The 72,089-nt window shown below is 40.8% G+C and overlaps 2 protein-coding genes across 2 annotated transcripts; one reads left to right on the top strand and one right to left on the bottom strand.

Annotated features, from left to right (window-relative positions):
• Positions 1 to 28,131: 28,131 nt before the first annotated feature.
• Positions 28,132 to 34,897, top strand: LOC131421311 (galectin-3-like). Its single transcript, XM_058567973.1, has 4 exons — positions 28,132 to 28,287; positions 30,119 to 30,207; positions 33,120 to 33,285; positions 34,596 to 34,897. The coding sequence occupies exons 1-4, from the start codon at positions 28,132 to 28,134 to the stop codon at positions 34,749 to 34,751; spliced, it is 567 nt and encodes a 188-aa protein (XP_058423956.1). The 3' UTR covers positions 34,752 to 34,897.
• A 3,182-nt stretch (positions 34,898 to 38,079) lies between these two features.
• LOC131421310 (disks large-associated protein 5-like) lies at positions 38,080 to 50,694 on the bottom strand. The gene is made up of 5 exons (XM_058567971.1): positions 50,688 to 50,694; positions 50,229 to 50,389; positions 44,605 to 44,697; positions 41,594 to 41,813; positions 38,080 to 38,131 (listed from the first exon to the last, which is right to left on the bottom strand). The coding sequence occupies exons 1-5, from the start codon at positions 50,692 to 50,694 to the stop codon at positions 38,112 to 38,114; spliced, it is 501 nt and encodes a 166-aa protein (XP_058423954.1). The 3' UTR covers positions 38,080 to 38,111.
• Positions 50,695 to 72,089: the final 21,395 nt, after the last annotated feature.

Here is a 72,089-nt window from a genome sequence, read left to right as displayed (position 1 = left end):
ATCTCTCTTTGCCTACCAAATAAGGTCCATCCCTTCACTTGACATTTAAGACCCTCCACGACCAAGATCAACCTTCCTTAAAAATGGGGTTTCCCAATATTGGCACTATTGACATTTTGGGTTAGACAAGTTCTGTCCTGTGCATTACAGGACATTTAGCAGCATTTCTGGCTTCTACCCACTAGATGCCAGTAGCAACCCCCATCCAGTTGTGACAACCAAAAATATCTCCATACATTGCTGTCTTGACATGAGTGCAGCCATGTTTGGCCGCTCCATTGACCTACAGCCACCAGCACAAAAAGAAATATAAAAGCTGCTTTCTGCGTGGTGGGAACTGGCCCTTCTCTCACGGAGGGAGTTGCAGGTTGTAACATTTCAAGGCTCTTGGAGCGTCGTAGCACGGGATGGACTGGCCATCTATGCCGGGCTGGGACGATAACCAAAGAGAACAATGCACGTACACAACTACTGGGCTGGGACGTTAGCCAGGGGGCTCAGTGCATGTACGCCACTGATAACCATTTTTTGTGCATGGGAACACTAAATGCTTGCTCTGCAAACTCTGTAATTGCTTACTGTGAAAATTACTGATGGTATAAAAACTGCTGGAAACTGAGGCCCAGAGAGAGTTCCACCTGTGGAAGGGACACCTCGCCCAGGACGTGTGATCCTTGCCCAGCCGCGTCGATTGACAGGGCTCTCCTGGCAGTGGGACGTGGATGTTGTGAGTAACTGATTTAATGTGAAGTAATTGATTTGATGTGTAGTAAGTGATTTGATGTGTTCTTTTTTTGGTCAACCTGGTGTTTCTCTTTCTGGTTGATTTGTGTCATTTCTCTTCAGCCGATGTGGGTGCTTTCCCTTTCCAGTCGGGCTGATGTTTTTTCCCTCTTAATATTTGACCTATTTGGATCTGTGTGCAGACTGTCGCCTTTACTATCCTCTATATAATAAAATATACCTTCAGTCCATTTGTTTGGAGTGGAAAGTGTCTTTTACGTCTCCGATCGAATCCCCGAACCTCTCATAACAATTGCCAGGTGTCCCGAGTGGCAAAATCTCCCTGGCTGAGAAACACTGCTCTAAAGCCTTATCACCTACTACTTCCAAAACTTTGCCTGCACTCTCTCTATATCCAGCACACTCTGAATTATCTGCCCTTCCTACCTTTGCTTACTCTGTCCCTTTGGTTTGAGGTGCCCTCTCTTTCATCATCCAACTCTGTCAACCTAAATCCTACTCACTCTTTAAGACCAAAAGGATAGATAGAGGTATCTAGATTCTTGAAGCTCAAAGGGCCTCAACAAGTTCAACCTGATAAATATTACCCCAAAACACATTTAATTAAATTGGAATAAGTCAAAAACAAAAAGAAAATTTTGAAATCAGCCAGAGAGAGGTTACTCATAACATTTAAGAGGGTTGTAGTTTTCTCAGCAGAAACCTGGCAAGCCAAGAAGGAGTGGGATGACCTATTCGAAGTGCTGAAAGAAAAACTGCAAATCAAGAATATTGTATCAGCAGAGGTGTCCTTCAGAAATGGAGACAAGATAAAGACATTCCCACACAAAATCTCAGGGACTTTATCAACACTAGACCTCCCTTACAAGAAATTCTCAAGGGATTTCTTCAAGTTAAGTAAAAATACTCTAAGTAACAACATGAAATCATATGAAAGTATAAATCTAACTGGTAAAGGTAATATACAATCAAATTGAGACTATTCCAATACTGTAATGATGGTGCAAAGCACTTTTAACTATAATATGAATGTTAAAAGCAAAAATATTAAAATAACTATAGCTACAGTAATTTGTTAATGAATACACAATATAATAATATTTAAAATGTGACATCAATAGCATAAAATGTGTGTGAGGGGAGAAATAAAAGTGTACAGATTTATATGCAATTGAAGTCAAGTAATTATCACTTTAAATTAGTCTTTTATAGGTATGAGATAGTTTATGTAAGCCTTATGAAAACCACAAAGAAAAATTCTCTAGCAGATACACAATATATTATGAGAAAGAAATAAAATCGTACAACTACAAAAAAATCAACAAACTACAAAGGAAGGCAGCAAGAGAGGAAAAAAGGAGGAAAGGATCTACAAAACAATCACAAAACAATGAAAAAATTGGCAATAGTCCTAACCTCTCAATAACTACTTTAATGGTAAATTGATTAAATTCTCTAATCAAAGACATAGAATGGCTGAATAGACAAAACAAACAAGATCCAACAATATGCTATGTGTCAGAGACTCGCTTTAGCTTTAATGACATACATAGGGTAATAGCGAAGGGATTGAAAAATATATTAAATGCAAATAGTAACCAAAAGAGAGCAGGAGTGTCTATACTTATGTCAGACAAAATAATTTTTTAGTCAAAATATGTTCACAAGAGACAAGAAGGTCACTATATATGATAAAAGGGCAATTTGTCAAGAAGATATAAAAACTGTAAATATGCTGCACTCAACATTGGAGTACCTAAATATACAAAGTAAATATTAAGAGAAATGAAGAGAGAAATAGACAGTAATACAAAAATAGTAGGGGACTTTATTACCCCAATATCAATAATGGATGGATCATTGAGACAGAAAATCAATAAGGATACAACAGAGTGAAAAATCACTATAGACAAAAAGTACCTAAAACTCCTGTATAGAACATTCCACCCAACAACAGCAGACGACACATTTTTCTGAACCACGTATGGATCATTCTTCAGAATAGATAAAATGTTGGGCCACAAAACAAGGCTTAACAACTTGAAGAAAACTGAAATCTTCCCAAGTATATTTTTAAACCACAAAGGTATTGTGGGGAGAGAGAGAGAATCCCCCTCTGCACTTTCCCTTAAAGTTCTTATGGCTGGCCAAATAATTAACAAGACAGGTTAGCAGGAGAAAATAATGCCAAATTTAATAATGTGTATACATGGGAGAAACTCAGAAATGAGCAACTCGTCCCTCTGTCTAAACTGCTTGCTTAAGTATTGTAGCTAAAGGCGAGGAAGGTGTTGGGGGTGGGTAGTGGTCTGGGACTTCAGAGGCAAGAAGACAATTCTTTTCAGGGTCATCTATGGATAATGTGGTCAGGGAGAGAGAGAGTTTTTTGATAAAAGGGGCTTGGTGCCCCTCCCATTGTAACAAATATTTTACATTATCATTACAGCCATCATGATAGAAGATCTGTTCCAGGAAGGAGCCACCATGTCAAATTCTTTAGGCAGTTAGTGGGGGAGGTCAAAGGTCCCTCAGAGAAAACAATCAAGGTAAAGAGATATATTTCAGAGTGGCCAAATCTTGATCTCCCACAGTATGAAACTGGAAAACAATAACAAGAAGAAAATTGGAAAATTCACAAACATGCAAAAATTAGACAACACACTTCTGAACAATCCATGGGTCAAATAAGAAATCAAAAGGAAAATCAAAAAATATTTTGAGTCAAAAAAACAGAAACACAACATACAAAAATGCATGGGATGCAGCACAAACAGTTCTAAGAGGGAAGTTTAAAGTGATAAATGGTGGGCCAGCCCCGTGGCTTAGCGGTTAAGTGTGCCCGCTCCACTACTAGCGGCCTGGGTTCAGATCCCGGGTGCACACAGACGCATCACTTCTCCGGCCATGCTGAGGCCGCGTCCCACATACAGCAACTGGAAGGATGTGCAACTATGACATACAACTATCTACTGGGGCTTTGGGGAGAAAAGGAAAAAAAGAAAAAGGACGAGGATTGGCAATAGATGTTAGCTCAGGGCCGGTTCTTCCTCAGCAAAAAGAGGAGGATTAGCATGGATGTTAGCTCAGGGCTGATCTTCCTCACAAATAAATAAATAAAATACAGTGGGATAACATTTAAAAAAAGTGGCAAATGGCTACACTAAGCAAAAAGAAAGATCTCAAACAACCTAATTTTACACCTCCAGAAGCTAGAAAAACTAGAAAAAGAACAAATTAAGCCACAGGTTGGCAGAAGGAAAGAATAAAGATTGGAGCATAAAATTCTCTATTATTACAATAGCAACAATATTGTACACATAATCATGGTTTCTGGATGAGTATTAGCTATTCTAATTCTATCTCCAAAAGAAAACAAAGTTTAAGGATGCAAGCGGTGACCTGAGCATAAGGATACAAGGGGGTGTGAGACACGCCTGAAGGAAATGTGAAATGAATGGGCCTGCAGCTGCACCTAGTCACCGCCAGAGGGCGCCCCCACACACTCCGAGCACCATGGACCCATCGCTTAGCAACCAAGAAGGTCATTGGGAGGCCAGAGGCCCGTGGTTGGCACGCATGCGCAGTTTGAGGGAGAGGGGTTTCCCTCAAGGGAGCTGGTCTCCCAGAGCTGAGAGAAGCAGTAGAACACATGGGAGATGTCTGGGAGGTGGCGAGGGTGCAGGTGCACCCACCAACCTCTCCTCAGGTCCCTAAGATCCCAGATCTCTGGGTTGCAGCTGCCCCCACCACCATTTCTCCTGCCACCACCCATAAAATTGCAGTGTAGGCCCGACATGGTGCTGAAAGGCAGGTTTCCCGGTCACAACCGTGGGCTACCATCCGGACCTGGGTGTGTGAGGAATGGATCAGATGGTTGTGGTGGGGCAGGATGAAATCCACTGAGGCAGAGGCAATGAAGATCCCTGAGTCCCGCTCCAAGTGACAGTCAGGCAACCGTCAATCTCTTGACCCTGAAACGGGTCTCTCCCCAAGACATGGCCAGAGGCAACCAGTTCCCTGGCACCACAGCGCGGGGATCCCTGCCTCTCCAAGGACAACCCAGGAAACTGTGGAATGCCCCACTCGCTGCTGGTGTCCCTGACCCTGCCAACGCCAAGGCCATCATCCTCCCTCGGGAGGTTGGGCGTGGATGGCGAGCAACCAGATATGGCGGGCGCTACTTCTCGTGTCCGGACACCACATGATCGGCGGTTCCTTCCCCCAACAGGGCCATTGACACCTCCTAGAAAACTGTCAGGACTCAGGGCTCTTTCCTCTGTTGTCCCACTGACAGAGTTTTGGCCCAAGTGGCTGGGACGGCTGGTCTCATTTACATAAAGTAGGCAAGCGATCGTGTGCTCCTCTCCCTCTGCCCCACATCTGTGCACTCAGGGAGAGGGCCAGAAGAGGGCCTATCTCCAGCCTTCTTGTCAGATTTCTCCCAAGTGTAGTGCCCTAGGCAGCAGGAAAGTGGGCTTTCCTGACTCCAGAGTTGAGGGTGGGTCGGGCTGATGGAGGAGCATGCCCAGTGGCTTCCCCATTCGCTCCCTAGGTGGCCTGCCTGCTGTGCCACCCTCCTTTGCAAGCCTTTCTTGGCCTTCCATCTTGACAAAGTCTTTCCTCTTCCTGGAGTGGAAAGGTTCATTCGTGATATGAGGCCATGCTTTCTTGAGCAATGAATGAGGCCTGGAACGAGCCAGCTGGCAGTAGGATAGCCTTGGTGCGCCCCCCCCCCCCCGCCCCCGCCAGTCCGTTGTTGGTAAACAGGGCCCAAAAACCACTTCCAAGGATGCAAGCAGCAACCCTGGCAGAAGGTTTGAAGGGGTTGTGAGACACAGCTGAAGGAAATGTGAACACCAGTCAACATGCAGCTGCACTCGACCACTGCAGAGGGCCCCCCCACACCCTCAAACCCCCGCTGACCCATCACTTAGCAACTGCGAGGGTCATTGGGAGGCCAGAGGCCCAGGTTGCCATGCAGGTCAAGTTGGAGTGAGAAGTTAAACTCAAGGGAGCAGGGCCCCCAGAGGGGTGAAGTTCAGTAGGACTGATGGGAGAGGTCCGGAAGGTGGGGAGGGTGCAGGTGCACCCATCATCTTCTTCTTAGGTGCCGGAGACCACAGATCTCTCGGTCACAGCTACCCCTAGTGCCAAAGTTGCTGCTGCCCCTACCGCTGTTTCTCCCGCCACTGCCAAGAAATTGCAATGTAGCCAGGATATGGTGGTGAAATGTGGGTTCCCTGGTCACATCCGTGGCCTCTGATCCAGACCCGGATGCGTGGGGAATGGATCAGATGAGTGTGGCGGGGTAGGAGGAAATCGGCTGAGGCAGGGGCCATGAAGATCCCCGAGTCCCACTCCAAGTGATGTTTGGGGCAACTGTTAATCTCTTGACCCTGAGATGGGTCCCTCCCCCAGACATGGCCAGAGGCAGCCTGCTCCCTGGCACCACAGCACAGGGTTCTCTGCCTCTCCAAGGGCAACCAAGGAAACAATGGAATGCCCCCCTCACTGCTGGCATCTATCCAACTGCCACCACCAAGACCATCATCCTCCCTCGGGACGCTGGGCATGGCTGGCAAGGACCTGGATGTGGTGGGTGCTACCTCCCATGTTGGGCACACCACATGACTGGTGGCTTCCTCCCCTGATAGGGCTGATGACACCTCCCAGGCATCTTTCAGGACTCAGGGCTTTTTCCTCCCTAGTTGTCCCACTGACAAAGTCTTGGGCCAAGTCTTAGGCCCAAGTGGCTGGGATGGCTGGCCTCCTGTGGATAAGGTAGGGTAGGCAAGCCACATGGTGCTCCTCTCCCTCTGCCCTGCATCTGTGCACTCAGGGAGATGGCCCAAAGAGGGCCTATCTCTACCCTTATGGTCGGATTTCTCCCAAGGATAGTGCCCTAGGCAGCAGGAATGTGGATTTTCCTGACTCCAGAGTTGAGAGTGGGACCTGCTGATGGAAAAGCATGCCTGGTGGGTTCCCCGTTCATTCCCTAGGTGGCCTGCCTACTGTGCCACACCTCTTTGGCAAGCCTTTCTCTGCCTTTTGACTTGGCCAAGTCTTTCCTCCATCTGGAGTTGAAAGGTTCATTCGTGATGTGAGGCTATGATTTTTCCAGCAGTGAATAAGGACCAGATCAAGCCAGCTGGCAGAGGGATAGCCTTGGTGTTCTCCCCAGTCCGTAGTTGGCAAACGGCCAGTAAACCACTTCCAGGAACACAAGTAGCCATCTGAGCAGAAGGGTTAAAGGGGATGTGAGAAACAGCTGAATGAAATGTGAACCCAGGGGCACCTGCACCTGCACCTGGCTATGGCCACAGGGTGCACCTGCACCCTCAGAGCCCTGCTGACTCATCGCCTAGCAACGGCAAGGGTCACTGTGAGGCCAGAGGCCCCAGTGGCCACACATGTGCATGCGGACTGACAGGTTTAACTCAAGGGAGCAGAGCTCCCAAAGGGATGAGAGTCAGTAAAACAAATGGGAGAGGTCGGGGTGGTAGGGAGGGTGTGAATGCACCCACCATCCTCTCCTCAGGTCCCCAAGAACCCAGATCTCTGAGTGGCAGCTGTCCCCACAGCCAATGTTGCTGCCGCCCGCACTGCCGTTTCAACCACCACTGCCAATAAAATGTCACTGTAGAATGGGTATGTTGGTGAAAGGCAGGTTCCCTGGTCACATCTCAGGCCTCAAATCTGCACCTGCATGTGTGAGGAATGGATCAGATGGGAGTGATGGGACAGGATGAAATCCACTTTGGCAGGAGGGAGGACGATCCCCCAGTCCCACTCCAAGTGATGGTCTGGCAACCGTCAATCTTGGGACCCTGAGATGAGTCCCTCCACCAGATGTGGCCAGAGGCGGCTTGTTCCATGGGACCAAAACATACGGGACACCGCCTCTTTCAGGGCAACCCAGGAAATTATGGAATGACTCGCCTCGCCAACGGTGTCCCTCTGCACAACACTGCGAAGACTCTTCTTCCTTCAGGAGGCAAGGCATGGTAAGGACGCGGTCAGGACACGGAAGTGACAGATGCTACCACCCATGTCGCACACCACAGACGACCAGTGGCTGCCTAATACGATGAGGCGAATGACACCTCCCAGAAATATGTCAGGACTCGGGAGTCTTTCTAACATACTTGTCCTACTGATGGGCTTGGCCCACGTGTGTGAGGTGCCTGCCCTTCTTCAGACAATGCAGGCAAGCCAAGGGCGCTCCTTTCCCCATGCCACACACCTCTACACTAAGAGAATGAGACCAGAGAGGGCGTATCTTGGCCATTATAGTTAGATATCTCCAAACGGTAATGCCCTAGAGAGCAGGGAAGTGTGGATTTCCAACTCCAGGGAAGGCAGTTGGACCTGCTGAAGAGTGAGTGCACCTGGTGGCTTCCCCTTTCCCTAGGTTGCCTGCCTGGTGTGGCCAAAGTCCTTTGGCAGGTCTCTCTGGGCCTTCTGACCTGACAAAGTCCTTCTTCCTCCTGGGGTTGAAAAGGTTCCAATCGTGGTGTGAGGCCGTGTTTTTTCGAGGAGGAAACAACGAGGCCGCAGAGGAATCAGCTGGCAGAAGGATAGCCTTGATCTGCTCGCCAGTGCGGTGTTGGCAAACAGGGCCAGACCGCGACTTCCAAAGCATGGGAGCAGCAACCTGAGCAGCAGGGCTGAAGAGGGGCCGAGACTCACAGCTGAAGGAAAAGGGAACCCAGTGCCACACAACAAGCTCACCCTCGAGTGAGGGGAGAGAATCATGGAAAAGGGCGAGGAGCCAACGCAAGCTTAGAGAGCGGAAACCTCCAGGGGGAGTTTGGGATCCAGCGAGGAAAGACGCAGGGAGAGACTGAGTGTTTCTGAGGCAGTATTTGGAGATTTCAAGACCGACAGGGACCCCAGAGGGGCTTTGGACCGCAAAAAGAAATGCCAGGGGGGTCACGATCAAGAAAATTTGATCTGGGACTCCAAGAGGAAATGTGCTGAGCGCCACCTCAGGATCTGAGAAGGTTTCGGACTGGGTGTAAAGAAAGAAAGGTAAAGCAGAGAGAGAGAGAGAGAGAGGGCACATGGCAAGAAGCAGCTCTGGCCCGGAAGACCTGCCACCGTGCGGAACCTTAGCCCCCGGTGACCTAACTGCAAGTCAAAAGAGTGGAAGCCAGAAGTTGAAGCGCTGGGAGGCCAAAACAGACAGCTAAACTGCAAGTGGACCAGTGATGAACTCGCCCTCCGGTTTGCCGCTGAGTCGGTCCTGTCGTCCCAAAGTGACTTTCCTCTTCTTGATCATGGCACCACGGTAAGGTCAGATTTTAGCACTGAGGGAAGGGGGCTGGGGGGCATTAGAGTCATGAGCATCTTTTTGAACCTTGTTTGGCTCCTTTCCGCTGACTCTCAAAGGTGCTCCTGATAATGTCCTCTGTGTTTTGTAATGGAGGAATGGAACCACCTGTCTCGTACTCTAATTACTTGTCAGAGACTAATCATTATGTCTCATTAAGATCTCACACCCTGCACCTCCAGGATGCTCGCTCTAAGCATTGTTGTTCAGATTAACCAATATCCTCTGATGCAAATGTGGCGATCTTATGGCCATCTGCGTTATCCCTGTCTTTCACTAAATAGGAAGCTGGTAGCTTCACAGGAACAGCTCTTCCTAATGCTCATTATTCTCTATCCTCCCAAACGCTCTGGTAATCAACCCACTGATAAGTTAATATTCTCGATAATAAGCATCCTCGAGATGAATTTTCCTGGGAAATTTTACTTTAGCGGCAGACTAGTATCCAATGCCACCACCACAAAGCTGTTAATGAAAGACGTCTGAAGAGCAGTCACATTTATTTGTTTTGCACGTCAGAGCTCTATGGAAAGTTTAAGGAGAAGAGGCCCAAGGCCTAATACAGTGCCTGACTCACGGGGTGTGTGCAATGAATGTTGTTGAGTGAGAGACTTGTTGGAGAGCATGGAAAACATGGCCCAGTTGGTTAACCCAACGATTTGTCTTCTCTAAAATGACGATCAGCTAAAAAACAGGTTATATGTTCACAGGACCTGGCAGAGAACAGATAGACTCGTAAAGGGCAAATCTATTCCAAAGGAAAGTGGAAGGAAAAACAATGTCTTGATTTTCTGCTTTGTTGGAGTGTGTCCAGAGCTGGATAGTTCTGTGAACTACAACTAGAAGATTAAGATGCTGGTTGGGAAGAGAATAGATCTCTGGGCAGAGAAAAAAGATCATAAGACTGAGTGCCAAAGAGTCTGGATTAGCAAATCTCAGTGATTTTCTCTATAAAATTGGGCGAAGGGCACAGGGTTTGAAGAGTGAAAAGAGACTAACAGGCCCACCATTCTCCATACAGCCCTGCCACCTTTTAAAATGCAAATTAGTCCCGTTCTGTAAGTTCCTTTCAGGGCTTCCATCATGCTTAGGATGACGTCCCAGATCCTTCTAGGAGCCCACAGTCTCGTTTCTTTCAGGCCTGTCTGATGCTGCTCTCTGCCACCTCTCGGGGATCTCTGCCTTCTCAGATGGGCCCTTCCCACCTCCTGCCAGCCTGTGCCTCTGCAGGGAAGATGTGTCCCACTCGACCAGAACAACTGCTCCAGGAGGCTTTCCCCAGACAGACCTCTCCAGCCCCCAACAGGCACAGACCAGGGACTCACACTCTCACAGCACTCTCCATTTCCCAGATGTACAAGGGGTTTTTTCAGCCTCGTCTGTGGTAGCAAAAGACTGAAACAACCTAAATGAGAGGGTTAGCCAAATAAATGGATTTCTCTGCTACCATGAGGAAGAATTGGGGTGTTTCTGCTCCAATAGGAAATGATCTCCGAGATATGCTATTAAGGAAAAAAAGAATGATGCTGAGCAATAGATAGTGTATATCCCTTTTACAGACAAGGAAACGGAGGCCCAATGTGGGCAGACCACTTGCTTAGGTCACACAGTAACTCTGTGTTAGGACTAGAACCACACATTAGTCCCCAACTGACCAGGCCGGTGCCTTCCACACCATATCACCCAGTCTCAGGTCCTCCAGAGTGATCCACAAAGAACGGTCACTGAGGACCCAGAACAGGGGGCAAGTCTGAGGTCTGAGGTCTAATATCAGGGCCTTCAGTCCTGCCACTCTCCAGGTGGCTGGGATGAGCAGAAGGTGAGGTGGTCCCTGCACACCTGAAGGATAGGATACCTGCAGAGGGAGACACTTTTATCACAACACTGGTGACATAACTTTCCAAATAGCAACCATGCAAGGTCTTTTCTGAGACATTCAGCTCAAAGCACACCCAGAGGGGCATCCAGATGGGCAGATTCATAAACTGACAAAGATCCACTTAATCTGAAGAGCCAGTGTCTGTCAGCACCGCCTGCTGCTTCTGTGCAGATGCAGTGTCTGCACACTGCACTGAGAGACCACCCCAAGACCCTGTAACTGCAGGTTCCTGAGCCGACCCAGACCCACTAGTCCAATCCCAGAAGAGGACTCCAGGAATCTGCTCCCCCTGGGGCCTCAGGAGCAGAGTCTGGGCTGAGAATTTCAGGGCAGGCGAGCCCTGTCCTAGGGAGGGAAGGAGGGAAGGAGGACTGAGAGAGCTCAGATTCTGCCAGGCCAGGCCCCCCAGGCTCTGAGACACCAAAGTGCCTCTGGGGCCAAAGAGCAGAAGGAGGGACTACAGGAGGTCACACCTGGGTTCAGACTCCCTCTGCACAAGCCTGGGAAAGTTACATCAACTCTTGGAGCCTCAGTTTCCCCATCTGTAAAATGAGGAGTCAACACCATGCCACTGTACATGCACAACCTGCTCCTGCTGGGTGCTTGACACATGCAGGCAGGGCTGAATCTCTCTCTCCTTCTGCCCCAAAGCAACCCAGTGCATGTTTCCTTAGTTTGAAATGTTCCTTGTGCTATTGGTTCATCTCACTCCCAGACTCTTACATATCATCTTCCTCCTTTCTTCAGATTTGCAAATAAAGAAAATGGCCCTATAGCTGCTAATGCTACTTTCTCAGCAGAAAGACTAAAATGCCTGTTTGGGGGGGAAAAATCCCCAAACTCACAAAGACAGCTGACTAGTTCCTCTAGTTATAAGTTCATTCTAAGGCAGAAGGGACAACCAGAGGACTACAGTTAATGAGGCTGGAGAAGCAGGATGGAGAAGCAGAAAAGGGTGGGGGTGGGGGAGGGGGTGCTGTGGGTGGGGATGGATGGGGAAGACAGGGGTTCTGGTGTTGGGGATGGGGGAGGAGGCACTAGAGTGGGGATGTGGGGAAGATGGGAGGTCTAGGGGTGGGGAGAGGGTGGAGGGTGCACTGGAGCTGTGGACAAGGGGGAGGGGGACGGGGGAGTGGGGATGGGGGAGATTGGGGCTCTGGGTGTTACCTCACCAGCTCCGTTTTTGCCCACCGCCCAGAAAGCCAAACACTGAGATGACAAGATTGCAGAGAGAGAGGGGGCTTTTTAATCACAAGGGAGCCAAGTGAGGAGATGGGAGAATGAATCTCAAATCCACTCCCCCAAAAATAGGGACTCAGGGATATTTATGTGGTAGGGGGCGAGGTGGTCTGAAATGATTGGAGGTGAGGAGAGATGAGGTAATTGATGATCTGCGCAAGCGTGGTCAGGCTTCATGCTTCATCATAGGACGCATGTTCACAGGATGGCGGCGTCAGCATGCCCTGAGGGTGGAGTTTTAACCTCTTGACTTCAAAATGTCGCTTATCGGACATATGTCTGTGTGGGCCCAGTTGATGGGTTGGTGGTCTCAACCAGCCTGAAGTGGACAAGGGTTCCAATTCCTGAAAAAAATAGCTCAAACATCCATTACCACGGTGACCCAGGCTCCAGGGAGATGTTATCTGTAGGAACCTAGTGGGAGCCAGATAGCATATTGCCTAAACAGCACAGTTAATAATAGGTAAGTTTATCATGCAGATTTAAGTCTTCACTTTCTGTTCTGATAAATTTCTAGGTAAGGCCATCCACCACCCCCCTCCCCATTTTTCCTGGTACAGGGAAGAAGATACCTTTACAAATGGAGATTTCCTTTACAAATGTAAATGTCTCTTACAAAGGGTAACCAGAACTAAAAATGGGCTTAGCAAGGACCCTCCCAGATACCCAGAGATGTCTATGGTGATGGCCTGTTCTGGGGGCAGGCCTCCCATCCCAAACTCTTTTGGTCAGTTAGTAGGGGTGGGGGTCAAAGTGTCTTTCAGGCAGAGACATATTTTGAGGTGGCCAATTCCGATTCCCCATAGTTACTGGCTGCTTAATCATCAATGGCTCACTGTTTGCTGGTTTCATGGGAGTGAGGAAAGGGGGGAGGGGGGCTTTATGGGGGACATGCAGGGGGAGGGAGAGGCCAGGCTGTGACCTCCCCCAGCACCACTCCTACCCATGGTGCTGACAAGAGATTTTCACATATTGAGGTATATAGGGTAACTATTCAGGTCCAAAACTGATTTGCCTTGAGCTAAAGAAGCCTGACTTATGGCCTATCAAACATATGTTGTACCTGTGCATTAACCATTAAGTAAAGCATGCACTCTCTTAAGATAAGAATGCATACTTTCCCTCCCAAGCCTTAATGGTAACACCCTATTGGTAATGCCTGTATTAGTACCTCTCCTGACATCAGGGTCATGTTGACCTGATAATTTGCAACTGAATAGCTCTTTGAAACTTTGATGAATATGTATCCTGGGCATGTTTAAGGTATGTTCTTTATTCAAAAAAGGTATAAGAATGTACTGAAAACCATGCTTCTCTGGAACGCTTTCTTCCTTTCTGGAAAAGGCCTTCCCAGGTTGTAATCTTCACTCTGGCTCAAGTAAAACTCACCTTATCTCTCTTATCTATAGAACAGTTATTGGTTAATTTGCATCGTCATTTCTTGGCATAGTGTGGCAGGATTTTAGAGAAACCCACTGGAGACCACCTGGAATCTTCTTTGAACTGGTGCTTGGTACCACATGGGCCCACTGAGCCCCCCTCAGCTTCATGGCACTCTTCACTTTCCCTCCGTGAGTTTCTCCTGAAACCTGGACCTCCTTATTTAAGTCATAGGTCCTGACTTTTACTTGAGCTGTTTCAAGTCTTTTTTGTTGTTATTTTGTGTGTGTGTGAGGAAGATCAGCCCTGAGCTAACATCCATGCTAATCCTCCTCTTTTTGCTGAGGAAGACTGGCCCTGAGCTAACATCTATTGCCAATCCTCCTCCTTTTTTTTTTTCCCCCAAAGCCCCACTAGATAGTTGTATGTCACAGTTGCACATCCTTCTAGTTGCTGCATGTGGGACATGGCCTCAGCATGGCTGGACAAGCGGTGCGCCGGTGTGGGCCCGGGATCCGAACCCAGGCGGCCAGTAGCAGAGCGCACACACTTAACCGCTAAGCCACGGAGCCGGCCCTGTTTCAAGTCTTAAGACTAGGTGTCTTAAGAGGGTACTGGTACATTTCCTGGGTAAGAGAAACTTAGTGGGAATGTCTTTGGCCAGGGGAGCCTAAGGGGACTTTGGAATGAATGCAGCAGGCTGACTTTTTTAATTTGGCTTTAAATTGGAAATAACATTGTGTGTAAATTCTTGTTTTTATAATTTTATTTATTTATTTATTTTTTCCCCAAAGCCCCAGTAGATAGTTGTATGTCATAGCTGCACATCCTTCTAGTTGCTGTATGTGGGATGTGGCCTCAGCACGGCTGGAGAAGCGGTGCGTCGGTGCGCGCCTGGGATCCGAACCCCGGCCGCCAGTAGCAAAGCACGCGCACTTAACCGTTAAGCCACAGGGCCGGCCCATGTGTGTAAATTCTGAACAAATTGTTTGATAGCAAATTGAGAGACTGAAAACTCATTCAGCTCCAAAGAGAAGGGACACCAGCTCCTCCCAGCTGTAAGGCATTCTCAGGTGGCTGAGAACCTAGTGGGAGTGTCTGAGGTTGAGTCTCATGATGCGCAGCAGTCCCATAGGGAATTCCATGGTGATTGTTAACCTGAAGTAACTGATGGCTTGTCCAGGGATGCACACATGAGAATTGGTCATCTACACACTCCAAGCCCCCATAGTAGTTTTAGACTGCCAGTGAGAGAAATGAAGACATGTAAGAAAGTGTTCATAACCGTTTTTAGGGAGTGACACTCACAAGCAGCACACTTCTGACCCGCTACACTGTCTCTATAAATTGTTCAGACTTTGTAGCAAAAGGAAACTAAAAGAAAAATGGGAAATCAGGTTCCTGAATAGGCTGCCTCCCCCTGGAGCTCTGGCTTCATGTACAATACATGTGGACCAGATACTTGCAAGTGCTTAAAAAAAATGGGATAATTGTAAATGGTTGGATCTTTCAATTGAGATAACCTAGGATAATTTAAAATTACAGTGGCCACTTTGGGGCTCCTTTGAGTCTCCAAAACTTGTACATTGGCCATTAGAAAGAATGTTCCATTTAGATAAGGTTGTTTAAGACGTGCACTTATTAAGTCATGGCTTTACAGACACCCCCATCATCTACCTTTGAAGGTGGACTCAATATGAGCTCCTCCCAGAGTTAACAAGACTCTGAAAGATTTTTTGGGAAACTGCTATCCTTAAACAATCAAGAGGAAACTAAAATTACAAAAACTAATGGAGTTGTTTAATGCTGCCAGGAATAGATACTGTTTATCCTGACAGAAACCTGACAAGATATTTTAAAGGGTTTAGTAACTTGTGATCAGAAATTTGGCCAGATTGAAGCTGATATTCAAAGCCTGATGGGAATTTTTTTAGGCCTTCCTCCCTAAATTAAGATAAAACCAGAGGAAATGAAGCAAATTAAGGATAATGTAGTTAGATGGGCATGTCAGTCCTTTGATAAGTAACTACCCTCTGCTGTTTATCTCAAAAACTTGTGACCTCTCCAGGAGCTATTATCTACACCATCCCAGATTCCTAAGACTGAAAAAAAAGTGGGGGTGGAGAAGCTTTTGCAGATGCAGGCTGCTATGAAAGCACCCTTGCCCAAAAATCTATGGAGAAATTTTAAAACAGAGGCAGCAAAATCTTTGTTGCACTTGTCTGTGTTTATGTGTGTGTATATATATGTTATATATGTGATATTTTTCTACCTTTGGATGGTATAATTTCTAACAGAGCTCTATTTAATTGGCTTAAAGTAAGTGCTGAGGTAAATGTAATAGAAACTGACCCAAATGTCTTTCAAGTTAATGTGATAAAAAATAATCTTTGGTAAATGAAAGCTTATTTAAATTTGGTTTGAAATAAGCATGTCCTCAGAGTTATGAGCATTGGATCTGATGTGGACATGCAACCTTCATTCTACCTGGGGTTATTAATCAGATAAGCTAATACTATCTCTGTTACAAAACTTGTTAGCAAAAATAATAACTTAGAATGACAGCTGATTTTGCATAATGTCTCATAAAGTTTTTGTGGGTAATCTAAACATAATTTTTGGGAGGAAATGATTTAGGTAGATGTAAATGAGATAAGAGTTTACAGATCAACTTTTTAGTAATAATTATATTTTATGGCATGTGTACTTAAAATAGCTTCTAAAATCTCTTTGGTAACTTAAAACTTCAGAGTTTTGCTAGGTTAAATTAAATGGTGGAAAATTCATTGAATATCTAGATTATTTTCAATTAAGATAAAATACAGAACTATTAATTGCTAATCAAGTCTACATCTACCACTTTTGTCTTATTACAAACAAAGTAAAGATATTTGGATCTATTAGAAAACATGCCTTATGCTTTATTAAAACATGCTATGGAATAGCATATGTTTCTAGAAATTATGAAAAGTATTTATAAATTTTTCAAGCCACAGAATGCTAATGTAAAAGACAGTCCATAATTGTTTCCTTCTTTATTTTTCACTAGAAACTAAGGTTTCTAAGGGATAAAAATTCTAATTAGGGGCTGGCCTGGTGGTGCAGCAGTTGAGTGCTCATGCGCTGCTTTGGCAGCCCAAGGGTTTGCAGGTTCGAATCCCAGGCATGCACTGGCGCACTGCTTGTCAAGCCATGCTGTGGTGGCGTCCCATATAAAGTAGAGGAAGATGGGCACAGATGTTAGCCCAGGGCCAATCTTCCTCAGCAAAAAGAGGAGGATTGGCAACAGATGTTAGCTCAGGGCCGATCTTCACCAAAATATAATAAAATAAAATAAAAATTCTAATTAATACAAGTAATTAAAACTACTAAAATAATGAGAGAAATATCCTAATATGCAAGGAAAATAAAATGCGTTTTCAGTAACAGATATATATATATATATATATGTTTGTATGGAATTTATATATATATATATGAAATGGAAATGCATTCTGTTAAGGAAAGAAAAGAGGAAAAGCATAGGACAAAATCTGAATGTAAAAAGAAAGTTATAGAAGGTTTGTGAAAAAGGAACCTTGAGAAAAGAGTTTTATGCATGGTCAAGCTGGCTAAGATTGGAATAAATTTACTTAAATAAGTTTTAATATCAAAAGTAAGCTGGTACAAAATTAGAATTTGGTTTTCTTTCTCTTAAAAGAACAGTTTCCTAGGGCTTCTCAAAGAATTTTTTTCTCTCTTTCTATGTAGAGGGAGATACTAAACTAATTAGGTTTGTTTGACATATTAAATTGCATGGGAAGCTTTGTCAAGTAAATGATGATAAACTTTCTTAGCTTATATGGCGTAGATAAATATTCATTATCTTAACCCTACTACCTTGCTTCCAGCATCATAGGAGGAAAATGACCATGACTATATTTTATTGTATAATTTGGTTTACAGATGAATCTTACTTAAAAGATAAGCAGGAACATTATCAGGCTGGATATCCTGTCCAGCCTCAAGAATGTCCACTGCTCTCTGTTAACCCTGCTAACCAGTGAAAGACTTCCTTCTATAAGCTCAAGAAATCACCACAGAAGAAGAAAAACAAATATGGCAACAAAAAGGGAGAATTTTTGACACCACCATGCAGATGTGGTTCTGGCCCAGTAACAAACCATAGTGTCTATTGGAGTACAATTGCCACTGCTCCAGCAAATACATCAGTTACTCACTGGGCACACGAAAAGATGATTTTATGGGGAAAACAATATTTTTGGAAATTTCTCCCACAGTGGCTCATAAAGCATATGATCATTATACTATATGTCCTAAATATAATTCCGGGAAAACACATCATGGGTCACAGGTTCACTTTACTTTTCCTAAGGGACCCCTTGAGGTATGGCAATTGAACCTTGCTCAAATGCCACCATCTCAAGGATATAAATATCTTAGTAAGGATGTGTGTGTTCTCACATTAGGTTGAGGGCTTTCTTTGAAAAAGAGTGATGGCTCTAGCAGTAGGTAAATTATTGGAAAGGATAATTCCTGTTTGGAGAATTCCTACCAAGTTATTCAGTGACCAGGGAACTCATTCCACCAGACAAATAATTAAATCTATTTGTGACATTTGGCCAATAATGCAACATTTTAAGTAACTGGTGCAATCAAAACTCAATTGGCAAAGCTTTCAAAAGCATTTGGTCTCTTATGGCCAAAAGCTCTTCCTCTAGTACTTTTCAATCTTAGATCTTTACCTTTTGGTAAACATCAGCTGTCTCCTTTTGAAATAATAACAGAATGGCCTATGCAATTAGATGAGGAAATGTATGAACCAACTTTGCTTAAGGAAGATATATTACATTGTTGTCAGGGTCTCATTGAGGTGCTTAAAAGAAATGAAATGTTGGTACCTGATTCGTTTCACAGAAAGCTCCCAGGAGATGAAGACCTTAAGGATCATGGACTACAACCTGGAGATTTTATTTGCTGAAAGAGGCACCCAATAAAAGACTGTCTGCAGCCCCGTTGGAAAGAACCATAAGAGGTACTTTTAACCAATCCATGTGCTGTAAAATTAAAGGGCATAGACTCATGGTTTCACATTTCCCATTAAAAAATGTTTCCTCTGCCTGAGTGGATTTCAACTTCTGTTTCTGACACCTGACTTCAACTGACCAAGACAAATACGTCCAAACCAGGATGAGAAGACAGCATCTGTTGTAGACAGCTGTCCTAAGACTTCAACCTTATATTTCCCACTTAAACCCTTGTAATGCTTAAACCATATACCCATTTTATAATCATTCCACTTAAGGTTTTCAAAATACTATCATACTTAAAGAAAGTGATTGGTTTGGAACAGACTGGTTTTGAAGGCCAGGCATTTATTGGGTAGCTCCTAATGGAATTCAATGGTTATGTGGAACAAACCTCTGGTTTTGACTACTGCCCAGATGGTTAGGATGGTGCACCCTGGGTATCCCTTGGATGCAGGGAAGGAGTCACTGTGAATTAAAAACTGTTGCCAATTTTCCTCTCCTTAAGGCCAGAATGGTTTGTTCAGCATTCCACTGGTATGGCCACCTCGGGGCTATATTTGTTCCTTCTTTGGGGCTAGAAGATGTCATATCATATATAGAAGCCCTGACTAAATTTACTCAACAAGCTCTTAATGATAGTCAAGCAGGAATAGCCTTATTAAATATTGGAATGTGTTTCATGAGTAAGGCTGTCCTTCAGAAGAGAATGGCCTTAGATATTTTAACTGCATCCCAAGGTGGTACGTGTGCAAACATTCAAACTGAATGCTGTGTTTTTATACCTGGTAAATCTTCCAATGTGTTCTTTCTGCTAAAGTACATGAAAAAGTAGGTGAATGCCCTAAGTGACCCTATACTTAGTCTTGATTTGTTTAGTTGGCTCCCTTCTAGTATTGGCTCCCTTTTGCAATCCATATTGCAATTCCTATTTCTATTACTCCTTGGAATTCTTGTATTGTCACAATATTCAAACTAACTACTGTTTTCTTTACTCAGTGTTGTAAGACTGGCATGCAGGCTAGAGTAATGATTGCTCAGTGACTTCAGCTGGTCGGTTGATCTTACAACTATGGATGAATTTCCTTTCCTTAGGCATAAAGACTATGCCTAAGAACTCATTTTAAACTATTCAAGTATCCAATTATATTTTCTATAATTGTTATAAATAATGTAGCTATAGGAAGTCATGTAAAAGCACATGTACGATGTTTGTGCAATAATCTAAAAATAATTGACGTTACATAACCTATGAAATGCTTCCCCTGTTAATATATACCTCTATGCTTGTCCGGTATATCTATTTCACCCCAACGTGGATAACTGGGCAAATCAATGAAATAAATTCTAGCACTGACGGACATGATGGACCCAGGGCAGGCAGCAACCACCTTGGCATCGAGGGACAATATCTTTTGTGTGTGTGTGTGTGTGTGTGTGTGTGTGTGTGAGGAAGATCAGCCCTGAGCTAACATCCATGCTAATCCTCCTCTTTTTGCTGAGAAAGACCAGCTCTGAGCTAACATCTATTGCCAATCCTCCTCCTTTTTTTTCCCCAAAGCCCAACTAGATAGTTGTATGTCATAGTTGCACATCCTTCTAGTTGCTGTATGTGGGACGCGGCCTCAGCATGGCGGGAGAAGCGGTGCGTCGGTGCGCACCCGGGATCCGAATCTGGGCCGCCAGTAGCGGAGCACGCGCACGCTAAGCCACGGGACCGGCCTGAGGGACAATATCTTGATCATCAATGCTTTCTATCAAAAAATTATTGATCAAAAGCAGAAAATAACAAGAGATTTTCATACATTGAGACATATGGGGTAGCTATTCAGGTTCAAGACTGATTTGGCTTGAACTAAAGAATCCTGACTTATGGCCTATTAAACATTTATTGTACGTCTGCTTTAACCATTAAACAATGCACTCTCTTAAGATAAGAAAGCTTACTTACCCTCCTACTCCTTATTGGTAACAACCACCCATATTAGCCCCTTTCTCAACATCAGGGTCATGTTGGCCTGCTCATTTGCAACTGAATACCTCTTTGAAACTTTGATGAATATGTATCCTGGCTGTGTTTAATGCATGTTCTTTGTTCTAAAAAGGTATAAGACTGTCCTGAAGACCATGCTTCTCTGAAATGCTTTCTTCCTTTCTGGAAAATGCCTTCCTGGGTTATAATCCTCACTCTGGCTTGGGTAAAACTCATCTTATCTCTTCCATCTATAGACTGATTGTTGGTTATTTTGTGTCAGCTGTGCCAACATTTGATGGAAACCTTGCCAGACCTACTTTCATGCTGCTTTCAGGATATAAGGCAGAGCTGAGTAGTTGTGACAGAAACCACGTGACCTGTGCAGCCTGAAATAGTTACTATTGGGCCCTTAACAGAAAATAGTTTGCAACCACTACTTTACATTAAATCCTCTGTTGGCTAAATGTTTGGTGCATATCTTTGCCCTCTCCATGGCTTGCCTTTTGACTTTATTATTGGTTTTTTCTAATAAACAGGATTTCTTAATTTTAATTTACTCATCATTATTGCTTTATGTATCTCCATTAAAGTAAATCATGTATCTTAATGTCATGAGGCTATTCTCTGATATTATTTTCTTTTTTTGTGTGAGGAAGATCAGCCCTGAGCTAACATCCATGCCAATCCTCCTCTTTTTTGCTGAGGAAGACTGGCCCTGGGCTAACATCTGTGCCTATCTTCCTCCACTTTATATGGGACGCTGCCACAGCCTGGCCTGACAAGTGGTGCATCGGTGCACGCCTGGGATCCGAACCCTGGCCGCCAGCAGTGGAGTGCGTGCACTTAACTGTTAGGCCATGGGGCCAGCCCCTCTGATATTATTTTCTAAAAAACAATGTTGATTTGCCTTTGACCTATAATTCCATGATACAATTGGGATGAATTTTTGTGATCAGTGTGAGATAGTCATTAACACCGTTGTTTTTCCTGTGTGCATGACACCAAACCTCTTAATCTCAAATTCATGTGCCTGATGAGCAATAAGACAATCACTGAGGCATTGGTACTTGGAGATGGAGAAAGGTTTATTCGAATTGGCCAAAACAAGAAGGCAGGAGGTTAGGTTCTCCTAGCAGGGGGTTTTGTAGAGCCAAGGGGCTTGGGAGGAGGTGTTTCAGAGAAAAAGAGGGGAAATTCATATTTCTTTCACTCCAGATAAGCCCTTGGGCAATCAGGCTTCTGGGCATCAACAGCAGCTGGGGGCTGGTTATCTGGTGATTATAACTTCCTTGAAGGCATTCTTTTTCTTCTGCAAAACAAGCTCATAAGTCCTTCTGACCCTTAAGTCACCCTTCAGCTTAAACAAGAAAATAGAAAATTAACAAGATTAACATCTTTTCATCTGTGTCTGTCTTGGGAACAAGACTGGAGTGTAATCATGTTCTTATTGAATATTTACAGTAACCCTCAGGTACCCAGCTTCATGTATACCCAAATGTTCCAGCCCCATTTATTGAAAGAACTACCATTCTCCCATGCCTGTGCTTCATCACAAGGAATACATTCAGTGCACATGATGTATTTTGATTCTCTGTTCTCTTCCATCAGCATATTTGCCCATCCTTCTATGAAGATTTATCAAAGACCTGATAACCTAGATGAAGTCTGCTACCTTGCTTTTTTCCAAGGGTGTCTTGAATATTCTTGACCCTTTGAACATCCATATAAATGATAGAATCTACCTGACAAATTCCATTAAATAATTGGAATTGTGGTTAAGATTCCTTGAATCTGCAGATCAGTTAGAGGAGAATTGGTATATTACAATATTTATTTTTTTAATGTGTAAACTGGATATTTATCCATTTGTTCAAGGATTCTTTAATTTCTCTGAGCCACATTTCATAGTTTTCTATATAAAGTCCTGCATTGGTTAGGCTTAACTCTTTATATTTGGTATTTTTGATGCTTTTGAAATTATATTTTTAAAAATTCACTCTATGTTTGTTGCTCATTCATAGAAATGGAATTCATTTGAATATATTGACCTTTAAATCAAGTAACTTTGATAAACTAATTTGTTAATTAAAATAATTTATCTGCAGATTGTTTTGCATTTCCTAGATAATAATCATATCATCCATAAATAACAGCAGTGTTATTTCTCTTCTTTAAATCTTTATAGTTTTTGTTTTACATATTAGATATAGATATGGAACAATTTTTTTGCTGTGTTACTTAAGATCCCCAGTTTACTGTTAAGTAGGCGTGGTGACAGTGGGCAATATTTTCTTATTGCCAATAGCAGAGGAAAAGTTTTCACCATGTCATCTTTAAATGAAATGTTTTTTTGACATAGGTAGAGGGTTAAACTTACTAACATATTTTGTGATTTCTGTGCCCACCATTGTTTATTGCATTCCTTATTATTATAGCTTTGTCTATTTTCCTGTGGTTCTGTCCATTATTAGGTGAATATAATTTGAAATTGTTATGTTTTCCTTTTGTATTGAAATTTCTATCTTTATTACATCTTCTTTTTATCTCTAGTAAGAGTTTTTGTTATAGTATCTGCTTTGCTAGTCATCTAGTTCCATCTGTGCATTTGGGGGAGAGTTGACATGCTCTGTCTTCTCCCAGGTTTTTACCTTTAACCCTCATATGTAGATACATTTCTTATAAAGACTTGCCTGCATTTGAATTTAATGGAAACACTTAGTCTATTCTCAGTTGATGTAATTACAGATCTGTTGGAGGTTAAATCTTTGTGATAATAAAATCACAAAAAAGGCTGTGCCTTTTTTATGTGTTGATTTCTTTCCTCCTTTTGAATTGATTTAATTTTTCAAAAATTTTTCTCTGTTAGTTTTAGAGTTATAAATATTTTTTCCATTATTTTAGTGGCTACCCTACTTTATCCAAGTCTAAAGTTAAATTGTACTTATACCTTCTTCCCAGAGAGTGCAAGGACCCCATTTACCCCTTGCTGACTTTTGGGTTATTATTGTTGTGTACTTAAATTATAATATAACTCTAAAACTATAAATGTAAAACTATATTGTAACATATAAATATATATTTGAAGCCTAACACATATTATCATTGTTTATTCATTATTTATTTGGAACTACTCATATATTTATTAATTTTGTTGTTCTTAATTTGTTTCTATTTCTCCATCTTGTTATCTGGGATTCTCTGCCTTCTTCTTTTAAAATATCCTCCACTACATTCTTTAGTTTACTATGTTAATGACAAATCTCAGTTTTTGTTTTTCTTTTTTTTTTTTTAAAAAAAGCCATCTTTTTTTTTTTTTTTAAGATTTTATTTATTTATTTTCCCCCCAAAGCCCCAGTAGATTGTATGTCGTAGTTGCACATCCTTCTAGTTGCTGTATGTGGGACGCGGCCTCAGCATGGCCGAAGAAGGAGTGTGTCGGTGCACGCCCGGGATCCAAACCCGGGCCGCCAGCAGCGGAGCACGTGCACTTAACCACTAAGCCACGGGGCCGGCCCCTCAGTTTTTGTTTTTCTATAAGTGTTTTATTTCGTCTTTTTCCAAAAGATATTTCTGCTTTGAATACAATTCTTAGTTTTGTCATTATGTCCTTTCAGCACAGTAAAGCTATCTTTCCATTGTCATTCAGCTTCCATATTTCTTGTTGAGAAATTAGATATCAGTTTAATTTTTTTCTTTTTGATGCTTTCTTTCTTTCTTTCCTCCCTCCCTTCCTTCTTTCCTACCTTCCTTTCTTCCTTCTTTCCTTTCTCCCTTCTTTTCCTTCTCTCCTTTCTTCCCTCTCTCATTCTTTCCTTTCCTTCCTTTCTTCCTTCTCCCCTTCCCTGCTTCCTTCTCTCCTTCCTCCCTTCCTTTCCTCTTCTCCTTCCATCTCTCCTTCCTCTTTTTACCCCCTCCTGACTGCTTTCAAGTTTTCTTTTTGTCCTTTTATTCCTTTCTTTTTTTGTGATTTTAGTATCATCAGCGTAGATGTGGAATTCTTTTTTGTCATGCTTGCAATCCACTGAGTTTATTGACTCTATGGAGTAGTCATTCATCAGTTTTAAATTTCTTAGTCATTTTCAATTCTGTATTGCTTCTGCCCATGTCTCTCTTTAACTTCTGTGATACTAGCTAACCGCCTTTTAAAATTATTTTTATTGTATTCTCATGGTCTCTCTCTCTCTCTTTTCTTCAAAATTTTGCCTCTTTGGGATTTCTTTCCTGGCATTTATTCTGCTTACTAATTTTTTTTCTTTAGCTGTTCCTAAGATGTGTATTTTCAAACACATCCATTGAGTTCTTAATATTATTTACTTTTCAGTTTTAGAATTTTTCTTTTGATCTTTTCCAAATGTGCTTTGCCCTTTTTAAAGATATGTTCCACTTCTCTGCCAAAATATCTCAACTTGTCTCTTGTCTCCCTGAATCTAGTAAGTATGATTACATAAAGCTAGTGTCAGGAGATCAACTGGGCTGAGAAAGAGAGAGAGTTGAACTGCTAGGTGTCAGAGTAACCAATTAAAATAACTGCCAAAAGTGAAAGAGTTAAGCCTTCCATCACTTACTGTGATGGTATAAGTAAGAGACTAAACTGGAGAAAGTATCAACTCCTCCTATTGCATTTCCCCCATAGGATGGTGCACTGGTTGAAAGTCACATGGATCAGTGCGAGGTGGGGGGCATCTCACTGTTCAGGGAGCCCCAAACAAAAAGCCCTGGTGTTTTTATGGACCCTGTGGTCTGGGAGAGGCTTAGGGGGAATGGATAAGGAGTAGAAAAGTACTGAGTACCAATCACAGTGGGGACAAGCATCTCCAAGCTTTCCTCCTCCTCCTCCCATTAGGAAGCCTTGGCAGAGGTGCCTGAGGAGACCTCCTTTTGAGGCCTCAGAGAAAGAGACCTAGGAATGGAGGTGTCAAGAATGGAAATATGGGAAGAGCATGCCTGGCCAGAGAGGCCTGAGTCCTTGACTGAGTCCTATGGTCAGACCTGAAACATCACTCAGAGTGTCTTAGTCCATTTGGGCTGCTATAATCAAATACCATAGACTGGTTGATTTAAACAACACACATCTATTTCTCACAGTTCTGGAGGCTGGAAGTCTGAGAACAAGATTCCGGCAGATTCAGTGTCTAGTGAGGGCCTGCTTCCTGGTTCATATCTTCTCACTGTGTCCTCACAGGGCAGAGAGAGAGTGGGCTCTGTCTCTTCCTCTTCTTATAAGGGCACTAATTCCATCATGGGAGCTTCATCCTCATGACCTCATTTAAACCTAATTTCCTCCCAATGGCCCCATCTCCAAATACCATCACATTGGGGATTAGGGTTTCAACATATAAATTTGGGGGCGCACAAACATTCAGTCCATATCACACAAGTTTTTAATCGGAAGCTGAACTCCTCAGCTTATGCCTAGTAATTCCATTATCTGGAACCATTGCTTGTCTGCTTCTATTATTGGCTGTTCCTTCTGGTCTCTTCTTTATGTTGTCAAATCTCCTCATTAGGCTAGTTATCTTTGATTTTTGAGCTATATATTTTATTTGAAAACTTATTTGAGAAAATAATTTGAGGCCTAAAATATCTTCTTCCAGTGCTTGAGGGAGCACCATCAATCTAATGTCCTTAATCCAATTTTAGGGATTGAGATTTTTGTGGACTAACAAGGTAGCTCAAAGTTCGGTTGCTGTCCTTATGAGGGCTTAATTATTTCTGGTTCACCTTCATTCCTAAAATGTGGCTGTTCAGGGTCCAAGTCCAAATTCCTGGGAAGGGGATTACCAAAATGCCAGCCTCAGTGGACTCTGGACTCAAACATTTGTCCCCCGAGGCTCATCCATCTGCAAAAAGTGGAGGTTGGCCTCTCATCATCTTCCTCTAGATTTGTGAATGGCCATAAGGCAAAGGCAGTTGCAAAATGTCAGGTGCAACTCTCTGGATTTCTCTTCTGTCTGAGATATTGGCCTGGCAATTCTTCACTACAGTGTTAGCTCAAAAACACCTTCCACCAGATGTTGTTATATAAAGAGAGAGAGAGAGAGAGAGAGAGAGAGAGAGAGAATCCTCACTTTGCATGGCTCCAGTATGCACAAGTTTTAATAACCGTGGTTTAGTTACATAACACCAGTACCCCAACAATGTGGTTCAAATTTCAGCTACTGAAGTTTTATTAACTGTGATTGTGTGCAGGACCAAGTTCACCACAGCCTGTTCAGTCTGCAATTACTACATGAACAGCAAATGTGCATCATTTTTCTTTCAGAGCCTGTTGGTGATTTCTTGGTGTGTATCTGTTGTCCAGATCACACACACAAACAGCAAAGTGTTTAGTTGTGTTGCCTCCTTCTCTCCCCCTAAAAATGGATATCAAAAAGAGGGAGGGGCCAGCCCTATAGCATGGTGGTTAAGTTCGGTGCCCTCCATTTTGGTGGCTTGGGTTCACAGGTTCAGATCCCGGGCATGGACCTACACCACTTGTCAGCCATGCTGTGCCGGCGACCCACATACAAAATAAAGGAATATTGCTACAGATGTTAGCTCAGGGCTAATCTTCTTCAAGCAAAAAAAGGAGGAAGATTGGCAACAGATGTTAGCTCAGGGCAAATTTTCCTCAGCAAAGAAAAAGAGAGAGAGACAGAATCACCCAAGAAGGATGAAAGTGCAGCAAAGATATGAAAAGTGATGATGCTGGAAGTGACCTTGGGTGTGACTAGGAGACAGCTGAGCGTGGACATGAGGACACCGCCACCGTGTGAGAGACTGTAGATGTGCGGCCAGAGGAACCGAGTGCAGGGGCTTATCAACATGAAGGAGGACAGGCTGAGGACGTCCTAGGGAAGGGCCACCGGTGAAAGCTTTCACACTACAGGAACTCAGACATTTCACCATATTGAAAGTGCAAAGAGGAGAATGCAGGAAGGTGATCTAAACGTAGAAGGAATATGAGAACCCAGCAAGTCAGACAAAAGATCTGATGCAAAGAAGGCAAGTGCTGTTCAAGTCTACTCTTCATAACAAAAAGAAATTAGACACTTAGTGTTTTTATTTACAGTATACTAAATAAATATTAGTTTTACTATTTTTAAATTTCTGTATACATCTTAAATTGAGAGTAAGAGAGCTTTTAACATTTTGACAAAAATTTTTGAATGTTGTGGATCAATTGTATTTTTCCCATTGATTAATAAGATTGCTTTTTTCAGTTTCAGCTTTCATAGTCATTTTATGGTCCTGCACTACCCTGCAAAAGGAGGGCTGTGTGTGTGTATGCACGAGTGTGTGTGTGATTGCGTCAATAAATACTACACCATAACAGCAGTGTATTTGAAATGTGTGAATGTTGATGAAGAAATTATCTCATCTAAAATTACACGGTGTCTGTATCTACGAAGGCTGTCAAAGGTATCCTTGATATTCTACTCCCCTAAGTAAACATGGTTGTATTAATTATCTATGGCTGCATAACCACCACGATAAAATTTAGTGGCTCAGAACTACAACACTTATTATGCTCACAGATTCTGTGGGTCAAGAATGTGGGCAGGGTACAGAGGGGATGGCTTGCCTCTGCTCCATGATGTCTGGACCACATGCATCGGGAGCCTACCCTGGGCAAGCAGGTGGGCCTGGGGCCTACCCGCCTCCTGGACCACCACATGCTCCTGGAGCCTACCCTGCTGCCGGCCCCTGTGGCGTTCCTGCCGGACCAGTGGTAGGATGGAGTTAGTCATTCCATATACTTGATTGTGATCAGGACAAAGCTAATGAAGAATGCAGCAATTGCCTGGACTGGTGGTGCCAGCACTTTGCAGTGCTCTGGCCGGGGGCTGGCTCTGGCACTGACCTGCAGAGGGCTTCAGGGAGACGGAAGCTTTAAACTCATGGCTTAAAGCCACTTTTTCAAGGACCAGCCATGGTGTATGTTGGTCCAATAGAAAACTGTTGTTTGTATTGAGTTTAGTATGTGTACTGTTAATATAAAGAGAAGTGAATTCATCTTTTGAAGGCATCTGTAAAGCAGCTTTAGTATAAATCAAGTTAAAATCATAGTAATGGGGGAAGTTTTGGCCATTATTATTAATAAATACTGAGTACACAACACGTTCCAGCAATGTGCTTCTACACGGATGATCTCAGGTATCCTATAACCACCCCCTAAGATGGTATTATTATCCCCATCTTCCACGGTGGGGATGGAGCAATCCAGAGTTCTATAACTTGCCCAGGGTCATGGAGGGAACATGTGGGGGAACCAAGGCGATCTAGTTTTAAAAAACGTTCTAAAGATTATTTTGCGATCTAAGGATTGAATTTTCATTTATATTAAAACACACTTTAGTAAATGAATTCTAAGTGTAAAACCTAACTCTGGGAGGCTCCAGACACGTCTCAGACAGATCCTTCCCTTTCAGATGTCTAGCCTAGTTGGGAGGTAGATACAGACACGAGGAAAGGGTTCCATCACAGTGTGGGTCAGACCCTTTCAGGACTACGGAGAAGATGGCACGGGTAGCATCAGCGCAAAGAAAGCGTTGAGGGTGTGGGTGGCGTTGAGCAGGGCCTAGAGCACAGGTTAGTCAGGTGTAGACAGAGGGGCACACGGAGGCTGTGGAAAGGAAGATGCAGATGTGGGAGAGCTTGCAGAGGAAGAACCCCAGGATCTAGTGGGGAAGTCATAGGAGTCAGAGACGACTCTGGCTTTTCAATGCTGGACAACTAGAGCACCAGCCAAGGGTCAGTCCAAACTGGGAACTCAGGAAGGAGACCTGAAGGGGGCGAGACGGGGGAGACAATTCCAGCTCCCGCCTGTTGGATTTGCGGCACCGGGAGCAAATCCAGGCAGGAGGAAGTACAGGACTAGCACAGATCAGGGCTAGAGAGAAAAGACTTGGGTGATAGTTGAACCCAGGCGGAAATTATAAAGGGAAAAGAGAAGAGGCCAAAGAGAGCTCTGGGAGTATTCACAGCACCTGGAACACAGAGGGTCAATAAATATTTGCAGAATGAACTAGGGAAGGTACTAACTGGAAAGTGTCCATTCCGCGAATATCAAATATCTGCCACATTCAAAGCACTCTGCTGGTGTCACGTGAGTAGACAGTATGAGAACTCAGAAGCCCTAGAACATGACACAATGCCTGCCGTCTGGGAGCAGAACAACTACCATGAAGTATGTTATGTGACAAGGAGTCTTAAGAGTGGCACAAAAATGTTAATGCTGACTGTGAGGTCTGGCTTAAGCCTTTCTAAAAAACAGTCTAAGTGAATGAGTTATAGATTGGGATGGCCCTAGCAAGGAGAGATACAGTGCTCCAAAAGGGGCTATGTTCTGCCTTTGGCACCAATTATAAGTTGTGCACGTAGGCAGCCTTATCTCTTCAGGCCCTGGGCAAGGGGGACTGAGAGTCTGGAAAGATGGCTTGCATTAGGGTTATGAATTAGTCACCCATATTAACAGTGATTGAACTTTAGCAACATCCTTTTCTTTCTTTCCCCAAGAAAACATGATTCTTTATTGATACATGTATATTTTTTATTCCCAGACTGTGCCTTATGACCTGCCTTTGCCTGTAGGAGTCATGCCTCGCATGCTGAAAACAATTCTGGGCACAGTAAAGCCCAATGCAAACAGGTAAACAGCAAGATTAGCAAGTCTGACATATTTGTTGATTGGTTTTTCAATAAAGGATGATCTATTTTGAATTTTAATAGAATTTTTAAAACTGCATATTTAGAATCTTGGCTATACCATAGTATGGTATTATTCCATAAATCAATACATGTTCCCAATAAGGGGACAACATTTCCCTCACTAAATTTTGTTTTCCAGAACCAGGATAAAATAGAGTTGTAATTTTTGAGGACAAGGAGGAAGAGTAGAAAAACCCATTCTGTTGGTTCTTCCTGGCAGTGAAAACCTTAGAATTCAAGGAAAAGTAGAGCTTTTGTAATGTAATGTGTGGCCATCCCTCCATCTCTGAGCCATATATTGTCTAAAAACCCAAGCATGCACTTTATGTCTACACACCCATCAAAACTCAGGCTCAAAATCAAAAAGATCCCACTGGACATGGTTCTGAGTTGACCTGAGAGCTTGGCTATTATACCACTCTGTGCTCATAGTCGTAGAAATCTCGCTGCAGTTGTGCAGGTCACAGTGCAGTCGCAGACCTTGCGAGCTTGGCTGTCATTTCCATCTTCATAGTGGGTGCAACAGCAGAGTCACAGATTCCTGTGGTGTCGGCCTGGTCTACAGATGACAAGGGCAGGATGGGGAACCCCAGCCTTCTGAGTAGACACTATTTACTTAAAAGATTTTAACAGATTCTACAGGTTAAAAGACTTTCTCAACATAAATCAACCTTTGCCGTTGGAACTGGTTTGATTGAGGTGAGCTAGGATGGGGTAAGACTTCAAGCTAACTTAGGAAAATCCATGCTGATTCATGGCTGCCCTGGGACGCCTGGCCCTGGTTATCACCACTGGTTCTACTTACGTGTAGAACAAGAAGGCTGAGGGTATCCTGACGCTGTCCAGTATGCCCATCCCCGAGGTTAGTGGTACCACTAAAGCTCCTGCAGCCATTAATTCATCTGTCTTTCTGGGTCTTGTAGACAGTACACAAAAGGTACAAATTCAAGGTATGTACACAGGTTTCTTCAGTAATCCACACACAGACTCTATGAGTGTCTGTTCCTGGTGAATCAAAGAGAGCCACCTCCTCTGTTACCAGGAGATAGACTCAGCTTCTGATCTGATCATTTTACCCTCAAATAGCCCATTCACTCCAACCTCCAGCCAGCCTCCTCTGGTTATCCATGATGGTCACTACCCTAAGCCAACTCTTCCTTCCACACGGCCTATGCAGCTTCTGTAAGCCCAGTTCTTCCCTGCACAATGAAGCTTGTCTCACAGCAAATTACAAAACATATATATCCTCTGCCTATGTCCTTATCCATCTTTCCTCCCAACATAACATAGAACCCAGCACACCTTATCCTGCCCACACAGTGTTCACGATGTGTTAATATCTGCTCTCCTCCTCCCACAACCCCCATCGCACAGAACCACACTGGCATATATATATATATCTTTGCCTTATATAGGGTTATTGCACTGGAAACTAGCTCCAGTAACACTAGCGATGTAGACTGACACTGTGGCAGATCAAAACCAATTTTGGTTGAAATGGTTAAGGTGCTAGTAAACTGAAAAGATTATTGCTTGGTCCTGCAAATTCTGTGTGAGGAATTACATGAGAAAAAGAATGCTGAGGGCGGGAGGGATGACAATATCTTGCTTTTCACTGCAGAGAAAATATAGCCTTTGGATATTTAGTCAAATACAAATTCTATGGCCATTTGACTATCTTGGTCCTTTCCCCGTGAATTTAATCATTGGAAGATTCACCCGATATAATCATATAATGGGTTGTATGTGCCCGTTACTGGGTGAACCAAAATACCCAGGGAATCATTGCTAATAGGTCTAGAGTGCAGACTTTGCTTTAAAACAAGAGCACCTGCTGATTCTCGTGCTAGTGCTAGATCTATGGAGTTCACTGAGAAACTGAGGGCAAGGGCTAGTACTCCAACAGTCAGGACTTGTATTTGCCTTAACATCCAAGTAGCAGGAATGGGGTCAAAAAGGTAAGCCAGGGGCCGGCCCGGTGGCGCAGCAGTTAAGTGCGCGCGCTCCGCTGTGGTGGCCCGGGGTTCGCAGGTTCGGATCCCGGGCGTGCACCGCTGCACCGCTTGTTGAGCCATGCTGTGATGGCGTCCCGTATAAAGTAGCAGAAGATGGGCATGGATGTTAGCCCAGGCCAATCTTCCTCAGCAAAAAAAAAAGAGGAGGATTGGCATCAGATGTTAGCTCAGGGCTAATTTTCCTCACAAAAAATAAAAATAAACAAATAAACAAATAAAATAAAATTTTCTTAAAAAAAAAGTTAAGCCAGCACTTTCATTAATTCCACTTCACATCATGGAATGTTTAACACATTTTTGTCACGACTTTACAACTTAGCAACAGGATACGGAACATTAGCTACGTTATCTTGTTCTTGCTGTTTCAGGACTAGGCTTTTGGTTAACTACGAGGAAGCCAGGTACTTGATAGCTCTTATTTGTGTGACTGGTTTGCCTTTAATAGGTGTTAAAAGCAACCTGGCAGGGCAGGAAGGAGGCAACCATTACTATCTGCAATGTAAAGCATAAAGCCCCCTCAAAGTGGCCCTAAACCTCTGTAAGAAAACCTTGAAGAGTGTTGGTGAGTAGAGGCAGTAAAGAGGGAATTACAGCTGAGTGGAACGACGTGACCAAGACAATGAGGCAAAAGAGCTCAACACACTGTCTTGCTTACTTTTAGATACTACGGCATGACATGCAATACTTGGCCTAGTGTCCTTTCCAGTTTGCTTCCCGGTTAGAAAATTTTCCTGCATTTTATAATACGATTTGCTGTTTAGAAAAGTATATGTTCTTCACTTGATGCAAATGCACCACTTGACTCATTTTACTAACTCTGGTCTTTGGCTTAAAACAGATTTGCTTTAGATTTCAAGAGAAGGAATGATGTCGCCTTCCACTTTAACCCACGCTTCAATGAGCAGAACAGGAGAGTCATTGTTTGCAATACAAAGCTGGATAATGTCTGGGGAAGGGAAGAAAGACAGATGGTTTTCCCATTTGAAAGTGGTAAACCATTCAAAGTAAGTTATTGCTACTATTTTATATTGATAATGTATGCTGCTCCTGGGGAATCACTCTAAACCACAATGCGCTTGAAAGGAATTTTCCTCAGCTGTCCTGGGACGCCTAACTGGTACATCTCCTCCCCATCCCAGGGGGCCAGGCTTAGCAGGCTGGAACACGGCCAGGAGCGGCTGTGGTGCCTGTTACCACCACTCTGAGTTTCAGCTTTTCTGGAAATGAGAAAAATATCATCTTCACCAAAAAAGGCAGAAAGTCTTTGTGGTACGGTTGGACTGAGACTTAGTTCCTTAAAACAACACAGTTGGCATGGCAATCAAAACTAAAAATTTTAATTCTAAAATCAATACATGCCTGTTTTATGAAAAAAATTACAGATTTTTAAATTAACGAAAAAGTCCTCCATCCTTTACCCCTTCTCCCATCCTCACAAAGGTTGCAACTTGGTGAATATCTTTCCAGTATTGTCTATGACATACAAACACACTTTTTATTTTTAAGCACTGCTTCAACAAATATTTATTAGGTCCACCATGCTGGTTATGGTCCACTGTGGAGCGGGCAGTAAAACAGCTGGACTGTTAGCTCCTCAAGGGTAGGGACACATAGGGACCATGTTCTGCCATCTGGTGGACACCTTTTCACATCAGAACATTGTTACTCAACAGTATTTCATTGTTTAGACACGTGATAATTCAACCAGTACCCTATGGATGAAAATTTGGAGTATGGAAATATTCCAAACAAATAAAACCTGGAAATGTTATTTATTTTACTAAAATACTGTAATAACTATCCTTATAAATCTTTGCTTCCTAGAAGAACAATTTTATTCTAAGAACATAGATGTTTAAAATTTAGAAAAGATATCGCCCAAGTCCTGCTTCCAAAGGATTAACACATCCGCTAACTACTGGAAGGGGACGTCTTCCCTACTCTCGCCAAAACTACTTATCATCAGTCTTCAGAACATTTGCCACTCTATTAGGGGATTCCTACTGTGGTGTTTATTTTTTACTTTTAGGTGTTTTAGGCCATACAAAAACTTTGTTCTTATGTGTTTTCATGTAAATTTTTTGTTTTTATTAATCTTTTCCTTTATGGCTTCAACTATATATTTTTCTAACAATTTTATCATTTTGTGTAAATCTTTGAATAATCTAGGGTTTGCTGTAAAGTTACTCTTTCTGGACTTGAATCAGTTCCACAAATGATCATACAGATGAAATGTTGGGCATCCTGAGCTCAGGCCAGACTGGTTTTGAAATTAATGGGCGTTTCTAACAGTTCTGTGTGTGTGCCATTTCAGATACAAGTCCTGGTTGAAGCTGACCACTTCAAGGTTTCCGTCAACGATGCTCACTTGTTGCAGTACAATCATCGGATGAGAAATCTCAGGGAAATCAGCAAACTGGGAATTTCCGGTGACATAAATCTCACCAGTGCTTCGCACACTATGATATAATCTTAATGGGGCAGATACTTTTTTAAAAAATGAAATTCAATGTAAACTTTCCACATTCAAAGTTCTCATGTTTAACACGAGTGAAAAATTTTACCTTTATTCATCAATATCCTTCTTATAAATCATCCACTAAATAAATATTCTAATATTCTGTCTTTATATGTCATTTAATTGGGGCAGTTTATTCTCAATAATGCAAAATGGAAAAAGAAATATGTAGCAATATTAATGCTGTGTTAGAGTCTCCCAAAGTTTTCTATACTTGCTAAAATATTTTTTAAGACAGGAAATAGGAATAAATACTACCCCAGAATTAACCTCTCTCTTGCTGGGTTTCATAAAAACCGGGAGATGCTACAAGAAAATCATTCTCCCATTTTCTTACTGAAGGAAATAAAATCTATTCAGGAAATGAGAAAAGCAGAAAAAGTTAACCCATAGATGACCCGTGACCCATAGGCAATTACTGTTCGCATGCTGATGTATCTCCTTTGACTCCTTTTAAACCCTATTTCATGTCTCTAACCTATACTCCACTGCTTTTAAATCAGTATTGGATACCAATATGAGACTATCTCTCTTTAGGTTTTCTTGGTTTTTATGAAATCTCCAAATTTGTAGAGGAGAAAAATAAGTCATTTCTTAATTAAATGTATATCAGCTTCAAAAATGTCATAGTTCCCATTGTCAACCTTCTTAACCATGCCTTTCTGCCCTTCCTTATTACCAGCAAGCCCAAAGAATAATAAAATTTCAAAACTAGGTTGTGGTCACACCACTTGATTTTATAGAAGACCAAAATATTACTGTATCTATTGTTTCCACAATACCATCTTCTCAAATACTTTAAATTGGTCATTGTCACAGGTCGGGTTCCCTGGGAAGCAAAGAGATTAGAATGCAAGAGGTTTATGAGGGAATGCTCTCGAGATCAACAGCTGTAGGGATGAGAAGGTACAGGATTGGGCAGAGGGAGAAGTTGAGCATGGACGCCTCAGCCCACTCTACAGGGGTTCTGAAGCTGGGATGATCCTTTAGAGTAGTCCAGAGGGCAACAGGTCCTTCTAGCCTCACTTCAGTCAACGGATACAGGCCACCTGGGAAACAGGGCGGAGACTTGGGTGAGGTGTCTGTCTTGTCCTCAGGCAGTTCTCATGGGATGATGGCTGAGCGCTCTCTGTGCTTCAGATACCTGGAGGCAGTTCCTCAGTCCTTTAGAGGGATTGGGCAGCACATCACAGCCGCTTTGAAAACCGTCAGTTCTTTAACCTCACGTTCTGGTCTTGACTGTCCTACTCCTATGATTAAAGGGAAGAGCGGAAGCTTTGGAGAAGAGGGAACTAAGCTTACACAAAATCACTTACATCCTCCGAGCCTTGGTTCCTTTGTCCATAAAATGGGCAGTATAAGACATCTTTTGTAGGGTTACTGTGATCGTTAAATATTGTTTGCAAAGGGGTTGTCACGCAGTAGGTCTTCAATAAATGGATATGCCATTTTTTTCGATTTTGCAAAGGCTATCCTTCTACTCAAGCAGTTTTCTTCCATTTTGTCTGTAAAGGTTTTTCTAATACCTCATAATCCCAGAGTCCAGTAGCCCGGGAACACTCTGTCTAGTCGTGGGAGACACTGATGGTGGCCTTCCCCTTTACTCCTCGTTTCCCATCCTCTCCTGACTCTTATTATCTGCAGATAGGGATCAGCATCAGTTGGCCTAACCAGACCAAAAGGAAAGACATAGCTCTGTTACCACCAGCAGCCTTCTTATGACCCCAGAAGGACCGAGCCTTGGAGAAGCTGACCCCAAGGATGACCAAGAGAACTACGAACCGACTGTTGGACCTTGATGCCATCACTGAGCTGTTGATTAGAAAGTGCTTAGAATCACCCTGGCGACTCGTGAAACGATGTTTCCTTATTGTGAAGGCAGTTTGAGTTCATTTTACTACTACTTAGCAGCCAAAAGCTTTCCAAACGATTCAATTGTACATTTATTAAACCTACCAAAGAAAAAAAATCATGTTTACGGACATTGTCTTATTCTCCTCTACTTTATCCTTGAGGGCAGATATTATTTTGTTACATTACATATCGTTTCACATAGATCCTAAGTCTTTGGTTCCTTTGTACCAACCTCTTGTACACGTTTGTGGCTTTGGGCCCTTAGTAAACCCTAACTTCTATACATATTTCTTTGTTCTGCGTGTCTTGCTTGAATTATTCACTAACAGACTTAATGAATACAAGCCACTTTTATCTTTGGTAAGACTAAGCATTCTGAGAACATTCTCCTAAGCCAGCACTTCACATAGCCTCGCAACTGCTGACATGGACATGTCATGGACATGGATAATAAATACTCTCTCTCCCACGAGACCAACACACCTTCCTCTGACAACAAAAGTAGATGCATTTTCTTTTCTTATTTGCAAACCCCTAATCTTAAGGGGTTATCCATAAAGTTGCTGCTTGTTTGGTCACTACCTCCAACCCTCAACTCATTTGCTGACAGAAACAACTGGACCCAGGTCTGGTCACAAGCTTTAGCCACTCTGAGTCTTCTTGGCGCTCTGTTATCCTGACAGTCCTGTCTTCTACCATCTCATAGGTAAGAGTTTTATAAAAGAACATTCCAAACACATTGTGATCGATATAATTCTCTTCAAAGGAAGAAGGCATTTCCTTCAAAGGCTGTCAGTTACGTCAAGGGGAAAATGAAAAAGGCAAAAATTTAATGGGCACCCCTAATAATTTAACCATTTGAAACAGCAGCATGTAAACTGACTTCAGAATCCAGAAAGCTCATCTAAAGAAACTCATTTACCCTGGAAAACGCAATATGCAAAGCTATTCAACATCAACGAATTTAAGAGTTCAAACTAAGAATAAAGTATGAAAGGATGTAAATATTACTATCCAAGTTTAACATATGTTGATTAAACAAGAATGTTTGTAAGCTGTAAGTATAGTTAGCTTTAAGCTTAAACATTTTAAACAAGAGAGGCTAAGCACAGTGCATTTTTTATTCTGCATAAAGTACAAAATATCCCCACTTCCCCTGAAAAACAGTATCATATCTAAAACACACTTTAGTGAACACTGAATATTAAGACATTACATGACGCTTATATAGTGAATTAAATATAAGCGAACACAAATCCATATTCTTCAACTTTTCAGTATCCTATGAATACACCACAGCATGGGTAATAGAAGAAAATGTTTGGCTTTTTTTTAAATTCACAATTCTTTTGGCTGCCTCATATTGAGAGGGCTTTGAGGTGAAAAGGCAATCAAGTCCCCAGCAAAGGAAATGTGTCTGCACGTTCCTGTTGCCTCCTCTCCACCTAAGTGGATGGATTACTGCACTTCAGGCGTGGCTAGAGAATAAATTCAGAGAAGTCACTAAAGCAACATTCAAACGTTTCACCAATTTAGTTTTCAACATTGCAAGTTAATAGTGGATTAATTAATAACATAAATAACACTTTTTGTACATAACAATAAAATTATTAATAACATAATGATTATGCTACTTTCCAGCCGGTATAATTTCAAAACTTTAGTTTTTTTCATTGAAAAGTTATATTAAAAATATATGCCTAAAAAAAGTGATTAGTCATGTAAATGGACTTCAGCAGCACATGCAGGATGAATAAAATTGAGGCCATATCTTAAGCTACTTATGTAGATTCCACAAATCCTAATCCATATAACCGCACTTAATACACCTTTTATTAGTGTGATGCTGTGGGATCCTTTTCTCTGTTCCTCTTCAAGCCCTAGTTCAGGTTCAAACAATGCTACAGAGCAAGTAATAATTTGGGTATGAAATAGGCAAGTAGACTTATAAAAAATATATCAAAAAGATCGAAGTTCTAATATTTACAGAGGTAGAAAAGAATTCACAGGGAGACTAAATTATAAGGTACTAAGATTTATCAAAAAGATAATGTATAGATAACTGTGAAGTACTTTGAGTCATATTACTAATATATCAAAAACAATATTATGATTCATTAATTTTCAGATTTACTTATAATATATTATCAGAACCAACTATTCAGAGTTCAAATCTAGGAATAGGATTACATCAGGTTTATATAAATTGGCCTTATGCAGAAATCCCTGACCTTTTAGGTCTCAGCCAATGACTAAAGAAGGCTGAAACCAACAAGGATCAGAGTGCGGGTCACAGTAACACACTTCATTCTGCTCGGGAGACCCAGGGACGCCCAGAAGCCTAAATGCCAAAAAGGCTTCTTTGAAAGCCAATACACAGAAGTCCCTAAGGAATTAGTGGCTTCAGGAAGCCAAGCATTTGCCAGGCTTCATGAGGTTAATAACAATTGCTGCTGTTTGATCCTACACTTGCCTTAATGAATTTTTTGTATTCTGAAATCAAAGATTAGCAAACCAAGGCCATTCCCTGACCCGTATTAGCAATTGGCCCTGGAAAATTTCCAGATAAGGCTGTAAACCAGAGTTGTCAACTGGGCTACACATTAAAACCACCTGACGAAGGTCTGCTCCAGATCACTGAAATAACAACATCTGGGGGAAGGGCTGAAAACCAATCCTGCAAACACTTAGTAGGCAAGGGACCGCTACTCCCCTCGCGCCGGCGCCAGCATCCCTGACCGTGAATCAGACAGCTCTGCCCGAAGAGGAACTGATAGTTAATAAGGGAAATAGATTCCTGAAATTATAATATGTTTTAGGAATATATTTATATTGTTCTCTTAATAAGAGATTAAACGGGTGCATCGTATGCATTGTGTGCCTGTGTGCACCCGGACCTGTACGTGAGTTAACACTGGAGGGATGAGAGTCTTACAGGAAGGCTTCACAGATGGCTAATCTTGGAACTAGAGTCAGAGGCAAGAGGTCACTGAAAGTAAGGACCAGGGGCTTCCAAATAAAACAGAACATAAATATAGTAATCTAAATAAATTAGAATGAAAATAACCAATGATGACTGAAGCTAGGCTAGACATCATCTCCCCAGCTGTGTGCTTCAGATGGGCAGAAACCTTGCCTTATATTTTTCTTACATCATTTAGAAATACCTAGCATAATTCAAGCCGAATATCAGATACTCAAGTATTCAATTTGTCACAACAAATCTGATACATAAGTCATATAAAGAAATAAATCTTCAGAGGTTAATGCTAAAACATACTATATTTTAAAGTATATAAACAAGAAATTTTGTTCCCATTTTGATAAAAACGAATAACTAATGGATTTCAGAGTGAAAAACAATATAATGTAAATTTCAAACTGCCCTTAAATTGAAAAGTGAGTAATTCATTTTATGAAACATTTCATGAAACAAATTCATTTTAAGAAACAAATCTAGAATATAAGGGAACTTTTCAAATTAAGTTGGAAAACTTACTGAATCAAGAAGATGGCATTCAGTAGTGAGATTATTACCAACTACTGCTGAAAAAAAAAGAATAATTTTTAACTTTTTAAAGAACATGCTCACCGTCAAGTGTTGTTAGAAATGGACAAAGCTTTGAAAGATATGAAAAGTTCCATATATCAAATTGCAAGACAAAAATATAGGTCATCTTATGCTATAACTTTTTTTTAACGTAGTTAAATGTCTTAGTAAAATTCTCATCCTTAATTTAAATATAAAAAGAGTCTTCTACAAACAAATCTCATGCTTGTAATATTAAAGTTACCCAAAAGATGCTAGATGAAGAACATAGTTGGAGAACATTGAATGTCTGGCCAAGCTTATGTTTATTTTGCTTTAGGCCCCAGCCAGAAGAGCACCACAGAGCAGAGGAAGATAGGAGGTGAAACTATCACATCTTATATTATAACAAAAACCCAAGAGCCATTTCCTATTCCAGGACAATTGCAACAAAGTAGGTAGGAGTAGGCATTAGGGAAGAAAAACTGGTCATTTTGAAGAAAAGTTTGAGGATGTGTGTTGAAAAGGAGGATAACTAAAAATACTTCAGGGAATTTTTCTAATTCTGAGTCTTCACAGACAGTTAAGGATTCCAAATAGTTAGGTCTAATGTAAAATGCTACTTATACCCAACGTGGATTAGTATCTGTTGTTGATTTTTAATAAAGTCTACCTTAACTGGTTTCACTGGAATATTCTGCAATTAGGAAATTAGCACATTTACTGTGTTGCAAAAAGATCTGAGCAGGGGCGAGCCCTATGGTGTAGTGGTTAAGTTCACGTGCTCTGCTTTGGTGGCCTGGGGTTCTCGGGTTCAGATCTGGGCACGGACCTAACACCGCTCATCAAGCCATGCTGTGGCGGCGTCCCATATGCAAAGTAGAGGAAGATGGGCACGGATGTTAGCTCAGGGGAATCTTCAACAAAAAAAAGATCTGAGCAAGAGTTTTGATACAAAGGAAAATAAAACCAAACTCACTTTCCATAAGCATCCTTTTTAAGCACAGCTAGAGAAGTGTGATGGTTTGATGCCCAAGTTTCCTTTGTATCTGAAATTCTAATCCAACCTGGAACCAACCTGAAGGAAATCACTTCGCTTCTCATGCTCATCACCCCCTTCCCTTCTGGGATCCTGTGACCTACCTCACAGGACTGTGGGGTTAAGGGGTAATAACAGATGTGACGTCACTTAGGAAACACAGAAAAGCAGCTTTAGAAGATACGTCACACTTCAAGTAATCTAATCACATCCATCAAAATGAAATTTGCAAGTGTTTGGGAGTGAGGATGTGATCTATTTTCCAGAAATCACAATTTATATCCCTTCATGTGAAAACTCTTTTTCGCCTCCTATACAAGCTCCCATCCAACCCAAATATTTTTCATCAGTAGTCTCAGCAGAAAAACTAACCTGAGAATGACTTAACAGGACTTTCAATTTTGAAAAATCCACCGTCAAACACTATTTGATCAACTTCCTTGGGCGCTGCAGAGGCTGCTGCCTCAGCCTGCTCTTTCCGCTGACCCCTCTCTCTCATCGCCTTTTTTGCAGCAGCGAGGCGATTTCTAGCTGCCATTCTCCCGCCATCGTCCTGTTTCGGTTTACTTGCTAGACCCGAGACAACTTGTTTCTGTGAAGAGAAATTATGACACTTACCAAAGCGACTTGTTACCATCCTACGTGAAAAACAAATCAAGCATACATAAAATATTTCACACATTAAGCTTATACTTATCAAGTTCCTAGTATGTGCTACAAATGCTGGGGGCAAAGCGAAAGGACAAAGTCCCTGCCCTCGAGGAGCTCATGGCTTCGCAGTGGATGAGCTAGATGAGGATAAACGCCATGTTAGAGGGGAATTCAGAGGGCTGTAGCAGCAGACAAGAATAACACCTAAATCATTCTTCAGAGGTGTCAAGAAAGGCTTACAGGAAGCAGCACCTAAGCTGAAATCACAGTGAGCCAGGCTAACGGTTGGGGTGAGGAAAGGGCTAGGAAGAGAGAACAGCTTGTTTGCCAAACCAGAAGTGAAGGAAGGCATAAAGGAGTTGACAAGAGATGAGCACCAGCCAGATTATAAAGTCCCTCGCATGTAACCGTTGTCAGGAGCTGCGTTTATACAGAGGACAAAGGAATAGAGACTACTGATGAGTTTTAATCAGATTAACATTACTGGATTTGGGTTTTAGAAAGACCACTCTGGCTCCAGCCTGGAGAATGGACTGGAGGGTTACAAGCCAATTAGGAAGGAGACTACTGCAGTGATCCTGGGAGAAGATGATGGTAGCTAAATTGAGGAAGAAGTGGAAAAAAGTGAAGAGATATTTAAGAGGTAGAATCGAGAGGACTTAGCATACTGGGTGTGTGTGGGGTGGAGACGGGGAAATAGAGAAAGGAAAGAACCAAAGAAGATACCCAGGTTTCTATCTTGGACAGCTGGTGGGATGGTAACGCCATTCTCTGAGACAGGGAAACACCGGGGTGTGTGGAGATGATTTCAGTTTGCAATATATTGATTTTAAGGTATACTGAGTCAGGATATATAGAAATAGAGCTTAGCAATAAGTGTGATTTGAAATACAGATTTGAGAATCATCACAGGGTGAGTAAGATTACACAGAAAGAATATGGAAGGAGAGATGAGAGTTGAGGTAGGAAGTCTGAATATCACAAAAAATTGATGGGTTAACTGGAAAAACAGAAACTTGCAAACATGATTAGAGAATGGGCGCAGAGGAGGAAAATCAGTAGGAAGTAATTTCACAAAAGAGCAAGTAGGCTGTCTTTAATACTGCAGAGGGATTAGATTTTATAATTCATAAGTGTCTAATAACCTCACAACTAGTGGATCAATAACCTTGGTGACAACTGTTCTAGAAGTGAGGAGAGGGGCGAGGCTGAACTGCAGTGAGTTGGGGAGGTAAGTGGGAATCAAAATAGTAAAGACAGTATAGACGACTTTCTCAGGAGGCTTGTCCGTGACTGGGGAGAAGGATGGCAATGGGGCACAGATAACTGGAGGGAGAGGTGGACATCAAGGGTTAGCTGTTTTTTTTTTTTAAATGTAAACAAAGATAAGACCCTTCAACATGTCTAAAAACTGATGGAAAAGAGAGAAAACAAGGCTAACTGATGGAATGAGAGGTCAATGAATAAGAGGTCTGGGGGAATGGTACCAAAGTATAGGTAAAAGATTAGTTTGATTTTATTTGTTCAATAATCTTAAGAGTGGCCTATAAAATAAAGTAGGAGAGAGACACCTGGTGATAAGGGGCAGAATTACAAGGCTCTGATAAAATGAGATACTGATACAGCCACTGTCTGCATCACTGATGATATTATGTTTCCAGGACTAAGCACTCAGTAAGAAATGCCCACAGCATTTCAAAATGTTCGAGCATCCTTCCCGCTTCATGAATCTGAAACTCACTCAATCAATTTCATCACTGTCCTCAGGGTCCTTGTCATGAGACTTCATTAGTAAAATAATCTTACAATAACGTTCTTTTAATACTCGAACATATTAAACTCCTAAGATAGGATTCAAAATAGAGTTTTTATTTGGATTGCATAGCATAATAAAGTGCCAATTTAGAAACCTGGTTTTATAACAACAGGCATTTTTCTAAAACCTAAAAGAAAAACTGGTAAGGCTCCAAAGTGGTTGAGAAGTATCCATCTGAACCGAAAATATGGAGTTAAAATATTTCTAGGAAAAAAAATTACTATGAATAGATAAGAATGGAATCTATCATGTTAACACAGCCAATTTTACAGAGAAAATAGGAAATTTTACATGATAAAATATAGGGGAGAAGAGAGATATTCTAAGAGTCATCGTTCCTCTTTTCTACTTAAAAATTTCTTTCATGTTGAAATGTATCACACAAGAGAGTATATGAAACAGGGAGATGGCATAGCCTATGGGTTAAGAACATGGATTCTGGAATGAGAAACTCAGCTCTACCATGGGCAAGGGATTTAATCTTCCTGGGCCTCAGATTCCCCACCTGGGGATAACAGCACCCACCTCACATTAAATGAGTTAATACGTGTAAAGTACTGGGAACCATATTTGGCACATACTAAGCATTATATAAATTATGTACTACTGCTGCTATTATCACAAAAAATGTAAAAGCACAGTTTAAAGAATAAAACACACACACATATCCACTATTTAGCAACTCAGAAGCTTTCAGGGTAACCAAATGCAATCCTAGCCCCTCCCTCCCTCCCCCCAGAAATAACCATCCTGAATTTTGTGTTGATCATTTCCTTGCTCTTTCTTCAAAGACAATCAGGACATTTAAGTAATATATGAAATATTTTGTAAAATGATGAACAATCTGAAGATAAATGTTTCTAAAGCTTAAATTCATTAAAGTAAAAGAGTCTCTATTAGAAACCCACAAATTTACCTGAAAGACTTTTTTGCTTGTATTATTATCGTTCTCCCATCCACACTCCTTAAGTTTGGTCAAATTGTTGAATTTTTGGTGTATATCCTGTATCTGTTAATAAATAAAGCACAAGTTTATCAGATTAATGCTAATCATATTAAATATACAAACTAACGCACTGAAGCTTAAAAAACAATTGACAGTGACTTGGACTGGTGAGATAAAATTAGACTAAGTCATTCTCAATTTAGTATTCAAATCAAGAATTCTTATGGTAAAATCATTCATTGTTATTTCTGGTCTTATAAACCTCAAAAATCCACATAAGGGATGTCATATATGAATAACTCCCCTAAATTATTTTTGATCACTAACATGGTAGGAGAGATATCCTAAATTATACAATGTAAACACAATCTCTTTTTTTTATTTTTTACAGTTTATTTATTCATTCTCCTACTGAGGAACATATTCGTTGCTTCCAAGTCCTGGGAATTATGAATAAAGCTGCTATAAACATCTGTGTATACATTTTTGTGTGGACATATGTTTTCTTTTTTTTTTTCTTTTGTGAGGAAGATCGGCCCTGAGCTAACATCCATGCTAATCCTCCTCTTTTTGCTGAGGAAGACTGGCTCTGAGCTAACATCTATTGCCAATCCTCCTCCTCTTTTTTTCCCCAAAGCCCCAGTAGATAGTTGTATGTCATAGCTGCACATCCTTCTAGTTGCTATATTTGCGACGCGGCCTCAGCATGGCCAGAGAAGCAGTGCGTCAGTGCGCACCCAGATCCAAACCCCGGGACGCCAGCAGCAGAGTGCGCACACTTAACCGCTAAGCCACGAGGCCGGCCCTGGACATATGTTTTCAACTCATTTGGGTAAATAGCAAGGAGCGTGGTTGCTGGATCCTATGGTAAGAGTATGTTGAGTTTTGTAAGAAACTGCCAAACTGTCTTCCAGAGTGGCTGCACCATTCTGCATTCCCATCAGCAACCAATGAGAGTTCCTGTTGCTCCATGTCCTCACCAGCATTTGGTGCTGTCAGTGGTTTGGATTTTTGCCTTTCTAATAGGTGTGTAGTGGGATCTCACCATAGTTTTAATTGGCAATTCCCTAATGACATATGATGTTGAGCATTTTATCTTTTCATATACTTATTGCCGTCTATCTATCTTATTTGGTGAAGTGTCTGTTCAGGTCTTTTGCCCATTTTTAAATCAAATTGTTTGTTTTCTCATTGTTGAGTTTTAAGAGTTCTTTGTATATTTTGGAGAACAGTCCTTTATCAGATATGTCTTTTGTAAAATTTTCTCCCAGTCTGTAGCTTGCCTTCTCTTTCTCTTGACACAATCTCATTTTATTTTTATTTATTTATTTATTTTTTTGGTGAGTTAACATCTGTGCCAGTCTTCTTCTATTTTGTATGTAGGATGATGCCACAGCATGGCTTGATGAGTGGTGTAGGTCCACACCCAGAATCCGACCCTGAGATCCCCGGGCTGCTGAAGTGGAGTGTGCCAAACTTAACCACTATGCCACTGGGCAAACCCCACCACAATCTCATTTTAAAGGATTAAAATAGTATACTTAGCAGGAATCATACATTCCCATTCTTCTGGTATTTCCAGTCTCCTTCAAAGTGGTAACCACTGTCAACAGTTTGGTAAATATGCTTTGAGTCCCCTCACTATGCATTTATATAAATATGTATTCTCAATCTCTCTCTCTCAAATAAAATTTAAATGTCAAAAAGACTCAGGATTGCACTTATGGCCAATTGATTTTCAACAAAAGTGCCAATGCAATTCAATGAGGAAATGATAGTCTTTTTCAACAAACAGTACTGAGAAAATTGGATGTCTGCAAGAAAAAAGATGAATTTAGACTCTTACCTACACCATACACAAAAATGAACTCCAGAGCCAGCCCTCATGGCCTAATGTTAAAGTCCAGCACACTCTGCTTCAGTGGCCCAGGTTTGGTTCCTGAGGGCAGAACCATACCACTTGTCTGTCAGTAGTCATGCTGTGGTGGCAGCTCATGTAAAAGAACTAGAAGAACTTATAACTAGAATGTACAATTATGTACTGGGGCTTTGGGGAGGAAAAAAAAAGAGAGGAAGATTGCAACAGATCTTACCTCAGTGAATCTTTCCCAGCAAAATAAATAAATAAATAAAAGAAAATTAATCACAACTTACTTAAAAAAAAAATGAACCCTAAATGGATCATAGATCTAAGTGTAAGAGCTAAAATTATAACACTTTTAGAGGAAAACATAAGAGATAACATCTGTGACCTGTGGTCAGGCAAAAAGAGTTCTTAGAAATGATGCCAAAATCATAACATTAAAAAAAAAATTGATAAATCAAACTTCATCAAAATTAGAAATTTTTGTATTTCAAAAGGTACCATTAAGAAAATTAAAAAAACAAGCCACAAACTGGGAGAAAATATTTGCAAATATTTCTGATAAAGGACTTGTATCTAGACTATACAAAGAACACTTACAACTCAATAATAAAAAGACTAACCCAATTAAAAATAGCAAAAGATTTGAATAGACATTTCGCCAAAGAAGACATATGAATAGATAACAAGCACAAGATAAGATGCTGATCATTACTCACTACGGAAACCCAGATCAAAACCACAGTAAGAAACTTCACACTCAGTAGGATGGCTACACTAGAAAAGACAGTAACAAGCGCTCGTGATGATACGGAGCAACAGGAACTCTCACACATGCTGGTGGGACTGTAAAATGGTGTCATCACTTTGGAAAACAGTGGGGCAATTGCTCAAAAAGTTAAACATAGGAGCCGGCTTGGTGGTGCAAGCAGTTAAGTGCTCGCGCTCTGCTGCGGCGGCCCGGGGTTCGCTGGTTCGGATCCCAGGCGCGCCCGAGGCACTGCTTGTCAAGCCATGCTGTGGCAGTGTCCCATATAAAGTGGAGGAAGATGGGCACTGATGTTAGCCTAGGGCCAGTCTTCCTCAGCAAAAAAAAAAAAAAAAAAGAGGAGGATTGGCAGATGTTAGCACAGGGCTGATCTCCTCACAAAAAAATAAATAAATAAAATAAAATTTATTAAAAAAAAAAAGTTAAACATAAATTTACCATATGACCCAGCAATACCTACCCAAGAGAAATTAAAACATGTCCACGAGAAGATTTAAGTGAGTATTCATAGATTATTCATAATCATCAAATAGTGGAAACAATCTATATGTCCATCAACTGGTGAACAAAGAGTGATATATCCACACAATGAAACCCTACTCAGTCATGAAAAGGAGCAAAATACAGATACACGCTACAACACGGAGGAACCACAAAAACATCACGCTAAGTGAAAGAAGCCAGATACAAAAGGCCAGATATTATATGATTCTGTTTAGTACGAAATGTCCAGAAAAGGAAAATCTACAGAGATAGTAAGTAGATTAGTGGTTGCTTGGGGCTGGGAGTGGGAATGGGAGTTGACCAAAAACAGGTAAGAGGGTTCTTTTTGTGGTGATAAAAATTTTCTAAATTTGGATTGTGGTGATGGTGGCACAACTCTGTAAATTTACTAAAAGTCATTGAATTTTACACTTAGAACAGGCAAATTTTATAATCTGTAGATGATACCTCAATATAGCTCTTTAAAATAAATAAATAAAGGCCCCAGGAACCAACTTGAAGAGGCTCCCACTGGCCAAAGCTGGGAAACGAGCATCAATAAAGATAATAACTGTAAACAATGCAAACACAAATATCTTTAAATCCATAAATTAATAATGATCCTAAAAAACATAAAATTAATTGGTCACCATTGAAGGATGCTAGTGAACCAACTCATTACTATGACAACTGGTCATAAAGTAATGCTTATATTAAGACTACATAAACACTATTCACATCTGGGCCATGTAATTTCTGAGAAATTGTGTTTCTTCATTTTTCTCTCTGGACTTAATAATTGTTTTGCTTTTTGTTTGCTCAGTTTCTCTATGTGTCTATCATCAAGTCACCTCTAAACTCTGCACAGTAAGTGTAAATCTCCTCTTAATACAAATAGAAAAACAGACCAATCAGGTCTTCTATTCAGCTCAGCCTCCCAGAGACAGGCTCTTGCAGCGCCCCTTCCCCGGCTCGTGTCTGAACCACGGCTTCCTGCTCTTGCTGCCCACCTTCTTCACGCACCTCGGCCGCAATTCCCTTAGACGCTTTCTGGGGATCAGCCCCACCCCCTCCCCCTTTCTTGGCTTACTCCCTCATGTCTGTGAGGTCCATCCTCAGTTTCCTGAGACAGGGTGCATGGGTGGTAACCCTTGGGACTGTGTGTGTCTGAAAAACGCCTTTCCATCCTCACACTTGATTGGTTGGTCTAGAACGCCAGGCTGAGAATGATTTTCCCTGAGAAGTTGGAGGGCACTGTTCTCCCAGCTTTCAATGTTGCTCTTGAGAAACCCAGGGCTATTCTGATTCTTGACCCTTTGTATGAAACTTGTTTTTCCTCTCTGGAAGTTTCTAGATTTTTCTCTTCATCCCAAGAGTTGCACAATCATATTTAATTGTGCATTGGTGTGCATCTTCTCTGATTCACAGTATTAGGCACTTCAATCTGGAATTCAGGTCCCCCAGTTCCGGGAAAAAATTTTAAACTATTTCATTGATCATTTCCTCTCCACTATGTTTTCTGTTCTCTTTTTCCAGAATTCCTCTTATTTGGATATTATACTTCCTAGACTGTCCACTTAATTTTCTTATCTAGTCTCTCCTATTTTATCTCTCTTTGCTCTATTTTATGGGAGATCTCAACTTCATATTACATCTTTCTATTGAATCTTACATTTCTGCTCTCATAATTTTTAACTTCAAAGAGCTATTTTTGCTATTCTCTGAATGTTCTTTTTTTAATAGCTGTCCTTATTTGGCAGAAGAAACATCTGGTCTCTTTGAGAATGTTAATACTTGCTTTTAAAGTTCTTTTCTTCGTGTATTAGCCCCATTTCCTCCACCCAAATGGCTTTCTTCCTGTTTGCTTTGGCCTCTTCCTTTCAGGTTTCGGGCTTTCCTCAAATGTCTAATGATTGTTGGCTACTGGTTCTTGAAATAGTATTTTATATGCTTATTTCTAAAATTAGCTCAAAAAGTTAGAAAGCGTCATCTCCTCCCACACCTTTACTGACCTTTCTAGTAATTCCCTCTATCACAGCAGTTTCTACACTAGATTGGAATTACGTGTTATGTCTGACTAATAAAACCAGAAACTCCTCTGGGGTAGAGAGTGTGCCTTATCTATCAGCTCCTCATACAATGCCCAGCACTCGGTAAGAACAGTAACTGCTGGATGGACCCAACTGCTGAAGACTCAGTGTAGTCATTTTCTCACACGTGGAATCACTGCAGACCAGCCAACAGTTGAACAGAATCTCAATTTCCAACCCATATAGAAATTACCCAGACAATATGAGGGAGGAGGGGACATCAGTCACAAAATGTAGACAGTGCTTTATAGTTTATAAAGGGGCTAATATCTCCTTTAATATCACAGGTGCCTAAGCAGCTACTATGACCCCCGTTTTACTACCGTTACTTCATTTTCAAAAACATGAGACTCAAAAGTTAATCCATTCCAAACACTTGACCACATACCTGAAAGCGAACCATATCCCAAAAGCCATCTAGATCGGCGCAGGTGGTATCCTTTTCACTTCGTTTATATTCACAATCGTCCACCAGTCCTTCAAACTGTTTGAACCTTTCTTTTATAAGGAGTCTTGTTTGACCAACAGCGATGCGAATAAGACCTTTGGCTAAAGGAAATATGAGATTTTTCAAAGTTAAAGAACCAAACAGGACCTTGGTTGCAAGCCAAGCAGTGATAAAACGACCTCACCCCAAATATCCTAGGGCTTACAGAATCAAACGCTAACCTTAAAGCACAACAAAAAACATCTACTGCAAAACTTTGTCATACAAATACTGAGCATTAACTATCTGCTTCTATTCCCAGTAAAAATTAGCAATATTCATTCTCATACATGTTGCTACATAGTAAACAGCATTCTACTCTCATTGTATTTTATAAGAATTCAACCTCAAACAACTCACTGTACATCAGTATCTAAGGACTTCACACAGCACACAAATGATTTTTTCTAAACAGCTTCCTCAAATAAGATTAAGCATTTTTTCAGAAAATCTGTTCCACATTTATCTAGGTAATTTTCATTCAGAAAATATTTTTGTATAATTAAACAATAGTAGATATAGATGTCACTCAAGAAGTCATAAAAAATCTAATAAAATCGGCAAATGTCAGACTCTCAGGAATGATGGCTAATATTCTAATTACTTCTTTTAAGTCATGTACCACTTTAGCAGAGATATTAGCGAACATATGTGGAGATATGAAAAAGTCTTGCTATTTTGAATAACAAAACTATAAAGTTGGACAACGCTAGATTTTCATGTTTCAGATAAATGTAACCATATTAAAATAAACAAAGCTAGACATAAAAAATATAAACGTTCCCTCACCTTCACCTGGAATGTCCAATTCAAGTTTCCTTTCCTACTCAAGGTAGTGAGAGGTTAATTCTTCAGTTTCTGACTGAAGAATGATTCTAAAATTATGACATACATTTCAGTTTTACAAATGTTTCTCACACTAATATCTAAGTATTAGCAATATGACACTTATACAATAGTAATTTTCCAGAATTGATGCTCAATTATTTTTCATAAAATATATAAAAAGTTCATACTGTGATATATTATAATCCATAAACACAAGTTGATACCCTACACATGTCCGTCCCTCTGCACCTAAAACTAACGTGGAGGGTTAATGCCAAGAGCCACTTTTCAAGCTAATATTTCTCGTTCTTTCTGTTCTTATTTTTCAGAGGCTGAACAGAAAGAACCAGACATGCCTGAGTCCTGTTATTAGTTCTCTGTTATTGTCCATGGAACTAAGACAACCCAACTGCCAAGAGTCAGTTGAAGCTAAAACCTGTGAGTCTGGAATTACTGTGTTAGGGCCTCCCAGATTCTAGTTACCAGGCTTTGCTTGTCCAAAGGCAGTGGTTCTCCGCACGGGTCAATTTTTGCCCCCAGGGGACATCTGGCAATGTCGAGAGCATTTGTGATTGTCACGAACTAGAGGAGTGCTACTGGCCTGGGATGCCACAAAACATCCTACACTGCAGAGGACGGCCCCACTGCCAGAATTATCCAATCTAAAATGTCAGAAGTGCCGGTTGAGAAACCCCGGCCTAAGGGAAATTTAACCTGTTTCTTTATAAAAAGCACCCCAGCAGGAGAAACTGAGGATAGTTTTTGCTTCCTAGAAGAAAAATTTAGCTGTTTAAATCTAATGGCATAAGAGAGAACAACTTAATTATGAGAAATGAGACCCAGCTTAGACCTGACGTTATTTAGTTGGGTAAATTGCTTATTATCTCAATATCTCAAACAACACAATGGACTATATTTCTCATCTATTTGATTGGCAAAGCCCAAAAAAATTGTTAATACTGCATTGGAAAAGGTATGAGAATTTCCTTGCTACATTCACTCAAGAATAATAGTATGTGACCGTTTCCGGTGTGACGTGGAGTGTTGGGGCCTTTCTCCAAATGCAGTCCTCTGATCTGTGTCCAAGGCATTTAGGTGACACGGCTGAGGTTCCCCAAACAGGATGTTAATTTTCAGTCTTCATAGTTGGAGAAACATAATCCTATCTCATGACTTAGTGGGCGAAGGAGCCTCCCATCATCTCCCTCTAACCTTCCTTTATAAAATCAACATTAACTTAGTTTCTTTGTGGGGGAAAAAAGGTATGAGAAAATAGGAACTCCCATACTTTGCTGGAGGGAATGTAAATTGAGGTCTTTATATATTTGCACAGGAGAGAATTGAAAAGCATACAAGGTTGTTCTTTGCAGGCTTGACTGTAATAGTAATAGACTGAACCCAATGTAAATAACCAGCAACAAGGATCTATTAAGTAAACTGTGGTCTATCCACATAATTGGATACAATGTGGCCATTGAAAAACACACACACACAAAACAACATGAGCAAGTTCTTTAAAGTACTACAATGGACTATCTCCTGCATTTACTATTAGAAGAAAACAGGTTAGTATGCTATTGTTTACATAAAAAAAGAAAAATATGTTTATCTATCTCTGGAAGTATTCACAAGAAATGAACAACACTTGCCTCTGTGGAAGGTTGGAACTAGGGGGTTGGAAGCAGAAATGGGAAAAAGACTTCTCACTTGTACCTTTTTCTACCTTTTAAATTAGGAACCACATGAATGTACTAGCTATTGAAAAAAATTAAAATTTAAAAGATAAAGATAAATAAAAAGATAAAATAAAAAAGATAAAAGATAAATAAAATCACCCAAAGTCAGCTTCCTCCTAATTCATCTAAGGATTATATTAAGGACAAAAATAGTTTGATTTTGGTTTTAAATATATAGACATTAATACAAAATTCTTAAGCTAGGAACAAATGCACGAACCTGAAATACAGCACGTTATGTTGCGACTGGGATTTCTGATCTTCATTTACTTCAAGTGATAGGACTTCTTTTATTGGAAGGCCATCTACATTTTTAGTAGCAGTTTCATTTCTATTTAAGACATATTCTATAGATTAAAGAAAACATTACATATAAATTTCAAAGCAGCAACTCCTAAAATGACATCCCCCACAAGATAAATTTGTTAAATTCTTCAATTTTTTCAATGTTGAATTTAAAAATTTTATTTCTGCCTCAATGATTTCATTCATCAGATGTCCTCCAAAGTGTCTCTCAATATTCTTCACCTCTTCAAATTTACATTTACGTCCCCCCTTCTCAGTCTGTCTTCCTCATTCCAGCCCTGTCTCCAGATATCCCCTCCCCATGCGTTTCCGTCTCTTCTGACCCTGAGGTCACATCCCTGAACTATATGGTGAGCTATATGGCAAAAAGGGCTCTAAAGAATGTCTGATAAAGCACAATCCAGAAAAGCAAGTAAAAATTTCGTTGAAATACCACACCTGTATCCCCAGCTGTTAGAGAACCCAAAGGACACTGTAATTTACTTGAATCTTGATGTACTGTCTGGGCAGAGAAACTTTTACCTTTCTGTAAACAAAATTTCTTTTGTTGCTTCTTGAGTTTTATCACTAAAAACTATAGCAAAAATATCCTTCATGAAACATGAACCCCACTTATCTAATTGAAGGATTTCAAAATTATGGTGCTTTTTACAAATCTGGGATAAAATAGAAATGTGTTTCTATTTTTTTTAATGTGTCTATTCTGGAGGGGAAAAAATGTAAACACCTACAGTGGGAATGTCCACCTTTACTAATTGTGATGAGATCCACAGATCTGTAGATCTCTTACTGGATGTGAACACTGAGGAGTCTCAGATGCTGCTGAGCAGTTTCTAGTAAATATGCCACCAGCCAGACTTTGCAAAAACGACCTTGCCATTTCTTTCAAAGATTCAAACTGATTTTTTCTCCCCACTTTACAAGTTAATCATTTTGTCTTTAGAGGTAGTTTTTCTAAAGTAATACTCAGTAAAAAAACACAAACAAACAAAAAAATCCAAACCAGGTCTGAGCTACAGTATAGCAATTTCTTCTTTCCAAAAATTTATTTCTAAGTGTTATAAATAAAGTCACTTGTTAAAAGCAAAAAAACCACAAATTGAATCCTGAAAATAATAATAATAACAATGCATAGAAAATATCAAACCTGTCAAGTACATTATTGTAGCCATCTGAAGAATTTTTTGAAAGATCAAATTTTCATGATTTACAATGAACATAGTTTCCTAACTAAATAACTTAAGCAAATCTAAGAAAGGAATTTGTTATCCATCTTAGCAAGGAATTCATTATCAACATTACATTCTTACATTTCTGTTTTTTTTTTTTGTGAGGAAGATTAGCCCTGAGCTAACATTTGCCAATCCTCCTCTTTTTGCTGAGGAAGACTGGCCCTGGGCTAACATCCATGACCATCTTCCTCCACTTTATATGGGACGCCGCCACAGTATGGCTTGCTAAGCGGTGCGTCGGTACGCGCCCAGGATCCCAACCGGCGAACCCCAGGCCACCACAGGGGAGCACGCTTGCGCCACTGGGCCGGCCCCTTACATTTCTGTTTTTAAAGGACTCCAGGTGTATCTGGGTGTCAAAGAATTCATACGTCTGGGAGTCACAGGCGTTAATCAATAGGTCTTCAGACCATCTGGTGGGTGAAACACAAAAGCTTCAGGGGCGAACGATTGCTTCCCTTTCATTTTTGCAGTATTTGTCTTGAGTAACTTTTCCATTTTTGATAAGACTCCATTTTCATCCATTCCACTTGTCTCACTGGTTTGTGACTCCAAAGTATTTTCTTCACTATCAGCTTTCAAACAAATGACCTAGATGTGAATAAACAGCAGAGTGAGAACCTCTCTTCTGGGGATATATTTCACCAATTTTTCATGCCTGAAAATGTGAAAGTTAAGAGATATGTCCCATGTACACAATTTAAAGACAAAAACAAGTAGAAGTAAATGTATACATGGAATCAGAACACCAGCGACATAAACCATCGCTATGGTCCAGAGAGAGCGAGAACCAGTGCTTATTACAAAAACCAAATAATAGGTTTTACGTATTACAACAAATTAAAATATATGAAAACTAAGGTGGAAAAATTTACTCACCTAACAAATACATATCTTTTTACTTAAATGATGTTGATAATTACAAAGGTTTGAGAATTAGAAATCCAGTGTTTATTGGATGACTAGTATTGTCAAGGACCAAATCCTTTTTTTTAATAACCATGGATTATTATAAAGAACTTTATCATATGAGCAAAAATAGTTGTTCATGTGTGAGGAAGATTAGCCCTGAGCTAACATCTGTTACCAATCCTCTTCTTTTTGCTGAGGAATATTGGCCCTGTGCTGAAATCTGTGCCCATCTTCCTCTATTTTATGTGGGATGCCTGCTACAGCACAGCTCGATAAGCAGTGCATTGGTCCTCACCCAGGATCTGAACCTGTGAACCCTGGGCCACTGAAGCGGAGCTCATGAACTTAACCACTATGCCACGGGGCAGGCCCCAGAGCCAAAATATTTTCCAATGTGACACAGTAAGATTAACCATATAAAATGTGAAGCATATTTTCTTCTTCAAGTCAATTTGTTACTTGGTACTTTTTTTTTGCAATATAATTGGCATATAACATTATATTAGTTTCAGGTATACAACATAATGATTCAATATTTGTACATTGTGAAATGTTCACCACAGTAAGTCTAGTTAACATCCATCACCACACACAGTTACAAATTTTTTTTCTTGTGACGAGAACTTTTATGATCTACTCTCTTAGCAACTTCCAAATACACAACACAATATTGTTAACTGTAGTCACTATGCAGTACATTACATCCCCAGGACTGACTTATTTTATAACTGCAAGTTTGTACCTTTTCACCACCTTCGCCCATTTAACCCACTCATTTAAACACAATTTTTAGAGGTTTCTATGTTTCTGATTTTTAATGAGATACGAATTGAAAGCAGAGTATTTCTACCTGGACAAGAGTTTAAGAGTAACCCTGTCCCTCAGGCCCATGTGGTAGGGAAGGTAGAAACTAGTTATAATCCTTAAGGAGAAAATGAGTCTCAAGGGAGGAGCTACAAGGTCTAGCTGCTTGTCTGTTGAAGATTCACCCTGTACTGCCTTCCTTGGAGGATCTATGTCTGATTTTAAGTAAGAATCCAGCCAGGTTTCCTACATGTGTCATAACTTTTTTTTTTAAGGCTAAGGAATTGTGGCATGGATTATAAATCAAGAGATTGGGTCCTCGAATTGGTGGCTCTTCTTTGAAGACTCTACCAGGCACTATGCTAGATGCTATCAGAAACGTTATGTTATTTAATTCTTAAAACTACTTTATGTAGGTACTATATGTTACAGGTAGGAAAACAAACTCATAACTTGCCCAAGATTATACAGCTAATCAAAAGCGAGACAATATGCAAACTGAGGCCTAACTGAATCCAAAGTCAATGTATTTCACCCTGCTCCACACTATCTCTTCACTAGTTCTCATCTGAAGGCTTCCATCAGCTGTGTTTTTATGTTTTTCTCTCTCTTCTGTTAACCAAATTACACTTTCTCTACCTACAAAGCTCTGAGGACGACACCTGAAAAAACAATAACAGTAAATCCTCTTGATGCCTCTTTACAGTTCAAGAGGTTTTCACACACATGTAGGTCAACCTCTTGAAGCAGTTCTGTGTGTTTAATTCCAGCTTCATGAAAGTAGCCATGAGATTTTCAAAGTATCTAGAAATAAATATGTGATTATACTATATATAGGTCTTGGTAGGTCTTCCTTGATCGGGTGCCTTTCTTTCTGTTTCATTATCTAAAATAAGAATGAAATGAGATCAATTTTGACTAGATAGAAAATTCTGCATTAAAAGTACTAGGTAATGTGGGAAAGGAAAAAAGGCAACAATAGGAATGTATGTCTCAAAGGATATTATGATTAAAAGTCATATTTTAAATAGGATAACAACAGACGAACTTTCCTGCAAGTACAGGCTATCTGTTTTCAAAACAAAAGGTGTTAAGGTATTTTACCTTTTGCCTATGAATAGTAAACGCATATTTTTTATAGAAAACTAGGAAAAGAAAAGCACAGAAACAACAATCCAAAAAAATCACCCAAGATGATATTATTCAGAAACCATCACTGTTGACACTTTAGGGTGTTTTCCCAGTTTTTTCCTCTGTTCACATATTCACATACATATTTTAGAATTGTGATCATACTGTTCAGAATTTGACCTGTTTTCTTTGCCCACTTAATATATTCTGAACCATGTCATGAACTGTTCTTTCACAACGTTATTCTTAAATGGTTACATCGTATTCCACCAAATGGACTGACTGTAACTTATTGGGGCCGTTAATTTTCACTTCGAAGCACCGCTCACACCAACTCAGATGCTTCACCGTTTGAGCGCCCTCAGTGTGCCAACTGGATGGCGGGGCACAGAACCTGTCTTCAGGAAGTGGACTCTCCCGTTCCCTCCTCTCCTACTCCAAGAACACACGATGATTTTAACAACCGAGCACAGGACACCCGAGGGCCCCCCACATTCTGCGTCCGCCAGCGATCAAGAGCCGGTCTCACCGCGCGTGGCTGCCGCCGCGGCGCCGGCGCAGGAGGGCGAGGCTGCTCCGGGGCGCTTTGCCGCTGCGGTCGTTGACCTCGTCACTCGCGCGGACGCGGGCGCTGCGGCCTGCCCGGCTGCGGGGACAAGCAAATTAGATGCTTTTTGTAATTACTAAGTTGTTGTTGTGGCAGCATCAGAACTTAGCATACTGGCTAATATTCCTACCTTTTCTCTCACCGTCCACTTTCTTTTCGGAAGTTTGTCTTTGCCCAGATTGGGCTGCTCGAACATCACTCCCATGACCAACCTATTTAAAAGATTAGGTGCTATGTGATTTCATTGCATAATGAATCAAACGACCACACTTTTAATCTGTAAATTGACCCCTCATCTGAAATCTGGCTATTGTAAATGATCCAGCAAAAAATCCACCACTGCAAATAAAATGAGATGAAGAAAAAAGTTTTCCATTATATAAATTTCCTTGCAAGCTTTTTTAGAATCCTAGAATTTGGAAAATGCTAATTGCCTGAGCTATTAAAAATAGCAGACTATAATCTGAGAGTCCTTAAACATACCAGCGTGTTTCACTTCAAGACTTTTGAATTTTGTGTAGAACACTCTTCTCCTGGATAGAAAACTCTTCCCATAGTTCACTCTCCCACTTCCTTGAAGACTTCCTTCAAAATGCCACCATCTCAGCGCGGCCCCATTAGAAGCCCACCCTGCACCGACTTCCATTCTCCCCATCTCCCTTCTCTTGGTTTTTACCTCCTCCATAATAATTATGACCATCAGCATACCATATATTTGTCTTTTTTTATTGCTTATCTCACATGTAAGCTCCATGAAAACAAGGAATTTTGTTTTATTCACTACTATATCCTAGAGCCTAGAGGAACATGGTAGTGACTCAAAATTTATTGAATACATGCAACATAGCTTTCTCACCTGGTAAAGAGGCATACTATTTCCCTCCTTGCCCACTTCACTTTACTTTAGTAAGCCTCCTAAAAAGTTTATCCATAATGGTGTTCTGAAGACCCATAAGTTTATCACCCCACCCTATGTGCTTTATATCCCTATCAGCATTTTATAGTGACATGGAGGCACAAAAGAAGCCCAGTAAACAAACAAAGAGTGTGACACACAGAGTTGGTATAGGTGTCATAAGGGTTGTTTGGGCAATGAATATTTTAAGTGAGTGTTTCCTTACCACCTAGCCAAAACTGCTCTGTACCATAAAAATAACGGGGATTTTGGTACAATTAACTCTAGTAAAATAATCACTATGCTTGAAGCTGATATTAGATTTAAAATGAATTTACTTACTCCGAGAAAAAAAGTACAATTTGTCATTGTAGTGACAATTATGACCAACTGTAACTACACCCCAGTCAGCTCCATCTGGTCTTTGGCCTCTGACCTTGTCATCCATGCAAGATGGAATAGCCTTAAAAGATCAAGTTATAGAAAAAGAAGATAAAAAAGAAGATCAAGTTTGAAAAAGAATGAACTGACAAAATTTACTTTCATGTTTCATTATGAAATAAAGTTTTCATTTTAAAGTTAAATTTTACCCTTAATCATTTAACCCTCAATCATTTATGGCAAAAAGATACTTGCTAACTTAAATTACTATTTTTTATTGTTCTGGCTTGATTAAATTACGCTTAATAGCTTCAAAACTTACTCATGTTTCTCAGGAGGAGAAAGAGGAAATCTCAGACTATATTTTCCAGGTATTAGAATCCTCATTAATATGAGCAGCTGGACATTATTTGGAGGGGGCAAATGAACAGACTAGAGTGTTAGGACTTTTCTACTTATGAAAAGATACTGCACAGCTTACTTTCCTAGCTTTGACAATTTGCCTTCAAATCTAATGATTAGGCATGTGTCCACTGTCAATAAGAAAATGGAGACCTGATCACAAAATGGGGAAGAAATCTAGCAAGAGAAGGACTGATTAAAAGTGGTAAGATATTTATCAACTCTAAAGTTCCTTAAGAGGCACATGCAGACTTCTCCTCTAGATTAGGACCCATTTGCTTCTCCAAATCTCAGGGAAAATTTAGTGCTAAAGAAATGAGGCTTTTTTCCAGACCGCACGAAAGAAACAAAATTCGGCAGTGGCTACTGTCTAAGTAGAATAAAAAACAACTATTATTTAATGCAACAATGTGTGTCTTTTCCCCCTACATATAACAGTTTGTAAATAGCTGTTTACGCTTTAGACCAATGATTGGTATCCTACATAGTGTTGAGAAGCCAGATTAAATCTCACTCCTTCCAAGAGGTCTTCTCTGATGTTCCTCCAAACATGTACAATCTCGCCCTCCTCTAACATATATAGACCATATGTATCTATATCTTTCCACCTTGAGCTGTATTCTACTAATTTTGGTCTCTGCCACATTATCCTAAGAGTAATCAAAGGTCTGTCAAATAAATTAACGAGATTCAGGAAGCAAAGAAAAACAGGCAATGTCTCGAGCTTTTGTTATTCAATTCTTGTTTAGACCAGGAATGAATACACAGCCAACGAGAGACCATATCGTGAAAATAGCAGATCACCAGTGACTACCTAATTTACAGATCCAACTGCCTGTGTTCAAACTTCATCCCTCTTGACTCATTGATCATTCTCTTCTTTAGATCACCCCTCCTTCAGCTTCTGTCCTGTTCTAGTTCTCCTGCCACCCTGACCTATCACTGGTCCCTGACTCCTGCCCACCTGAAGGTGTTCTCTAGACCTCACTCTTTCATAATTTATATGTCTTTATTGGGTGGTCTCATTTAGTCCTACAGCTTAAACACCCAGCCATACTCCCAATAGCATATCCTGAATTCACAGCTCAGCGTGGATCTCCATCCTGATTTTCAAATTTTTGTTCCCAACTATCTTATCCAGGTGGCCCAAACAAGCTTAAAGAAAAAAAAAAGAAAAAGTGTTATTAATAAGCACCCACATAGGCATGTTCCTTTTCTTGCCTTCCACATCTCTTTTAGCAGCAGCACAATTTATATGGTTGCTCAAACTGATTTATCTTCAGAATCATCTTATCTCTGACTCTTCAATTTCCTTCACCCCTCACTGTCTACTTGGTCACCTGTCAAATTTATCTCCTAAGATGTCTTACCCCTATTTCTTCCTTTTAAACCCTCTGTCCCGGTCCACTTATCCTTTCTCACCTATTCTACCACGACAATCTCACAGCTGGTCTTCCTACCTATAAATTCGTCCCTTTCCAGACTAGAATCTCAAGCCCAGGGTAAACTCAGATGCAACATTCACTTGGGTATAGAAGGAAAGTACCTCAACATCCATCCCTACTGTTGTGTGAATCAGGAGTTAGTTGTTTTTATTGCTGAAAAGTATCCCATTGAATACTTTGTTTATCCACTCACCCGTTGATGGACATTTGGATTGTTTCAGTTTTTAGCTACCATGAATAAAGTTGTGTGGAAATTAATAAACAGAAACTTCATTAAATTCCAGTCCAGTGGTGAAAAAGGGAAGCTCTCACAACCTGCCTCCATAGCAGAGCCCAACAGGAAGAAGACAGACTTCCTCTTCTTGACCAGGAAGCTCAGCCAATGAGAGACTGTCACAACTCAGCCAGTGAGATGCTACTCCACCTCTGGACTCTTTGTTTTTAATAGCCCTCCTAACTTCCTCTTCCTTCCATAAAAGAGTTTCTCCTCCTCTTGCTGCTAGGAACTTGCATATGGCTTGCCAAGGCTGCAGGCTTCGAATTGCAATTGTTTGTTGGTCCTGAATAAACCCATTTTTGCTGGAGAAACAACTAGCTGTCTGTTTGCTTAAGGTCAACAGTTGCTATAAGCATTCTTGTGCAAGTCTTTTTTGTAGGCATGTTTTATTTCTCTTGGGGAAATATAGGTGTGGTATTTCTGGGTCATTCTGGGTGTGCTTAACTTTTTCAGAAATTGCCAAATAGTTTTCCAAAAGAAAGCTGGTACATTGTTAGGAATGGACAGGGTCATGGTGCAAAGATAAAAGATTCTATTCACAAAGCTACAGTGATTTGAAACATGTATGCATCTAACAAAATACCCTCACAATTGATGAAGCAAAAATTTACAGAACTACAGAAAAAAATTGGTAAATCCACCATTATTGTGATTGAACACACCTCTCTCAGTATTGATTGACCAAACAGACACAATTTATCAATGATATATGGAGAGTCTGAACAAAACGACTGACCAACTTGACCAAAGGAACACTCAACAGAGAATACGTGTTGTCCTTCAGCGCACGTGGAAGAGTGACAAATGGTCACACTCTAGGCCATGGAGAAAGCTTCAACAAACTTCATAGACCCAATAAAGTGAGAAATTAAGAGCAAAAACGTTAATTTAAAATCCCTGTTTAATAACTTCTGGGTTTAAGATGAACTTATGATGGAAAATTCAAATGTCTAAAACTAAAAGATAATGAAAAAGCAAATCAAAACTTGTGGGATATGGCAAAATAGGTGCTTTGAAAGAAATTTTAAGTGCTTATATTAGAAAAGAAGAAAGTCTTAAAATTAGTGAGATATGTGTCCCTCTTAAGAAATTAGAAAAATAATAACCAAGTAAAGTCAAAGAAAATAGAAAGAGATAATAAAAGAAAGAAGAGAAAGCCGTGAAATAGAAAGTGAAGATACCATAGGAAAATCAACAAAGTTAAACCTTCATTCTTTGAAATAATTAAAATAGAGGAAACTCTAGCAAGATTGATCAAAAAAAGAAGACATAAACAATATCATGAATGAGAATACACAAAGCAGACTATATTGGTTATCTATTGCAGCATAAGAAATCATCCCAAAATTTGTAGAGTAAAACAACAACCACTTTTTTGCTCTTGATTCAATGGGTCAGGAATTTGGGCAGATGTCAGTGGGACAATTCATCTCTGCCTCATGTCTGTGTTCTCAGCTGGGTTGGCTCGAAAGTCAAGGTACTGGCTGGGATGGGTAGGGATCTCTTTTCTAATTCTCTCATCTCATTCTCCCATGAGAGTCAGAGGATCCAAGATGGTCTCATTCATCTTTGTGGGACCATGTTGCTTAACATCAAGTGGGGCCATTCTCTCTACATGGTTAGTCTCTCATTCTCCAGCAGATTCTCCTTTTGGTCTCTCTCCAGCAGACTCGCTTGGACTTTTTGACATGGTAGCTGGGTTTCTTCTTGGCGTATGTGGAAGACCTCAGATTGGAAGTCCCAGAATGTCACTTCTACCTCATTCTATCTGTCAATGCAAATCACAGGGCCAGCCCAGATTCAAGGGGCTTGAATCCTGATAGGACGAGTAGCAAAGTCACATTCAAAGGGGAGTGTGCACAGGGAGGAATGATTCATTGGGAGCCATTTTTGGCAATCCACAACAGAGCCATAATTACAGATAAAGAATTAAAAAGATAAGAAGAGAATACCATCAAGAGCAATATGCCAATTTTAAAAACTTAAATTAATGGATAAATTCAACAAAAATCTTAAATAGTCCTACAACTAATTAAAGAAGCTAAAACCGTGGTTAAAAATCTTCCCATAAAGGAAACACTAGGCCCAAATGAGTTTATAGACAATAAGTTCTAGCTAAGAGGTTCTTCCTCCAACTCGGTTCATTGTAAAATTCAATATAGGAAGGAAAGCATGCATAAAGAGTGCGATCTTTCTCACTAAAGATAGCACCTAGAGCCTCTAAGGTTCCCACTATAGGTGGTGGCAGCTGGTCTTTGCAGCACCTACTTAATCTCCCTGAAATCGATCATCCCTTAGGAGTCTTTAGTCCACATGGTTGGTCCATTGATTCCTTGTAACTGAAACAAGGCTGCTTTGTTTCAAACAGGAGTTTTTTAAGTGCTAGGGGATTATAAAAGGAAAATACCTGTCGTGCTGTATTTCTTAAACGTCTTCCATTGAGGAGACCTAAGGGTAGAAGAGTTCGTGGTATCTTCAGTGGTCTGAGGCAGCGAAGTAGTCTATCACATTCTAAAGTTAGTCGAACTCGCATGTTTTTCCTTAAAAACCATAGTGATGCATTTTTCTTCATAACATGTGAAGTCTATATGGAATTTATTTTAATATTAAAGTTGTAGGGCCAGCCCCGTGGCTTAGCGGTTAAGTGTGCGCGCTGCACTACTGGCTGCCCGGGTTTGGATCCCAGGAGCGCACCGACATACCGGTTCTCCGGCCATGCTGAGGCCGCGTCCCACATACAGCAACTAGAAGGATGTGCAACTATGACATACAACTGTCTACTGGGGCTTTGGGGGAAAAAAAAAAGGAGGAGGATTGGCAATAGATGTTAGCTCAGAGCCGGTCTTCCTCAGCAAAAAGAGGAGGATTAGCATGGATGTTAGCTCAGGGCTGATCTTCCTCATAAAAATAAATAAATAAATAAATAAATAAATAAATAAATAAATAAAGTTGTATTTTAGTCCCAAAATCTTCAGTGGAGGTAGATGCTCCAGGAGGAAGCCTCATAATTATCCTGTGATTAGGTGTTTTCCTGTGAGAAGCGCGAAGATAATCTGATTTGCTACAGACCTGGTGCAGACCCAAGGGAACCCAGAAATAAAGAAATCTTGCATAATTTTTCCCTCTTCACCTTCTTGCCTCTCGTCATATTTTGGGCATATCTATTAAGCCCACCACCCAGAGTCTGTTCCCACAGGTCTAGACAAGACCTGTCTACCTTCCTAGAGCTGGCCTGCACAGTTCTGTTTTCCTGATTGAAGAGCTACTTCTTCGTAAGGTATGTGGGATGATCTCATTCAGAGAAGGCTGTCTAAATGGAAATGTGGCTTTACTCTTTCAAACTTCAACAGGATAATCATGTTTTGACACAGGAAAACAACCTCCATATTTAATTGAGAAAAATGCACATATATAGTCAGGGGAGAGAGGTTCAGGTGTATAGTGTCATCTCGTTTTATTACAGTAAAATGAAAAATTCCTGGCAAAGAGTTGAAGCTGGATTTCAGTCTTAGCCATAACACTTATTGGATGTTTATCTTTGGGCAAATGGTGGCTCTGAACCTTAGTTTTCCCATATACAAACCATGGTAATGATAATATCTATCTACATACGTACTTGATAGAGTTGATAGGATGAAATGGAAACAGTGCATGTGAAAATGTTCTGAAAACTGTAAAGCTCTGTAAAGATAAAACCTGCTGTTGTTGTTAAAGTATTTTTAATTGGAAAAAAATGGAAATGATGTTTATAAATAATATAGTCTATTTATGCTATTTTTCTTTTCTTTTTTTTTTTGGTGAGGAAGATTAGCCCTGAGCTAACATCCGTTGCAAATCCTCCTCTTTTTGCTGAGGCAGATTGGCCCTGGGCTAACATCCATGCCCATCTTGCTCTACTTTGTACGGGATGTGGCCACAGCATGGCTTGATAAGCAGTGCATTGGTCCATACTGGGGAGGCGAACCTGCACACCCCGGTCACCGAAGCGGAGCATGCGAACTTAACCACTATGCCACTGGGCTGGCCCACAACACTATTTTTCCAAAATTACTAATTACATTCTTCTGATGTAGGGTCTTTGGAAATATATGTTTCCTAACAGTGATTGTCTGGGGGTAATTGTTCCTTTTAACAAATTCGTAAATCGTGCTAGTAGTTTCAACCAACAAGATAGGGATAGAAGGAAATAGAGAGAACCTCTGGAGCAAAGTGAGTTATTAAATTTCTATGGAATTTTATTTATCTATGTTATATTTAAGCACTTCTAGGTTCAACTACATAGTGGAATTGGCAATAAATGAGATTTTTGCCATTAGAAGGACACATTCTTCCCAGTTAAAGAAACATTTTTGTTTGTACTTATTAGTACAACTTTGTAAAATTATTGTCCTTTCTATCAACTTTGCGCCATGTTTATGATACATTCTAACCTAAAATAACGATGACCTAAAATCAGAATAGCGTCTCAGTATTGAAAATTAATGAGTCAGCAGTTATCGTAATAATAGAAACTCTGAAACAAAAAACTGTCAAGAAAGAGGCTGTGGGTCATAGTGCCACTTAAAAGTACATGAAAATTCTATTATTATTGTATTTTAGGGTAAATGAACACACATGTGTAGAAGAAATGCTATAAATAAATTGGTGATTTTCTTTGTGGCAGGGAAATTATGCCAAAATCATATTTATAACAATGAATTCAGGTGTGTGGATGGTGAATTATCTTTACAGAGCTGATGGCACTCTAAATTAATATAATCATTTTGGAAACCACTTTGGCAGTATGCACCAAGAGCTATAAAAACTTCAGAGCCTTTTTGACCCCAAAATGCCATATCTGATGATTTATCATAAAATCATATGTCTAAAGATGTTCACCAGTTTCCTGACAATGCAAAACTGGAAGCAATTTAAATGTCAGTGATGGGGGAATGGTTTAGTAAATAGTCTCATCTACATGATGGCATATTATGTAATCACTAAAACATAACTGTAAAAGCTAAATAACAACACAGAAAAATGCATATGACATACTGTTAGTGTTAAATGAAATGTACAATGCTTATTCACTGTTGAAAAAAGTAAACAGGCATACACCAAAATCGTAATAGCCATGTCAAAGTGGAGATAGAGAAGACTTTTTTCTTTCCTCTTTTCTTCACAATGTTTAATAGTAGGATGCCGTTACTTTACAACAACAAATGTGTTACATTATTATCACAATAACTGTAAATTTCAGACATGTTCAGTGGTTACCTGGAGATTTGGAGATTACAAGATCTCCACGTGTTCACATAGTTTGGCAAGCGGGGCAATTGCTCCTCTACTCCGATTGCACCACCGGTTTTAATACTCTAAAAGGGTATCATCAAACCGTAAAGAGTGGCCGGGGTGAGGGGGGGACAGGGAGGAGCCCAACAACCCACAATTAACCAAATTGTAGCGTTAATTTATATTTATTGATTTACTTATTTTTTAATCAGTTATAGATCCTATCAAATTTAGACAACTGGTCATCTAATTTTTAATTTTTTTGTGGAGCTTAATTCAACATTCATTGAACCCTAAGTACCAAGTACTATATTTAAGCATTGAGGACAATACAAATGAATAGGATACAGTTCTTGCTCTCAAATAGTTCTTCTAACGGTGAACTTGTAATAAAACACCTTGTGTTAAATTCAGAGAAGCTTTGGTGACGTCTTTCAGCATTAATCAACTTCTTTTATCAAAACTATCACTTAATCAGCTAACCAGCAACTGCTTATTGAATGCTTACTATTAATGACTAAACTCAAATCAGTGAAATTTTAATGAACCTAATAACCTGTGAACATTGTACTATTTTCAGTCTTTTAAACGATAGTAGTCTTTTATATTTTATAAAAATACATCTTTTAGATGAGTACAATCTCAGTTGGATACTGGTGAATTGTGTCCTCCATAAAAATCTCCAAACAATTCTTCCAAGAAGAGGAGTCTGCTGCTATCTGGAGCAATAGCTTTATTAATGCTGCTTTTAAATATATTCACATAAGGGGGCCGGCCCCGTGGCACAGTGGTTAAGGTCATAGTGGTTAAGATTCAGAAGCCTGGAGTTTGCAGGTTTGGATCCCGGGTGTGGACCTGTCGAGCCATGCTGTGGTGGCATCCCACATTCAAGGTGGAGGAAGTTTGGCACAGATGTTAGCTCAGGGACAATCTGCCTCAAGCAAAAAAATTCACATAGGGAAAAAAATGAATGAGATGGGAAAGTACTATCAAAGTAATGATAAGTTTTAAAGAAGCAGAATACAAAACTATAATTTAGTTTTAATCCAGTTTTGGAAAATAAAAATATTAATGTCTATTTATAATAATTGCTAGTAGTGAATAAGCTCTTGCTACGTGCCAGGCACTGTTCTGAAAGTGCTCTACCCATTGAATCCTCGCAAAAACCTTCTGAGGTAGGTAGGGCTAGTAAACTGAGACACAGGGGGCTAAGTAACTTGCCTTAAAGTAACCTGCCCCAGATCACACACAGAAAGTGGACGAAGAAAAAATATTTGAAGGAAATATTAAAATTCTCATTATTCTTAGATCTAGAGAGTATAGTAATAGATCATTTTTATTTTCTTCTTTGGTTACATATTTTCCTAATTTTTCTACAATTTAAGTTTTCTACAAACTTAAATGGTTTTAATCATAACATATTGACTTTTACAGTCAATAAAAATTGCTCAATAAAATAGTAGCAAAAGGAGTGCTATAAGCTAATATATTTCAATGAGAATGTAAAGAGCATTCGCAGAGACTATTTGATGACGTTTTCTTGTAGTGTGAATGTGGAAATGAAATGACTTAGGAAGTGCATTGATGAGTCAGATGCTCCTTGCAGTGAGTGTAAAAATCCTTAGGCTTGCATTTGGAGCCTGTTTCACACACACACCCTCCCACAGGGACACATGCTGTATAAGATGTAACTTTACACAAAACTTCTCCAGAATGAATCTGATACCTACATCTCAATCCAGTCCTGATCTAGGGAAGCAGAGCATTACAGAGTCAGCAAGACTGCTACAGTGGCTGGTTTTTGACTCCAAGTCCCCACTTGAAAACACATCTTAAAGGGATAGCACTTCTTAAGGCCTTGACTACTTGGCTACAGATTTGAATTCACTCCTCTCTGGCTTCAATGTTTATGCTCTTTGTAGAACACCAGGCTGCCTCTCAAAATGATCATAGTGGCAGGCCCGGTGGCCTAGTGCTTAAATTCTGTGCACTCCCCTTTGACAGCCCAGGTTTGGTTCCTGGGCACGGACCTACACCACTCGTCAGTGGCCAGGCTGTGGCGGCAACCCACATACAAAATAGAGGAAGATTGGCACAGGTGTTAGCTCAGGGACAATCTTCCTCAGGGGGAAAAAAATGATCATATCATATTATTTCTCTTTGGCTCCTTTTATTCTGAAAATTAAAAGTGTTAACACAATACTGAAGCAAGTATCAGTGAACACCTCAGAAAACATGCTGATTAAAATTGTGTACCCAACGATTCACGATTAGTCAAAGGCAGAACTGAAACACGAATGTGGGTGTACTTTTCCCTCTACGAGATCTTCCTGAGGCACAAGCATGCCGGGCTCTGTGAGCTGGAGAGATAGACCCTATCCTAACAGACTGATGTAGATAGGAGGAGGGCTGCCCAGAGTCTGCCAAAACTCTTTAATGCTGACTCGGGCCACTTCTTTTTTTTTTTTTCCGTGAGGAAGATCAGCCCTGAGCTAACATCCATGCCAATCCTCCTCTTTTGCTGAGGAAGACTGGCCCTGGGCTAACAAATGTGCCCATCTTCCTCCACTTTATATGGGACACCGCCACAGCGTGGCCTGACAAGTGGTGCATCTGTGCGAGCCCGGGATCGGAACCCCAGCAGCCAGCAGCGGAGGGCGCGCACTTAACTGCTACGCCACAGGGCCGGCCCCGGGCCACTTCTAATCATTTCTGTCTGAAGGAACCGGTGGTGTGTCTTACCTGTAATGGCATCTAATTTCAGGGAAGAGCTTTGAAAGACTTCTTTATAATTTCTTTGTGCCATTAGGGATGTGCTTGGAAGCAGTAGAAGATGATGACCCCATTTCGCAGTGATGATAGAATCCCTGCGAAGGGGAGAGAACTGGGCTGGTCAGCAGCCCTGAGCTTAGATTTTGGGGAGCTCGGCCTGCTCTGCAGCTGAAGAGGAAAATTGGAATCGAAGAAAATTGAGAGTTTATTTAGTGTGGCAGAGAACTTGTGGTTACAGAAAAGATGGGCTAGGAGAAAAAAGAACTAAGGATAATGTGAAGGTGTAAAATCTGCTTTTGTTAGTTACCACAAAGGGCATGGTGGTGAGAAAACTTGTTCCCTAGAATCACTGACCTGAGCTGTCCAACATGGCTGCCACCAGCCACGTGTGGCAATTGAGCACCTCAAATGTAGTGTGACTGAGGAACTGGCTTGTTAATTTTTTTTTTTTTTTGTGAGGAAGATCAGCCCTGAGTTAACATCCGTGCTAATCCTTCTCTTTTTTTGCTGAGGAAGACCGGCTCTGAGCTAACATCTATTGCCAATCCTCCTCTTTTTTTTCCCCCAAAGCCCCAGTAGATAGTTGTATGTCGTAGTTGCACATCCTTCTAGTTGCTGTATGTGGGACGCGGCCTCAGCATGGCCGGAGAAGTGGTGTGCTGGTGCGCGCCCGGGATCCGAACCCGGGCCGCCAGTAGCGGAGTGCGTGCACTTAACCGCTAAGCCACGGGGCCGGCCCCCTGACTTGTTAATTTTACTTAATCTTAAGTAGTTTAAATTTGAATTTACAAACTGGTACTTGATTCAGTTATTGAAAAACTCTTAAGTACGTCTGGAACAACTTGGGTATTTGAATTTACTTTTTCAATTGGAAATTTTATGAAGTCTAAATACAAATCAAATATTCCAATGAAAGTCTAAAGTCCAAATTGAGATCTACTATACTGGATTTTGGAGATTTGGTATGAAAAAAGAAAGTGAAATGTCTAATTTAATATTTCTTTATGTTGATTCTGTGTTGAAATAACAATATTTTAGATATATTGAGTTATATTACTAAAATTAATTTCACTTGTTTCTTTCTAATGTGACTATTAGAAAAATTGTAATTGTACTTGTGGCTCACGTTACATTTCAATTGGAAAATGCTGTCATAGATTATGAGAAACTTGGCCATTTGAACTATCAGTGAGAATGGAATGTCTCACTCCTACTCAAGATCTGAGACCTGTGAGTTACTTTGACACAGGGAAGCAGCTCAATTTCCAACCCAGAGTTTCAGATAAGAGGTTTCTAGATTGTATTTCCAAGGGAACAGGTAATCAGACTAGAATATTCCTAACAGAACCTAAAATAATGTTTCCAATGGGAGGAGGCCAAGGCCATGTAAACAGTGTTTCTCCTCAGGCTATACAGCCTCTCTCCTTTGGAGTGATTCCTGCTTTGTTACCAGTGACATCCCTTGCTCTGCTTTGTTCCTGTTGCCTCCAGAACAATTACAGAGAAACCTCAATTGCTCAACTGTCCCTGCTTCATGGCAGCCCCAATCCACAGGTGATCCTTGCTTCCCCTGGTCACTCCCCAGAATCATTCAGCACAGGCCCACACCTTGAGGCAAGCCCCTCCCAGGTCACTCATGCCCAGACTCCCCAAGGTTCTCCTGAGAGCCCTCATGTTCTCCCTTGCACAGCAAGTAAATAAACCAAACTTCATTTAAATGAAAGTGTGCAATACCAAACCTCTTAATCTCAAGCTCCTGTGCCTGATGCGCAGTAAGCCAAACACTGAGACGTCGGTGCTTAGGGGCAGAGAAGGATTTATCCAAATTGGCCAAAATGAGAAAGCAGGAGGATAGTTTCTCTCAAATCGGCCTTCACAAGAGAGGAAAGCAGGGGGTTTTATTGAGCTAAGGGGCTTGGCAGGAGCAGTTTTGGAGAAACAAAGGGGAAATCTGTGCTCCTTTCACTCCAGATAAGCCCTTAGGCAAACAGACTTCTGGGCATCAATGGCAGCTGGAGGCTGGTTATCTGGTGATCTTAACTTCCTTGAAGGCATTCTTGGGGCCCACCTGGTGTCATGGTGGTTAAGTTCACGTGCTCTGCTTCGGCAGCCTGGGGTTCACAGGTTTGGGTCCTGGGCATGGACCTGTACATCGCTCATCAAGGCATGTGGTGGCAGCATCCCACATGCAAAATAGAGGAAGATTGGCACAGATGTTCGCTCAGGGCCAATCCTCCTCACCAAAAAAAAAAAAAAAAAAAAAAATAATAATAATGATAAATTAAATTAAATTAAATTAAAAAATAATAAAAATGAAGGTGTTCTTTTTCTTCTGCAAAACAAGCTCATAAATCCTTGTGACCCATGAGTCACCCCTCCAGTTAAACAAGAAAACAGCAAATTGACAAGATTAACTTCTTTTCATCTATGTCTGTGTTAGGAACAAGGTCAAAAGAACTGAATATTTACAGTAACCCTCAGGCACCCAGCTTCATGTGTTCCTGGTGGTCTCCATCTGATGGGCTTTATCTGTAGACATCTTGAGAAGAGTCTTGAAATCTTGAAATTAGATTACCAAAAAGGAGCAAGAGAAATCATTCATTGATTTAAGAAAATTTGTAATGTAAAGAGTGGAGAGTAGTTTTAGAGTCTGATCAACCTGGGCTCTAGCCCTGGAGCTGCTCAATTTCTGTTCCCAAACTTCATTGATGCCAATCATACCAACGCCTGCTGCATAAGTGACAAGAGATGTTCACATATTGA

The sequence above is a fragment of the Diceros bicornis genome, chromosome 24, assembly GCF_020826845.1.
Source record: "Diceros bicornis minor isolate mBicDic1 chromosome 24, mDicBic1.mat.cur, whole genome shotgun sequence".
Lineage (NCBI taxonomy): Eukaryota > Metazoa > Chordata > Mammalia > Perissodactyla > Rhinocerotidae > Diceros > Diceros bicornis.
The sequence above is the reverse complement of the archived record's forward strand: the minus strand, read 5'-3'. Positions and strand labels throughout refer to the sequence as shown.

What these genes read in the sequence shown, in the direction of transcription:
- LOC131421311 (XM_058567973.1), top strand. Translation starts at nt 28,132, where the DNA reads ATGGCTTGCCTCTGCTCCATGATGTCTGGACCACATGCATCGGGAGCC. An exon ending in GCGTTCCTGCCGGACCAGTG is followed by an intron (nt 28,288 to 30,118) that starts GTAGGATGGAGT and finishes TTTTATTCCCAG; the next exon opens with ACTGTGCCTTATGACCTGCC. An exon ending in GTAAAGCCCAATGCAAACAG is followed by an intron (nt 30,208 to 33,119) that starts GTAAACAGCAAG and finishes GGCTTAAAACAG; the next exon opens with ATTTGCTTTAGATTTCAAGA.
- LOC131421310 (XM_058567971.1), bottom strand. An exon ending in CAAGCAAAAAAGTCTTTCAG is followed by an intron (nt 41,814 to 44,604) that starts GTAAATTTGTGG and finishes TTCTCTTCACAG; the next exon opens with AAACAAGTTGTCTCGGGTCT. An exon ending in TCCTGTTAAGTCATTCTCAG is followed by an intron (nt 38,132 to 41,593) that starts GTTAGTTTTTCT and finishes TTTATTCTCTAG; the next exon opens with CCACGCCTGAAGTGCAGTAA.